Below are 71,874 nucleotides of genomic sequence, written 5' to 3' on the forward strand. Positions count from 1 at the left end.
TGTACGCACTGGGCTTCATACGTACCTCTCTCTTGGGATCTCATATGGGTTTCCCAATTCGACCAACATCACCGGACTCCCCGGTGTGTCTTGAAGAGGCATGACGATCCGCCTTTTACTGAAGGAAACACCTTAGGAGCCTGGCCTCCCAACTCATCAGGCCAGAAAGCCGCACGACCCCTCCTGCAGTTATTGAAAGCAACGGCCTTGAGCGAGCGCCTGTGATACACTGCACTGTGTCTGTGTTGTGAAATGTGTGCACTCATCGTTTTCACTTTATCTGTCTCTGTATTTTAACCCCATGTTCCCATCCCCATGTGTAAGGTAGGATACTGGACATAACCTACTTCCTCCCAGCCTTTCCTGCCTCCCTGCCTTTCCTGTGTTCTCTCTCTCTCTCCCTCGCTCTTTTGGGATCCTTGAGTGCCATTAAGGGCTCGAGTGGCGCTTATACAAACGTAGAAGCTGAAAAAAATTTGAGCCGAGGAATCCTTTCGGAGCAGAATAGCAGCGGGAGAAGCACATTTCTTCAGCGCCGATTCCCCAGTTTTGTGTCTGTGCTTACACGTTTACGTGCATTTGCCGGATGGGCCTCGGAGCATGCGCAGATCCACGTCCAGCGACGGCGCCAGCGCCAAGAAGGACTCCGGCAACCTGCTGTCCGTCCTACAGGAGGCGTTGAAGCGTTGGGACGGGGCGTCCGAGTCCTGCCGCAGCATGTTCGTGTGTCAGGTGGCAAAGGAGGCCCTGAACGCCGGATACCTGCCCGACATGAGGCCCTTCGACGGCATCTTCTCCCTGTTCTTAGGGTGAGGAAGACGAACGGTGGATAACTTTATGAGAGATTATTGTGTGACGCGACTGAAGTAAAAAAGTATCGGTCCAGCGTTAGATGCATGAAAGAGAGAAATTGGCATTCACCCTTTTGTAGTACGAAGCAACACATAAAATTCTCAGGGAATTCTTTGAGAGCAAGCTGCCCAGTTAAAAAAAAGTATTTTCCAAGGATTCGAATTCGGAAGCAACACCTCGCCGTTGCGGTGTCTCTGCTGTCTGAGCTAATTAGTATTTAACGCGGAAAGTTGGGCTAGTTGGTATCGAGCATAGCAGAACATGGTCAGTAGCGTAAAAGGAGACGGGTACGAGAAAAAGAAACAGCGTGGTCGCGTGCTCATCCTTCTTGTCCCCGTATCCTTTCACGCTAGTAATGTCCTATTATGCTAGCCAGTATGCTATAGCAGACTTTCTTGCGGGCCACGAGCCTGAACAGAATTTTGCAAACAGCGTAGTTTATGTGTGTGTGTGTGTGTTGTATGTGTTATGCGCTTATCAGTGTATATATATATATATCATAATCATCCCCAGCACCTGGAGAAGCATGTCAGGCGAATAGCCAGGCTAACATCTCCAGCTTTTTATTAAAACATTTCCCTCTCTCTCTCTATAGCAGACTGGAGCACGAGGGCGATTAATCGACAAATGGAAGCACATGGACCATGGACATGACAAATTAGTTCAGCGAAAGCCCACAAGGCGGAGGTAACTTCCATAGGCGTGCGCACAGGGGGGGGGGGGGCAGGGGGGCGGCCGCCCCCCCTATTCACCTAAGAGTCAATGTACGGGGCAGGTGAATAGGGGGGCGGCCGCCCCCCCTATTCATCTGCCCCGTATATTGACCCTTCTAGTCACCTAAGAGGGGGGGGGGGGCAAAATCTGCCCCATACATTGACTTAGTATAGGGTGGGGGGGCGCTGCGATGAACCTTTGCTCCCCCTAATGGGGAACCCTGCGCACGCCTATGGTAGCTTCATAAAAAAAAGCCATTCCCGCTTATGTAGGCTCAAGCTCAAAGGAAATCCGCAAGGATATTTGCAGTTTCAAATTTATTTCGATTTCCAAAAGAATGAATTCAAACAAAGGAATATGCAGAAGAGGGTACCAAGATCAGGAGAACCCCTACCAAGACCAGAACCCCTTTTACATGACTGAGGGAGGCAAATTACAAAATGAGCAGATAAATCTAGGTTAAAATAAAACAAGTGAAAACGTAACCAACAGGAGAATTCGGCACATTGCACAACATAAGTAATATCTGAGAACGAGAAATGAGTAACCAGTTCATCAATGCAAAAAGCCATATGGTAATGGCATAAATACTTGATAGAGAAGTACAAATTCGAGCGCTAAATATATGCAGAAATGTTTAACGTCAACACCAATAGCGTATCACTGTCATATAATAAATTACAAAACTCAATAAAACATCACAGCTATTTTAAGGGTAAAACAATGAATACGACAACATCAAATTTTAATTTTTTACGAAGTAAGACTACCAGCTAACTTTTTTGGATCTGATATCGCGTAACTCAACAAAACGATGGTTTAAGGGAATACGGCCGTTCCATGAAGCGAAGCGGTTTTCGTGCCGTCAGTTCTCAAAACGCGAAAGAAGCGTTGAGAGCACAGCAAATCAACAAGCCGTCTCCTGATGCCTGTCGGGATAGCCAACGCGCCAGCGAGTGCGCCCTTCGAGCAACGCTGCCCCGTCCCCTCCCCTGGCTTCATGCTCCTTACGAAAGACAGGCGGGGCGTTTACTCTATGCTTGATGAACAATCGATGGCAAGCCTCACACACGGGGTGATGTTATAACATGAGCCCTCCGTGCGGCGGAAACGGCTGGTTAGTTTCATCTCCCAGTGCCTCCTTGCATCTCCACTTCAGCCGCGTTCGTCGCCAGAGCTCGCGAGCTTTTAATCGCGTGTAGAACATACAATGCGTGGGTTGACGTTATAAATTTGGACTTTATACGGAAAGTGACGGCGACGGCGACGCCAACGGCAATAACGCGTCGAGTCTGTCTCAATGAAAGAACAATAGAGGTCAGCAGAATCATCGTCGTCTATAAAAACTGACCGGCGGGTAAGATGCGTCTGCATTTATACATGTAGCGTCGTACATTCCAGCGTTATTGCTGGTCCTCGAGTAAGCTCCACAATTAACTGAACCGCTCACATCGTGCGCGTGCGCACAATCTGATAAGAACTCTTCAAAACAATGGTGAATGTACATTTTGGCATGGTCTGCGCCGAGTGGTCACAAAGCATGTGTCATCTTGGTCACAAAGAAATAAAGAAATAGGCGTGCGCGGCAGTATGTTCACGCTATCATTACCCTCGGAATATCGTCTTACTAGAATTTTAGGGTGCTCGTTACACTTTGTTTTAGGGGCGAAGCACCTTAGGGTGCTCGTCGTGTCGTGTCGTGACGGTTCATTTGCTTAGCGCAAAAGAGGGCACCACCGCCTCAGCGCTCGCAGTGCGGCGAGAGAGAGCGAACGGCGCGCGCTGAGGCAACACCCTGTGTTGGTTGAGGGCGCCACCACCTCAGCGCTCGCCATGTGGCGAGAGAGCAAACGGCGCGTGTTGACTATGGAAGCGCTTTTTCTGCGATGAACGCTGAACTACCAGCTCGCAAGGAACGAGAACGCGCACTCGCCCGCGAGAGACAACGCAGACGCAGGAAGCGTCTGCTAGCGACTTTCTTGATTGAAAAAATCACAGCATATCCACGGAGTGAATGATGATGAGTGGGCGAAGCTGCGGAGGTTCATCGGTAAACCGTGAATCTTCCGTGAATTCTGCCCAGTACGTCATCACCGACGTGAGATCGGGCGCGTTTATACTAAAGGTTCGATGAGTTATGACGACTTGCAGCTCACTTTAATTTTACATGTACGCTGTGAATTTTCATTGTTTAGAAAACCATTGCTTTAGAAAACATCTGGCGTCTTTCGTTAAGCAGCTGGCGTCTTTTCGTTTTGCTTTAGAAACATCTGGCGTTCTTTCGTTTTGCTTTTAGAAAACATCTGGCGTCTTTCGTTGGTTTATTTCATCAATCAACGGCGTTTTGAACAAAAATTTTTATTGTTTAATCACGCACAGGAGAAATCTCACCAGGCACTACCTTGGAGGTAAACAATGGCTGCTAATGGGAATGAGAGACAGAAGAAGTCGGCTTTTAGCTAACACTTACACTTCTACTTCTACTAACGTTTCCTACTGGAACATGCCAATGGCTGCTAATGGGGAATGAGAGACAGAAGAATTCGGCTTTTAGTTAACGCGCACGCTGCGAATTTTTTATTGTTCAACAACGCACAGGAAAAAATCTCCCATCGGCACCACCTTGGAGGTCAAGATCTGGTACTAGCGTTACGACTGGTTACGCACTACGACTACTACAACTACGAGGGACGAACGGGTGCCGCCTTAAGGAGCTTCGCCCCTAAAAATCAACTGCTCGCGCTGCACGACCGTTCACGAGCCACCGCGTATATATAGGCACTGGATCTTGACCTGCAATAGTGTTGGTGGAAGATGTCTCTTACGCGTAGTTGAACAATAAAGATTCTCAGCGTGCACGTTAACTAAAGGCGGACTGCGGGTCTCTGGGCCGAATCTCTCTTCTGTCTCTCATTGCTCGTTGCTAGTGATTTTGCTGTGTGAAACATTGGCGCACACTGCATACTCGCCCCTGCTCAGGTTTCACGTTAGTGGAGCTGAAAACACCCCTCCCTATATGCTTCGTCCCTCCCCAAATGTTTTTGTTAGTCAGCGCTCGTCCTGTGTTTCTTCGCTTGTGCTCCGTCTGCTTTGGCGCAGTTTTTGCCGTCCAAAAAGTATAACGAACTATCTTAACGAACCACACTTAACTTGTGTGTACCGTGTTTCTTTGGAACTTGTGTGTACCGTGTTTCTTGTTGCTCACATGCTGGTAGCATGTGAGTAACATGCTACCAGCACTGGTCAGCAAAGGCTAACCTTGGTTAATGTTGTCTAAATGAATGCTGTTGTTGGCTCATCGCCACCCAATGATTAAGCTGTCTGCTGATTTCTTTTCCTTTTTAAAGTACTTCAGTAGTATCCATAGCCAAGTAACCCAGTTGATGCTGTTTTACCACAAGTGACCCTTGCGTTACAAAACACCATAAATAATCATCAAAAGTAATGCAGCGCTCCACCCTACTAATGATCGTCAAATTACATACAGCAAATTGGACGAGCTGGTAAGTTAACGTTCGTTAACATGTTCTCTTTGCAGGGACTCTGGAAAGTCCCCGTCCACCAGCAAAGACGCCAAGGCTCTGTTTCCGCACCAGGTGTTCTTTCACGCGATGCGGGACGGTTTCCGAGGTTGCAAGGCCAAGTACGACTGCGACTCCCCGCTCCAGCCGCCACGGTACCCGCGCACCAGGAAGCCGTGACACCCCGTGGCTGTGAACAATCATCATCAGCATCGCCTACATCGGTGGTAGAAGAGACGACGAGTGTGTGTGTACGCTATTTATTCGCAAGAGCGCCATTCCTGTTTTTACGTGTCCTGTTTTTATTGCCCCTCATGCTTGAATCACCTGAAAAAGACCAGGATTATATCATTTGTCGTGGACTTCAACGCTTTAAAAATTCTGGTTAGAAAAAAGTCTGTGAAAAAAGAACGATATTTGGGTGGCTTGCGTGATACCAAATAAAATGTTGCCCTACCACGCATTGTAAAAATACAGTATTCTTTCTTTGAGTCATTGTATGGGCTGTGAAAATATTTTTAGGCATGTGCACTGTGGGTAAAATGCGCCCCAAGAAACTGCTGTCATTGTCACATAACCGAAAAAAAATCACAGTTTCGCCGCACAGGCGAAGCAACGAATGCGATAGCAACAAAGTGGAATGTTATACGAAGTAAGGCTAGCAGCAAATTCTTTTGGACCCAATATAGTGTAAATCAACAAAAAAGAGTTTCAGGGAATAAGGCCGCTCCAGGGAACAAAGCGGTTTTCATGCTGTCTGTTTTCTCAGTGCTAAATAAGCGGTGAAAGCATAGCAAGTTTACGCACCTTCTCCTGATGTTTATCCAGACAGCCTATAACGACCTCCCCCTTATGAGCAAAGTTCGCAGTTACTGCTCGAGCGACGCAGCCCCCTACACCCCCCCACCTTCCCGCCTGCGCCCCATCACGCTCCTTCGTCCGACGAAAGGCGTCCGGGGCGCTTGCTCTCTGCTTGAGGGCGATGTTATCGCATGCACCCTTCGGGCGACGGAGATGGCAGGCTTGTTTTATCTCTATTTTAGCCGCGTTCGTCCCCAGCGCTTGCGTGCTTTTGCCGTAGTAATCAGGGCGAAAAACGGAGACAGCGAAAAGATCACACGCACACAGCGCGTGCTTTTGTTTGCGCGTAGAACATACGATGCGTGGGGTGATGTTATCGATTTGGACTTTATAAGTAGCTTGACGGCGATGGCGACGGCAAAAATCATCCCGAGAGGGGTCCCTATAATTGATATCGCAATAAAATATCAACTAGTGAAAATAAAGTAAAAATGCGTGACGCGGCTGAAGTATGGGAGCTCAGGACAGAGCGTTGTCATCCTCCTCCCACGCTGTTTTATATTTTTCCTGAGACATACCAGCCAGCAACAATGAACCTCCCAGGGAAAGAAAGCAATTAAACAAGCAGAAAACAATTTGCGAGAGATGCATAGTACTCATCCAATGTGCTTCTAAAATATAGTTCTAGTTTAGAGTGTTAGTGTCACAGAAATTTGGAATGAATTGATGAAAGGAATGAATGAAGGGGGAGGAAACTATCACAATAAATAATTGCGAGTTCGTTCACTTGTGTACAGGAGAGTTACTTACCCTCGCACCCGCTTAAAGCAAGCGTATCCCCTGTCGGTGCGGCTAGCCCAGGGGGCTGAGGGAATGAAGAAGTCACAACTGATGATGAGAGTACAGTAGAGGAAAGCATGCGGTAAGGACAGCCTGCACACCCTAGTGGTCGTTCGTTCCGCCCTACCCTGAGCTCCCGGACAAAGGTGGTTGGTTCTACTGGGAATGAAAATGGTAGCCCGTACCTCTGAAATTATTACTCGAAAACATTCCATATCCTGATTTTCAAAAGCGTGTGTTGTCCTAGATCCCAGATCGGCAGACTTTTAGTATAGTACGTCGTCTTTGTGACCGACACAGTACGCTAGTGCCGTGAAACAGTACTCTCCAAGCCGAGGAAGCGGCCTGTCACGGGAGAAATGCGCCAGTGCCGTGTATGGAACGTGTCAGATGAGAATGACGTCAACGATGGACGCTACGTTGGTATCCGTTGCAAGAAATAAAGATCTTTAAATCCTCCTTGGTTGCAAGAAGAGTAGGCGCTGCGGCGCCCACAAGAGAAGAAACTCCCTGGATCTCTTATACGCTGGAACGCGTCGAGCGTCTATACGAGCGCTGCGTGGCTCACGTCGCGCTCCACATTTTTCATGTGTTTTCGCTGGAAAAGTGCCTCTAACCATCGGAAAAGTGACACCAAACGATCCGTGAAGTTCAGGGGAGCATTTGGACACCAAACAAGTGGACCTCGGACAAACGCACGGACCGCAGACTTCGGAAAAGAGTGACCTTCGAAAAGGACGAGCTGCACGAAACGCCATCTCGGCGCGGCAGCTCCGACGCCGCCGGCGTCTAGGGAGCCACATCGACCACTACGCAGCTGCCTGAACGAGAAATGGAGCCACAAACCATTGCTTCCACACGACCACCAGCAGCAGGCACCTCGACTACCACCTTGGTTGAGGACATGGACCTCGCCGGACCTTCGACAAGCAAGGCCCAGGGCAACATGCCAACGGCAAGTCAACCCGAAGCCTTTGAGAGAACGACATCAGAGGACGACTGGCACACCGTTCTCACCTTACGACAGAAAAAACAGCAAGCAAGAGCAAAGAAACAGGGGCAGAAGAGACCCGAAGAAGAGAAGACAAAAGAAGCTCAACCAAGACCACGACGAAGAAAGGGTGTCAAGCTCCCGCCGCTTCCAAAGGACGACTTTAAGATTGTAATTAGGCCTCACCAGGGCCTACCACTACGCTCAATCACTACCCCTGAGATGGCAGCGGCAGTCACCGCAGCTTGCCAACACACCGTAACAGGTGAGCACTTTCTGTTACGCATAAAACCGGGATCGAACATAGCCATCATTTCCACCTCGAAGCAAGAAGTGGCGGAGCGGCTTCGTCGCATAACTGCGCTCACAATAAACGGTCGCACACATGCCGTAAACGTGTACGCGGCGACTGGTGAAGAAGCCCTCATGGGAGTGATACACGGCATACCATCCCGCACCCCAGCTGAAACGCTAATGGCCAACTTGCGAGTGCGAACGCAAGGTGTGGAAATAATACAAGCACGCATGATGGGAGAAACGAAGAGTGCAAAGATCACCTTCTGTGGCCCGACTCTCCCGCGCTTTGTGTATTACTGCGGAGGTGAACTGGCCTGCCACCCGTATAGAGCCACAGTGCAAGTGTGCAAGACCTGCTGCAGCAAGGGCCATCGTACAGATGTGTGTCCTCAACCGGACGCTCGCGTCTGCCGCATATGCGGAACGAGAGACCCGACCGACGGACATGCGTGTGTGCCAAAGTGTGCCTCGTGCGGAGGAGAACACGTCACAGGTGACCGCAGCTGTACACAGCGACTGAAGCAGCCGAGAGCGCCCGCCAGGCAACCGCGAAAGCGCCCGCCTAGCCCTAAGCGTAAGGAATTACGCTGGTTTTCATCAGATGAAGAGGAATCGGAGCTTAGCGACGACGGAAAGCCGCGATCGGCGAGCCGACACAGTACTCCTACACGCCACGATCGAAACGCAGCCCGAGCCTGCTCCAAGTCTCCACCACCACGCAAACCAAGATCGAGGTCAAAATCCAAGAAGAGAACAACAAACAGACCGAGACGAAAAGCAGAGGAATCGCAGACTCCCATTACAGCCACCACGGAACCTGTGGGACAGCAGAAGCAAGCTCCACCTGCAATTGTGCCGGTAAGATGGGTTGACGTCGCATCTCACACGACCACCCCAATAACACAACACGAGGAATATCAAAGAATAATCGCAGAAAACAAGCAACTTAAATCCAGTCTTGCCGCACTACAGGCAGAGGTAGCAGCACTCAAACAACTTTTGGCTAGTAGGACGATCAGCCAGAACACACAAAGCCAACAAACACAAATACAAACAGGTGCAACAGAACCAGCTCCCCCCAAAGCGCAAAATGTGGAGGGACAGCTACACAGCATAGGAACCCAACTCCAACTTTTGTTTGCGGAGCTGGGAAATCTTAAGAGATACGTCGACGACTCCATCAAAGGGGTCAAAAAATCAAGAAAACGGGGAAGCTCAAGCCCTGGAGGCCGCAGTCCTAAGGTATTGGCAACGACTGACACGGATACATTTGAGAGCCCCTATGATGGCTAGACACATCACACGTCGCCAAGAGAATCTCGAGTTATGGCAGTGGAACTGCCGTTCCCTGCGCAACAAAGAATCTGCGCTAGCACAATTTGTGCAAGCCGCCGCAATTGCGCCAGATCTCATATGTTTGCAAGAAGCAGGCACACCAAAACGCTCAGTATTGGGATACACACTTCACACAAACACCAACACGGGGACGGCTATTTTGGTTCGGAAGGATCTCGATGTAAGCGTAGAAACTGTACCAGGAATTGACATAGCACACCAAATAGCAGCAGTATGGCCTGTTAAGCGAGGTCGCCCGAAGAACATCGTCGCGAATGTCTACAGTTCTCCTCGAGAACGCAAGGCGGACTTTACACCCATTATCTCACACGCTATGCACAGCGCGACACGAGGTGACAGAGTAATACTGCTAGGAGATTTCAACGCCTGGCATACAGAGTGGGGCTACAAAAGGGATTCGGCAAAAGGAACCAGCTTACTGAAGGCAACACAGGCTCATGATCTCATTCTCGTCACGCAACCAGACTCTCCCACAAGACTGGGAAACAGAGTGGCTAGAGACACGGCTCCTGACCTATGTTTCGTAAGTGATGAACGAGGCGTCACTTGGACTAACCTAGACGAGACACTCGGGAGCGACCATTACATCCTCAGCATCTCTATACAAACGGCAAAAATAAGGCAGCCGACCGGTACAGCACGCCTCACGGATTGGAGGAAATTCAGGGAATGCCAGACTGATGTTCAGGACCTCAACACAATAAAAGACTGGACGACGTATTTACGGGAGGCGGCGGACCAAGCCACTAAACGAATTCAAACAACGCCGAAAAACCCAGCCATCGACAACCATCTTATGGGAGGCAAGACGCAGCCTCACCAAAAGATGGAAGAAGCAGCGCCACAACCGAAAGCTCAGAGAGCGCATAGCGCAACTCACGGAGGCAGCCAATGCGTATTCGCAAGAGCTGTGCACTGCTAACTGGAGGAGCTTGTGCGACTCTCTTCGGGGAAATCTAAGCACGAATAAAACTTGGGCACTCCTTCGTAATATGCTTACTCCTGCTAACACACGAAGAGAAACCACGCTCGCCCTCCGCCGTATACTTAATCACTACACAGGCTCAGACGCGGACCTTCTTCGCGAGCTCCAAGAGACGTACCTGGGAGAAAGGCCAACACGGACAACCATGACAACCTATATGGGTCCGGCAAACCCTGCCCTTGATGAGCCGATATCACTCGCAGAAGTGTACACTGCAGCGCAATCGTTTAAGAAGAACACTGCGCCCGGACCGGATCGTATCACGAACGCCATGATTAGAAACTTAGCTAGCGAAACCCTAGAGCAGCTAACAAAGTTCTTCAATGACACGATTTGGAAGACAGGAGGATCTATACCACCTGAATGGAAGGAGGCAGAAATAATCCTAATACCCAAGCCAGGAAAACCAAAATCGCTCCAGAATCTCCGACCAATGTCGTTAACCTCTTGCCTGGGTAAACTTTTCGAGAAGGTCATCCATGCACGACTTGGGAGGTACCTAGAGGACAACAATCTCCTACCAAATTCCATGTTTGGCTTCCGACAGGGGATTTCTACGCAGGACGTCTTCCTACTCCTCCGGGACGAAGTTTTAAACCCACCACCTGGAAGCATGAATAGAATCCTGCTTGCATTGGACCTGCGGAAAGCCTTCGACAATATATCTCATGACACTATATTGACCGGCCTACAAGAGATAGGCTGTGGGGAGAGAACCTACAGCTACGTGCAAAGCTTTCTAAACAACAGAACGGCGTCCATAGGCCTGGGCCATCTAAGAGGCGACAGGGCTCGCATAGCGAATAAGGGCACTCCACAGGGCTCCATACTGTCCCCCCTACTATTCAACATAGGGATGCGGAAATTGGCTCTAATGTTGGAGGAAGACACAGAACTTGGATTAGCCATCTACGCCGACGACATCACCCTTTGGGCGACGAAAGAATCCTATGGAGACTGACAAGAAACTCTACAAAGAGCAGTCGACACAATTGACGAATACGCCAAGAGGGCAGGCATGACATGCGCTCCGGAAAAATCTGAATTCTTACAAATCAGGCCCAAAAACACCCGCCGCACGCGCTCCCCAACTTTCGACCTGGAGCTGAACGGAAACCAGATAAAACAAGTGTCGGAGCTCAGGGTGCTGGGAATGCTGATAGAGGAGACGGGCAGCGTGTCGTCAACGATAAAAAAACTTAAACGCACAACCAGGAGCGTAGCGAGACTCATAAGGAGAGTAACCTGCAGTAATGACAGCATGACGGAAGGAGACACCAGGAGGCTGGTACATGCCTTCATCATTAGCCGCATTACATGTGCTCTCCCGTACCAACTCACACGCAGATGGGAAGCAGAGCAGGTCAACATACTCATACGCATTGCCTACAAAGCCGCATTGGGCCTCCCCGACTGCACTGACACAGAGCGCTTGGAAAGCTTGGGAAATTATAATACATACGACGAACACGCTGCAGCCGTATTGATCGCGCAGAGAGAAAGACTCAACTCGACGATGCAAGGCAGAGCATTGCTAAAGAGGCTTCACTACCCCTTGGCACCACAGTTCTGCGGTGAGGAGACACGTCAAATACCCAGAGAAGTTAGGGAACACATACACGTCGCCCCGATCCCGAAAAACATGCACCCGACGGTTAATGCCGGCCGCAGACGAGCAAGAGCGGTGGCGCTTGAACGGTTACGAAATAACCCAGACACCTATTATACAGATTCCAGCCCATACCCAACGAGGCAAAAAGCATTTGCAGCGATCGTCACCAATGGAAACCAAGCGATCACGTCGGCGACAATACGCACGAAGAGCATCGCCGTAGCAGAAGCGGCGGCCATAGCACTAGCCATCCGGGCAGCAGAGGGCAACGGAGAATCTGCGCACGTTATTACAGATTCACAAGAGGCTTGTCGGCTGTTTCTCAGAGGCGTCCTTCCCCAGAGCGTCCTACGCATACTAGGATCCAACCTCCAAGAAGACCACGACATCACATGGTGCCCCGCTCACGAAGGTGTAGGTGGAAACGAACGGGCGGACCGCTTGGCTCGAGCATTAACTTTCCGAGCCGCGGACATGCCGACCCGGGCGGATTACTTCATACCTACGCTGCCGCGAGATATCCTCGAGAGCCAAAGACGGGCGCGGCAGACAGTGGCGCCACCCCACCCTAAACTCACAAGCTGGCAATCCAGGGACTGGAGACGCCTACAGACAAACACATATCCGAACATACACACACTCAGTAAAATGCGGCCGTCCCAATACGCTGACCGCTGCCCTTGGTGTGGCGACACACCAACACTCATTCACATCACTTGGAATTGCCGACAAAGACCAGCAGAGGGCAACTCGCCACTCATCACACGCAACGAATTCGATAGGTCGTGGGAGGTGCGACTCACCCGGCAGGACTTGGGAAGCCAGCAGGCAACCTTGGACCAGGCCAAGCGAGCCGCTCGGGCCAGTGGGGCCCTGGAATAGGGGCTCCAACCACGGGAACCTTAGTTTGCCATTTGAATAAAATGTTTATTCCTCCTCTTATACGCTCACCAAAGACGTCAAATGCGGCTATTTTACCGTTCACTTTATGTCACGTGAACACCGCCATTTAATTTTTGAGTCACACAAACAACGAAAAGACGAAGCGCGCCTCGAGCCACGCTTAAGAGGAATGCCGCTCGGAATTTTCGTTTCACTCTGGCTCACCGTTATTTTAACAAAGTCACGTTCAAGCTCACTTCATGATTGGTTACTTGAGACTTTCGCCTTAGAAGTTCCGATGGATACTACACAGTTTGGAAATCAATGCTATACGGGAAGCAGTCAGCAAGTAGCTGGCCATGGCGCAATGTTGGGCATTGAGGCAAGTGTTACGAGTCGAATTAACGTCTTCTGCTTGAATCGACTAGTTCTACGCGTGGTTTACTAGGCACATGGACTACATTACAACGTCTAAAGCGAATCTTATAGTCCGACGATGTGTCGGTACTCGCTTTCGAACACTGAGATCAGTTTCATTGAGGCGAGATGAACACTCGGACGCTGGCGTGCATATCATCATCAGCTTTTTGTTGGTGCATTCCTGTGGGATCGAGGAACGCTAGAATAAGTGGAAGGATCATAATAAAAATACAGACAAGATCGAAGCTTACGGAGAAATAGTGGCTTGAAATCGTCAGAAATTCTTGAACAGCAGATATTGCTGAAGCCAACGTTTCGACAAGATGACTTATCTTCGAAGATCATTTCTTTGTGCAAATTGGTGATACGTGTTAGAAGCTAACAGCGCGGACACGACACAGACAAGGAAGAGGCACTTGTTTGTTTGTTTCTTTGTTTGTTTGTTTGCTTGCTTGCTTGCTTGCTTGCTTGCTTTGTTTTCCTTCTACCCCATGACACATACCCGCTCGGGGGATTGGAGAGTAATTCGTTGTTTGAAATTTGGGAGATAATTTGGAAAAATGAAGAATCACAAAAATATAAAATGAGAAATGGAATATTAGATATCGTATGAAATAAATACTGTAATGACAGTGCTATTGCGCTGGTGGACCAGACTGCCGTAATAACCTGATCAGGATAACCTCGAATAGATTTGTTAGATTTTAACGCTTTTTTTAATTACTTAACAAATATTTGTTGGATTCAGAATTAAAATGGTTTACGTTTCGTAGCTTGAATGAAATTACACACCGCATCAAAGGCATACCTGTGGCAGTAGCCTAAGCCTGAGACACCGAAGCTTAGTACAGTTTCTGTCATTAAGTTTAAGCCCAACTTTGAAAGCGGGTGATGAGAAGACATTTTCTGATAAGTGAATATCTGCAACACGACAAAAAACATTTTCTATATCTTCGCAGAAATGACAGGGGGGCGATATCGTCAGACCAGCTCTGTGTAAGTATAAGTTTAATGAGGGAACACGGCATTCGAAATCTGGTGACCGTAACTTCTGATTGTCGAGATTGACTCCGCTGAGACTTCCATGAGAACTTAAGGTGCTGATATTCCGTCCACGTTGTTATTGACTCCAGGAACACAGTGCTTCGTCTGTTGCGTTAGTTTCTCTTCTTCGTCTGTGTCGTGTCCGTGCTGTTAGCTTGTGACTTGTCTACGCTGCGGCCGTTACGAAGACAAGTGCTTTTTATTGGAACGTTGGCTGCAGTGACATTCGCTGATTAGAGTCATATAGTTGTGCATATGTAATAATTGTCGCACTGTCGTAGGAGCGTATGCCAACACTCCACATATGTACTCACTACTGGTCAGCATTAGATAACACTGACCGATTGTTAGCCGATAATAGCCAGTACTAGCCAACAGTAACTGACAGTTAGCGAACATTAACCAGCGCTAGCCAACGTTCAGCCAATACTAGGAAGCACTTGCCAATACTAGCTGACAGTGAGCCAACATTAGCTGCCACTGGCATTGGCCAGCATTAGCCAACACGAAACACCATTCAGCCAACCTTAGCCGCTGGCAGTGAACATAGCCAACATTGTACTGTGCTAGCCAACATTAGGCAATACTATCCACCACTTACACAACATTATGAAGTGTTTGGTGAGAGTTGCTTGAGTGTTTCAAGCAGCGCTCATGCACCACGGAGTTTCCTTGGTCTCTACACTTTTCCTCACCCCCAGCCTCTTCCTTCATATTCTGAGATCCTGCAACACATGCCGCTCTGTAGACGAGCTGTACCCCCACCTAATCTCAAGTTAGATAAGGCAACGCGGGTCGCATGGCCACGATTACAAACATTGTCTTTTCATAATCCATATGTGTTATCCAAAATAGATGCAACGGCGTAAAGTTCACCGTGTAAACGCTATACCACATTATCTGGAAGTGCCAACAGAACCCTAAAATATTGGCCAAACATAATCTGGCGGTAGTCGAGCGGTGGGCAGTCCTGTCCAGCTCGGACACAGAACAGCAACAAGTGGTGCGATCTTATACGCATTCCAAATAAGCACGGAGGCGTGGCGTTACATGCAGCCGCACTCGATTGGTCAATGCAGGGCCGTGACGTCTGTCGCGGTTCACATTGGCCATTCGCGTGCTGCTGAGCCCGGATGGTGGCAAAAGCCAGTGGTCTTCCAGACTGGGAGGTCTGACCATAAGAACTACTTTAATTTTAGATGCGTAGCAGCTCTTTGACTAGCCTGTGTAACGCTGTCCGTCCGCACAAACGCGAGGCCACGCGCTTCCCTCGGCGCAGGTGTTGGAGCGGTGCCAAGTAGGTCACGCCGCAGCTGGGCGTTGACGTCGCGCACCCCTCGCACGCTTCCCTCGCAGGTGCGCGCGTACGTCACTCTCTCCCTCACCCGCCGGGGCGCCGCAGCTGCCGGCTGTCTCCCGTGTCTGCGTTTCAAACAAACGTTTACACCAGTAAACACTACACCGAGTTTCGTTTCAAACGAATATTTCAGCGCTCACCGCAGCACCCGCGTTAGCGCCGTTCAACCCGTGACGCCACCCGTGCGCAACGCTGCTGCTTCGCATCCCATCAGCGTTCCCTTCGAGGAGATGGTCCAATTTTTTCCTAATAAATGTTTTATTCCCTCTCTCCGCTTACCTCCTCTTGCCCTCTTCGCTGTCACTAATTCGTTTTCTGCTGCGCTCCACGTTCGCTCTCTTTCACCCTCCCCCGTGCAAACCGTTTGCTCAGGTATGCAAACGACGATGACTCGATGAGCACGAACGGCCACTTTAGAGCTTTGCTGTAAATGTTTATTTTTCTCTTTTCCTAATGAAGACTAATCTAGTTGTCGAAATGCTGTATACCTTCATAAATATTCCTTGTTGAACACCCGATATGGACTACAGTGTTTAACGAATGGTTCTAGCTATTCGATTGCGTAATACCACCGTAAGAGCCCCTGAGGGCCATAAAATGATGATGGTGATGACGACACTGACGTTGAAATGCGAGACAATACAGACATTATCACGTGTTATAAAAAGTGCGTAAAACAGATTACAATATTTTGTAAAACGAGTGGCTCATAAACAGGATTAACATAACTTGAATACGCATATGTGTGGTGGTCTGCTGCCTCTCGACTAGCCCTCGCGACGGCAACAAATAATGATGATGATAGTGATGCTAACGGGTGGCGTCGCAGCGGCTGCGAAGCAGCGTCAGCAGCAGCCCGGCAGCGTAATGCACGGAGCGAGAGACAACGCCACGGCATCGCTTACGGAAGTGAACTGAAGCGAGGTTTGAAACAGGGCAGAGAATACCGCGACAAGAGTGCGGCATAGCGTCGACGGCTGCCTGACATTCGAAGGAGAAGGAAGACAAGGTAGAGGTGGCCGCTGGAATGGCCGCCTCTTCGGGTGGCACCGGCAGCCAGTCGGGATCGGCCCCGTCGAGCGTGTCAGCCCTGTCGCTGTCTGAGCGGTGCCGACGCAACATCGAGAGCGAGTCAGAGTACGAGTCATCCGAATCCACAGGTGCGTGCTGATGCAGTTCGTTAGGCATGCGTCAAAATCAAGAATGCACCACAAGAATGAACCACAGATTGCGAACAGCACTACTTTTATGCGGTGTGCTGAACAAGCTATCGAGAGAGGCACACAAAGTACACTAACTCAGGGTCTCTTCAATACTGCCAGCAAAAAAAAAAGAAGAAAAAGAAAACGTAGACCGCTCTAGAAACATACATCAGGACGCGAGAGCACGCGATCTTTTTCGGTACGTACCAAGGTCACGTGCTACCGCTGGCTTTATTTATTTTGACCACATGGTCTCGTGTGAATTGAGCAGACCAGGGGGCGTTAAGATGATTCTTAGGTGCTCTCCTTAAAATCGGTTGATTGTTTTGCAATCAACGTTAGGGTCTGCATGCAGTGCCGCCCATTTCTGCAACATTGGATCAGAGAACATCAATGCAAACAAACTTCCGGAAGTTTGTAACACGCTTTTATTTGCTGTAAGGTTAACACAGGGCGGCTCCCGTGTCGCGTTTACAGTAGCGCACTTTAGGCGCCGCCTTTAAAACGCGAACGTCGTGAACATGATGTGACAGAAGTGACTCGTGGTCCTTAATGTTTTTACATTGATACACCTTCCGTGTCACGTGGTTGCGTAGCACACCGGTATCGGTGGTTGACAGGTGGGAGGCGCCACTGATACGCTGTCACTCCACTGTGGCGTTGAGTTTCGTCACACGTGAAGCGGAAGCGAAAGTGGAACAAAAAGCTTAATAAAACAAAAGCGATAATTATGGCTCCGTGTTTTCGGTGTTTATTTTTCTTGAAAATCGGCGGGTGTTTATCGGAGTTTATATTTTTGGCGGAAATTCGGCGTTTATCGGAGTTTATTTCTCGTAAATCCCCAATTCTCCGAAATTCGGAGTTTTGCATTGTTCTCGAAACCCCAATATCTTAGATCAATTCTTATCTGAATACTAAAACATCAAAACGCACGAATCACATTTTTTACTAGAAGGTTTGAATGCACAAAAACATATACGCAGAAGCGAAATACTTGAACACATAGCACCTGTATTTGTGCGTATAACAACCCTATGCTTAAAGGTTATTGTAAAACACGAAAGCATAATGTGCGAGGTTGCTGTCAGTTGCTCTGCGAGGTTGCGAGGTTGCGAGGTTGCTGCTCCTTTCGATTGACGACTCTGAGCTTTGAAGATGCCCTTTCAACGTTAGCGCTTGAAACGGGAAGCGCCAGAAGACGCAGCGCGCAGCGAGAAAGCACTGGCCATTGAAAATTGTGAAGTCTCCAAAACGACAGGGGTTCAACAATGTTACATATAGCACTGATAGTTCGCAAAATCACTCAGGAGCTGGCTCATGTAGTCAGTTTGAAGAAGCACTAATTGAAAAATAGGCGCATAGGTTTCGATCGCGTAGGGCAGCTCATGCTTCACATTTGGATTCCCAATTTGAACACAGCACCAAAACGATTCTTTGGTGTACTGTAGTTGATCGCACAGGTTCCTCTCATATTTCTGTCTCCACTTTTCGGCGAGAGCAGCGTAGTAAAGCTGCGACAGTCGTTAAGCGGTCAGTCTCGTCAAGGAGGTCCAACAGACTTGTGACATCTGATGCGATGACCTCGGTTGGATCACGCCATTGACTGATGAGTGCGTGCAAACGAACTCATCATGGGATAAACTTAGTGTACCAGGGTACTCTCTGCCTCAATGTCCTTGATGATTGAGAGCACGGCACACGAATTGGTCTTCAGAAACCTCATCTTAACAAGCAAGTCGTGTACAGCTTCAGGTGATGAAATGAGACTCTTGAGCGTCTCACACTTCGTTCCCTTGGTTTCGTCGATTCTCAAGAAAGACAAAATGGCGCGCCTGTTGTCCAAAATATCTTCTTGAGCTTCATAAAAAGAGAACCACCTCGACGGACATGCGGTTTTCAGCGACTTGATGGACATGCCCATGGCCAAGCACACAAGACCAAACTTACGTACGGCGCAGCTCGCGCGACGACTTCAACAGGGCAGGAAAGTGCAGAACGAAATCGTGAACTACGTGAAACGAGCTTGTCCTGATTCGATCCTCCAGAGCGCTGCTGAGTAGGTGGCATGGACCTTTGAACTGAAGCGCCTTGAATTCGGGGTTGTAGAGTTGCAAGTCCTCGTGAAGCTTCTGCATGTAGGAAGTAGGAAGCTGAGTCGGGGCAAAATACAGCTACATCGCCTAATACAGCTATGCGCAGTAAACGTTAAATCGGACAAACCACAACATGTATCAATCAGCGCTTAGAACTTGCCCTTTCGATAAAGAGCGGAACCAGATCATATTGGTCCTTGAAATCTGAGTTTATCGGGTAAATCCGAATTGTCAAAAATCTTACCGGCGAATGTTTATCGAATTTTTTCGGATAAAACCGAAAACACGGAGCCCTAGTGATAACATTCGATAACATGGGGCCCTCTTTTTCCTTCGGTTTTACGATTGCGAGGTACCTTGAAAAGGGTCTGAATTATTGTTTTTAGATTAAGCCTATATGAAACACGAATAGGTCCACCAGGATTGATAGTCATATCCGAATTACTACTCACACAAGGTGGTGGCATAGTATGGTTTATGGCGTAGCGCTCACGTAAATGAAATGAAAGCACGCTGGCTTGAAAGGGACTTTCAGGTTTCTACATAGATTCACGAATCTTCTACACGGAATTAACTGTGAACGAACAATCTTAAGAAAAGTCTGGGGTAAACCAATTGCATTTGGAGCGTACAATGCTACTCTCGAGTAAGATTATTCGAAGCGAAATCCAAATGCACAACTTGAGTCTCTATATTATTCATATCCTCTATCAGTTATAGTCACAGCGACGTAAGTGCGAATGCTTGTTGTTGGATGCCACTATGTGTGTTTGCGCACGCTTAGATAAATGTAGAAAAAAACATGAAAAAAAAGAAGATTAGCGCGCGCAGCATGCACTAAGTCGCGCAACGCTGGGTCGCAGACAGAGCTAATAGGCAGCTGGCTGCTCCTGGCTTGGCTAGGCTTTTGCACTCTCATATCCCTTTTTCCCACCCCTTGCTACACTATACTACACATGGCTATGCATTCTGTTCTTTTGTTTTCTATGTTTTTTCCTGTGTCTTTCATTTATCTCTGTCTTTCTATCTATTTCTCTCTTTCTTCCCCTCTCTTCTCTCAATTTTGTCTTTTTCTTTCTCTCTCTCTGCAGTTGTTCTCTCGCCTTCCATCTTTTTTCTCTCTTTCTTCCCATTCTGTTTTTCTCTTTGTCTTTCTTTTTGTCCCTTATCTCTCTCTCTCTGTACGAGTTCTCCCTTCCTCCTTTGTCTCCTCCTCACCCTCACTTCCCTTTCCTGCCCCCTTGCTATACTATACTATACTATCTATACAAGGCTATGCTGTGCTCTGCTAGAGTACTTGGATAGCCGAGTGGCTACGACGCTCGCCTTCGGGTCGCGGGTGCGCGGGTTCGAATCCCGCCTCGCGAAGAATTTTTTTCGCCAGGAATTTCTTCCTTTCTCTTTATCTCTGTCTCTTTCTTTCTCTCTCTCTCTGTGTACTCGTTATCTCGCCGGTCAGAGTTGTTGCATCCCACGCCGGACAAATCGGCGCACGTGTTCCGCGAGCGAGGAAGAGGAGGAAGAAGATGACGAAGAAGGGAACGAAGAGAGCGCGTGCCGGTTCATGATGATGATAACTTTATTTCTACAACACACGACAAACCTCGAGCATAACATCTCTGCTGTAAAGCTCTCTATACTGGCGCTTCCCACCGACTTCCATGCCACCTAAGTGGGCAGTTCATCGCCGGCCGTCTCTCAATCAGGCGGAGCAGGAGAGCGTTGGAGGTCCTGGGCACGTGTTTGGAACAATCAGCGGAGACACTGAAATATCTTCGTGGCCGTATAACGTGCGTGGGAATAGACACACACACATACGTACACTGACACACGGGCCTCGTGAACACAGTGTCTGCCCGCGCCTTTTGCGTTAGGCCCGAATGTCGGCCAGGCCCGGAGCGACCTGCGCGCGTAAACACGGCAAACTCGATCTTTCGTGGTGTGCTGCGGCACGAAGCGAGCTTAACTCTTACTTCGCCCTGTTCGCTTTTGTTTTTGTTTTCTTAGTGCAGAACCATGAAAGCGTGAGCTCGTTCATTTGTCACATACGCGGCAACCGAGAAGCCTAGTGGCGCCACACTTGGCGCCTTTCTTGCTCCGAGCGCGTTGCCTATTGGCACACGACCGAAGCACAATCGCCTGCGCCCAGGAACGCGTTTTCTGCGCGCAGCCGTGGCATTAGCGCGTAATTGCGAGCGCGGTAATAGTTTTTCGCCCGGGGAACGCGACCTGTTGCGTGACGGATTGTGATTAAGCTGTCTGTGTAGCGGCCTCGAAGCACGGAGGATGCGCCTTTGTGCCTCAGTCTATCGGCCAAGCTGGTGGCGGGATGCGACGCTGGGGGCCCCCAGTGGAGAGCTTTGTGGGACGAGAAACGAAGGCTCCGCGTGCAGTTTGCGCGCGTGTATTTGTTTGTTCGTGTGTATGGTGCCTGCATGTGCACTCAATCGAGCTTTTTTCCAGGAGAAATCGTGCGCCAGAAGTGTTCTGACGCTGGCAATTTCCACTAGAGCGGCGCTTAAGTTCGCGTAGCTCATCCTCATTGACAACGAGCTGCTTCTATACTCCGCGAAGTGTGTCACGCGCTGTCAGCATTAGAGCAACGTGTCCTGCTGTGAGATATGTGTTATACTACTAACGGTGCTGTTTTAGGCTTGATCGCCTCGACGACAGATGCATGCATTATACTTTGTTGCACCGAATATGCGTGGTAACAGTATAATTACACAACTTATAACGGAACAAGAAGAGCACGGAAAAACATGAGGCAAGACGAAGAAAGCTACAGGACAAGCGCATACTAACAACTCAGAACGCTAATACACATGTTCTGCAATCTTGAAATCTTGCAGGACATGTGTATAAGCGCACCCTCAGCAACACTGTCTCAAAAAGAAACCAAGTACCTTGATTGTGACATTTGACGCATGTCTGTTTGCTGACGGCACTACTGTTCCTTCCGCGCATGTTTCTTGTGCGTTTTTTCTGGTCACCAGTGGGTATAGAAAGCTTGCTGGTTTCAACAAAATTGAGTTGTCAGTCAGCGCTCTGTGTGTATTTTCCTTTTTCTCTGTGGTGTAACGCACTGTAAATATGGAAGCTAGAAATTGTACTACGCCCTTCTGAGACACTGATTTGTTTAAATTCAGCTCTTCAGCCCTCCTCCGTTTATTTAAATTGTTTACTCACGAAGGTAATCACGAAGTTAAATTCTTCACTGCTACAATAAGCAATCGTCCGCGTAACGAAACACTTTAGTAGTAACAGTTACCTAAGGCGTCCTCCAAACATTTTTCAACGTCGCTAAGGTATCAATTGAATAGAATCGGGGCAACCTTAGAACCAATGAAATTTTCCTGATTTTTGTACAAAGATGGCTTCTCTCCATCCAACCAGCGTAGACTTCAATTTCCATAAAAGCTCCCATAAAAGCACCCCATTTTCTGTCTAAATTGTTTTCCGCACTTGTTCATTAATACAGCCTGTAACACACTTTAACAACCATTCATGCGGAAGGCAGTAATAAAGATCTTCAATATCCATGCTAAAACCAGTACGTCCGCCTGGGTTCTCATCTGTCAGAAATAGAGGAAGCGCCTGCGAGTAGGAAGTTCCCAGTCACCTAGGTTTGTGTTGTTTTCTCTTATGACCGTGTTTGTCTACTTGACATTGTTTATGATATAGTGTCGTGCGTTTTTTTCCTCGACTCTGCGTGCTAGAATCCATTCGAGACACCCGCATGTGTGATACCGTGTCACTTACACATCAGGCAGCGTGAATTGTACGCGACGTCACAGCGCAGCGAGGACGCCATTATATAGGCATGCTGAGGGACTTTAATGCTGAGGGACTTTGCTGAAGGACTTTGCTGGATGTTGAGGGACTTTGCGGAGGGACAGTTCAAAGCGCAGGCAAATAGTACAGCCACTACAGTACGCCGAGTTTTGTACTCTGTAAATTTATTCCCTGGATGCTGTTTTTCCTCATTACAAATGACAAATGTGTATATTGCCACGTGCATTCCTTTTTGTATTTCTATATAACCGATCCCTTACGCGTATCGCCACTTCCTTTCGCAAACCGCGCCCGAATGTCTGGGAAGCTTCCAGATTGTTTTAGAATCTTCTGATAGGCCTGAGCGCGTAAACGCGAACAGTTGAGTTTGTTCTGGGACTAGCGCAGCCACCAGCGATAAGACTCGAATGTTCGACGCCACATGTACCGTTGCGCGCGATTTTAAGGTGGTCGCGCGAGTGTCGACCAAGAACTACCACAGCGCCACGTCCCAGAATACCCTTTCGTGGAGAGGGAGGTATCAGACAAGCTTCACTCACTCTTTTTGCTGTTCCTTAAGCTGCGATCACTCCCGTCCGAGGAAGACACATGTTTATTTTTTTATGAAAACGCCATATATTTTGATCAAATTAACAAGCCGTTTAAACGAAGCAGTGCTAAGCACCAGCTTGCCCAGACCTTTCCCACCAAGTTTGCTGTCGCCCGCTGATATGAGAGCCAACGAAGAATACACTGGATCGCAACGAATGGAAAACTTAAAACAGAGAGAAAGGGTCTAGAGTTTCGTCGTAGGGGCGATTGTTGCAGCATGGAACAGCCAACGGCTAGAAGAATGCGTAATCTTGATTTTCACTGTTCCGAAACTTGCCGCTAGGCCCCTTGGACGCTAGGCCGGTCGACGCTTGCGCGATAACCTACATATCGCGCCCGACTGTACAAATGCCGGCGCGCCTAGCCGCAGATCAGACTATCGACGGCCGACGCTCTGTTCGCCGCTATCAGTATACAACGTGCATTGCTGTAGTTTGAGTTTTCATTTTCCGGGCACAGATTCGTCCTAAATATAGAGTTCCATCTTGAACACGCCGACTGCTGCCTTTGTCAACGTCACGACCACGTGACAATATACCTAACGCATCTCAAAAATTAGTTGTATGTCGTATTACGTGACATAAAGAGCTATTCCCTAGACTTGTTCACTGTAGTCGGGTTCGACGTCAGCAATGAGCCACTCTTCACTGGCCCACCGCCGCTTTTGATGCTATATGTGCGCTAACGGGGCATCCTCACAGGGAATGTACTGCGCCAACAGTGATGATTCTCGGTGCTGTGCTGCGCAGCCGACGACTGGGTGCGCGCCTCCGACGGTCACGTGCCGAAGAACGCGCTCGTTGCGGGCCAGAACCTGAACGGCGAGTGCTTCTACGTGGGGCGCGTGATGCTTCGGGGCAACCTGCTGCCGGGCAAGGTGCTTCCTTCGGCCAAGGTGTGCTTCGTTTCGCTCGAACAGATCGAGTTCTCGTCCAACGTCTACGAGGTGCTCGTCAAGGCACCCTCGGTCAACTACCAATGGGTGAGCAATACTGGTTGGAGCAGCGAAACTGAAAAAGAAAAAAAAAAAAAACATTACACGATCTCCTACTCAAGGGAACCATGAGGGGATGCGAAGCAGCATTGGGGGCGCACACCAAGTTTCCGTTACCTTCACTAGGCATTTCCGTTAGTGTGTGAGGTTTGTGTTTAGCGTTTGTGTTATCATTACGTTGTGTTTGTGCGTTGCTTTCCGTTAGCGCCGAGTGAACGAGTGGCGCCGACGTTGACGTTACAACTCATCTGAACGGGAGCGAAGCGAGAATGATGGAAGCTGACCGAGCGCACGCGCTTATATACACATGAAATTGGGTACGGAGAGGAGAGAGTTGGTTAAAGCCTGTATTTGGCTGCGGCACGGCTGCATCACGTGGGAGGAGAGGCTGCGACGCGGCTGCAGCGCGGGTGAGGAGAGAAGAGAAGGCGACCGTACACCTGCGTAAAGGAGGAGAGTGGGAGAGAGAGTAAGCGCATGCTTAGTGAAGCACGGACGACACCACCGCCGCCGTACACAGCCCCGAGCAAAAGCTGCTTAGCATCTAAAGGAACGAGGGACAAAGGGAGGGCAGACAAGAACGTCGTTGTATTAACAACCGAATTTTTCAAGCGAAGCTTGTTACGAGTTACAGATTTCGGTGGCGGCGTTGTCGTACGCGAAAAACTGGGTGCCGGCCGGATACAGAAATGCAGCCTCGAAGGGGGGCCGGTCACATGCGCATTTGCATGCGCCGTTTTCCGATAACTGATGCTGCCACGATTGTGGACTTGTCGGCGATGAACTGTTTCTCATGCGACAATCCGATCTTTTATCGATGTCACTTGTCATTTCACGTTGCCACATTTTATTGTTGCCTGGAAATGAACGCACGACCTCACGTTCTGGCGCCGGTGCCGGAACGCGAGTCGTCAGGCGCGATGCCACGCCACGCCCGCAACCAACCAGAGACGTTTCGCTCCCGTCAGGGATAATAATAACAATAATAACTGTTGGGGCTTAACGTCCCAAAAAACCGCGATATTATTACGAATGACGGAAATGATTATGAGGCTACGGAAATGTCGACCACCTGGGGTCCTCTAACGTGCACCTAAATCTTACTCCGCTAGGGATAAAAGGAAAGACAGAAAGAAATGAGAGAAACAAACACGCACAGACACCAAGAGATACATAGCATTGATTTGCGCCTCGTGTTGTTCCCACGAACTAATAGTGATTGCAAGAGAGATACCCTTTTTTTCTTTTCAGAAGCATTGACGCTGCACTCATACACGTGTTCCCCTCCTACTCAATCTGGATGGCTTCCTTGACTTCCCGCTTAAGTTTGTTACCACCTTTTCCTACAACCGACACTTGCTCAAGATACGCCTGACGTGCGCAGTAGCCTTCAGTACTGGTTCGAGCAGCTCCGCGGCTTGAACCAGTATTACCCATGAACCTGCTTGTTCCGCTGAATGAACTTTTGCAGTGGGTGAGCAACGGCGACGCACGCCGACCCGCAGCTCGAACGAGACGAGAAATTGATCCAGAACTCGCTTTTTCGCTCGACACAGCCGTAAGAAGGCCGCAGATAATGGAGCGAAGGAAAGCACAGGGGCGTTATTTGAACATAGTTTCTAGTTGAAGTGTAGTAATTATAAAATAACGGGAATGGAAATGAGCGACATAGGCACTTATCGCAGATGGGAACCGAGTTCACGACCTCCCCATTCCGGGTGCGGTGCACTTAAGATTGTGCTACGCCGGCGGATGTGGCACCGTCTGATTTTGTTGTTATTATGTATGTGTAAATCATCAATCGTAACTTACCGCTATCCCCCAAGACGAAGGTACACAACAGCTGCATCTTACCGGTACTCACCTATGGAATAGAAACGCGGAGGCTTACAAAGAGGGTTCAGCTCAGATGGAGGACGACGCAGCGCGCAATGGAGAGGTAATCGAAGAAGAGGAAAAGTAAACGATAGGTGTAACCTTAAAGGAAAAGAAGAGAGCAGAGTAGGTCAGGGAACAAACGGGTGTTAAGGACATTTTATTCGAAATCCAGAAGTAGAGATGGGCATGGGCAAGACGTGTAGCGCGTAGGCAAGATAACCACTGGTCATTAAGATAACCACACTGGATTCCAAGAGAAGGTAAACTGGCGAGGGGGAGACAGAAAGTTAGGTGGGCGGATGCGATCAAGAAGTTCGCGGGTATAACATGGTCGCAGCAAGCACAGGACAGGGTTGGTTGGCGGAGCATGGCTTTTACCCTGCAGTGGGCGCAGTCAGGCTGATGATGATGATGACGATGATGACGTATGTGTAGCAAAGGGGAGTTTCAATCAACGCTACTCGCGGCGATGGAGGCGAAAGGGGGACATTCGTTTTGGTTTACGTCAGTACCTTTAGTACCCTTGGTGTACTTTCCTTCAGTGTACCCTCCTCAAGGGCGCCCTTGCGTTTCCTCCCAGCCGTGCAGTCTGTGCTCAGGAAAAGAACGGCACGAGATCGGCGAAGCATTACATGGCGTGATAAGATAAGGCAGTCGGCAGGCCTAGACTGCAGTCAGCCGTCGGTTGGTAGTATTAACTGAATCGCACCGGGAGACGCCTTCATTACGTACTAAGGACCCCGCTTCCCCGCCTTTCCAAGTTCCCCTAAAGAAGAAAATAAAACAAGGATAACTGGCTAATTGGCTGTTGTTGATGATGAAACCAACATCTCGGCATGCCCAACTATGTTGGAGCTTCGTCGGAACCCTATCGTGCGCATACATTCTGTTTGGCGTCGAGTTCTTGACTGCCGCCGATGATGTTACGCGCTTACGAAAGCGCGTTCGCAGTTTCTTTTTTTACGGGGCCGCTGCAATCGCAGGTACGCATGGGCGGCTGCGTGATGCCACGCAACGCGATCCCGGCGGGGCGCAGCGCCACGGGCGAGCTCGTCTACATCGGCCGACACGAGCACAAGGGCGAGCTGACACCCGGCAAGGTCATACCGTCGCAGCGGTGCATCTACATCCCCTACCTGGGCAAGGAGATCCGCTACCGCGACTTCGAGATCCTCATCCAGGGCGAGTACCCTTACTTCGAGCGGGCGAAATGCAAGGGCAAGGACAAGGAGCAGCAAATTCACGACGGACCCAGCTCGAGCGGCAGCAGGGAACTGTCACGGGGCACACCGCCGCCCTGAGCGTTCAGTACAGGGACTACTACGCGCACCCGCCACGCTTCACCCCATTCCCTTCGCGAGCCGTTTCCTCGAGCGCCTTGATATCGCTATAAAATGTAAGCGCGGATGGAAAATGACTCACGGAGTGACGTTAATGTTTTAAGTACAGCTGTGCCCATTCCCGGGGGCGCAGGACCGGATTTGGAAATTTCGGAGCCCGGGGCTAACTGAACCCCCGGGACCACAATGGTGATGATGACAACGATAATGACGCGGAATTTCTCGAAACCTACATGTTACGCGCATAAATCAGTGACGAAATATACGTAATTTTTGTTCGTTCTGGCAACTCATTTCCTGACTTCTTGTTATGTGACGTAAACGTGGGCGTGTTCTAATGGTCGCTCCACCAAAAAATCCCAATTAATCCAAGTGCCACATCGACGCGCTGCTTTGGCTCCGGTCGTCCATTTTCGTCTTCAACGTGGGAAGCAAGTACGCTCGGCAACTGTACCTTTCTTAAAATGATGTAAGTTTGGGCGTGTTGCGATTCCACTTCAGCATTTTAGCGCACGAAACAACACAAGGGCAGCATGATGTACGACCAAGACAAGCGCTAACTTTCAACATTTATTTTGAGAAATATCATACATTATACAGGCGGATCAATGCTCAAACGAATTGGTAATAATAAATTAAGCTCACACGACAACGAGTCGTGTGAGCTTGCAGACGCTTACAGATGCGCTGATGTAAACTGCGTGTTGCCAAACGATTCTGACCAAATGAAGCGTTTTCTCTTTATAACGATTTTATTATAATGTGGGGGACAAAATGGCTCCTACTGCGCTGGAACACGACGTGGATCGTTTATTTGTGTTTCTGATGCATGTTATAAAAACTGTTTGAGCGAAGACGTGTTGTAGTAGCTTTTGTAGACAGGTGTAAGCAGTACGGCGCACTCCATGACTATTAATTACAACCCCTATCAGAAAAAGACCCACGTGTGGAGTATCCTAAATCTGTATGATGGTAGGGATTGACATGAGAACATATTTTCATGTAGGATTATGTACGATTGTGGATACAGGACATATGTGGCGGGCGGAATGTTTCAGCTGGGGCACACTTAAATCGACGACAAAAGAAGGAGAGGACACAAGGAATGCGTTTCCGGTGCGCTGCACTCTAAGAAAAAAAAGAAAGTCTTTCGACTCTTTTTTTTTTGTGAGTTCTGACTTGCCGCGTATATGACTATCTTTAAAGAGACACGTGAACTCTCGTTCGATATCGTTATACTCTCGTCGGAGAGTCGTGCGAGCCACAGGAGAGTTAACGTGTCTCGTTAAAGAGAGTCATACACGTGGCAGTGCCAAGACTCTACGAAAAGAGGCCAAAATTTCTCTTTGTTCTCAGAGAGTATTATTAGCCGGTAAGCAATGTAAAGCTGCATAGTTATATATCCTCCCCTATACATATGTGGCAACACCTTTTTTGTCTCTATATATTTTTATAGCAAATTTTGTATAATGGGTTGCCTCATCAAACGCAACTTGATAATAGATTTTTAAACCAAGGCAGCAATTTTGTCAAGTCATCGCATAGACAACGCCGACGCAGCAATCTCGTAACCCCGTCGCCCTCGCATTGGCGATATCCCATTCAGCTGCCTTTGTTCTTCCGTATATTCATCGCGGTCTTGGTAGCTACAGTTCTACGGTTTAATGTAACCAGCTGCAGGTCATCGACGTCTGTAACGGTTGGTCTGCATGCGTGCTTCCGAAGGCGCCATTGTGGAAACAGTGGCTCGTTTACTGGCAATGGCGTTTCTTGGCGGCGTCCCATACCTACAGCTACAGGCTTGTAGCCCTTTGACCAGGTCGTGCAGATGTGCTCATTTGATTGCGAAACCCGTTTTGCCTGAAAGTGCTTGAATACTGACACGTTGAAATATTCATTGGGTAACAAGTTCTTCAAAACCTGTTTGAAAAAGATTCACAAGTATGGGCCACAGACTAGATCAACATAAGTACTATTAAACGTTTCAATTTTAGATACACATTTTTGGAGATGCGATTTGAGAAAAACGCGCATTCTGAATTTAAAGCACCAGAACAAACACCTTGCTAATTACTATTCCGGATCCACTTATACAACTCCAAAGAATGGTTTTGTCAATAGCTGCGCGCCAGTGTGTTATCTTTGATTGTCGTTTCGATTTTCATCTTTCGAAGAACTCATGCGGATGTACAAAAGAGACCAACGAATTTCTCATCGGAAACCTTTCCTTTATTTTCAAAGCCATGGCCTTGTAGATTTTTCAGGTTTAATTAGCTTGTTTTCGCAGTTCATGTCTTCTTGTTTTAGAGCGCAGATCTTCAGCACCGGTTCGGGGGTTTAGCGTCTTCCTCGTCGGCGTAACTCAGCGAACTGTTGACACAAGTGAGGACAGAAGAGATCGAACGTATAGAGCGTAGTTGACAATGAATGACAATAGTAGCGAAGACAGCGAGAGGGGGAAAGTGGGTGAAGGTTCAGGGAAAGCATGAGAGAGAAAACGGGGATGGAGATTACAGAGACAGAGGAAACACAGCGTAGAAGAGGATGAAAGACCTTTCCGCAGCGGAGAGAGACGATAGCGAAGAAAGCGCTGGAGTGATCGCCTTCGTCGCCCTTGAACGATATCTGGCATCATCTGTCTCACCAAGTTACTAAGGCACCAGGTTATTGGTTACTGAGGTAACCAATAACCAGCGGGGCATGCAACTTGCAATGTTGTTCTATTTAACACTCTAGTACCGTGCAAGCAAGTCCGCACCAGGCTTTTGTGGATCTGAGATATTTGGTTTGCTTGCCTTGTCCATATTCTGACGAAATATCATTTTGTACGTATTCCGCGAGCTAAAACAAACGAAAAGGATAACATATTCAAGCCTGTTGTGTCTTGGCATTGAAGTTTGTGTTAGTGGTGTAGGTGATGAGAAAATCACCTGGACTGAGATGCTTTCTAATGTTTGACCATTCGTTCCCCGTGACAAATATCACCCTACAAGGTATGGAAATCGCCGCCGATGAACCCCCTCTCCCCCAATGACTACGACACGAGTTATGATCCGACGGCAGTGCGCATGCTCCACGCGTCAGGAGGAGCGTATAAAGAGCGACCGTGGACAGCCATGGGAGAGTGGCCGACAGACTGTCGCGGAGAGCGCTTGTGCACGCGGCGTGCGCCCCGCCGGGGCCAAGGTTAGGAGCCGGAAGTTTTACTGTTGTTTTGCCTAACCGCTGAAGTTTCGGTTAACTAATAAATGTTCTAGTTGCCCAGCAGTCTCCGACGGCGTTCTTTGGGGCGGACGACCATGAACCCCACAAAGGATGTACTGACGTTTCTTCTATCATTGTTTAAATGGTAGCATCAGTTGTAGGAAAGTACTGCACTGTGATCCTCCGAGTTCAATAACGTGAATTTGTCAGCCACATTCCTAAAAACATCACCGCCCGTACACTCCGCGCAGATGGTTTACCAGAGACGCTGAAACGTGCGGGCCCGGTGTTTATCGCTGGGTTAATGCGAACGGTTCACTAAAGTCTTTCTCAAATATTGGTTACGTCTGGTTGAGTAAGACTTGTTGCTGGGCGAGTAGGCTGACGTCATAGGGATCCATATTAGCGCAACCAAAGAAACAAAGACTCGAGAAAGAAATAGTAGGCAGCGGAAAGGTCGGGCGCAATCAATTCGTGGTTTTTGGACGCAAAAGCCCAATTATTATAAAACATCAACTGTTTATTCGAAAAGTGAAGCCAATAGAGCACAACAGTTTGCGCAAGCGTGCACTAGCATCGGCAGAATGTCGTCACAATGACATATCAAAGAGCTGATCTCATTTTCGAAAAAGCAAACAGAAGTACCGCTCGTACTACACGTGCCTCTCTTTTAATGTGAAAAGCCTCCAATAACTCGCTCAAACTGTTCTATTCTCCTGGCTTCACTTTTCGAATAAACGGCTGAAGTTTAGCGCCCGACCTTTCTGCTTCCTATTTCTTTCTCGAGTCATTGTTTTCTTTGTTTGCGCTAATATGTGTTCTTTGGTTACACCTGTCCGAAAATCTTAATCGGTGTTTGCCGCCCGTCTGTTTGCCTCTTCATTTTTAGTGGACCGGTTATGAGCAGTGGGGCTTGCTCAATTTCTGTGGTACATACCCGTTCATGACGATGATAGCTTTTTGCGTACATATGACTGCCGGATTTTTCTTTCGCCTAGCCACATAAAGCTTCGCTTTAAAGCTTGGAGGTCCCTTAAGCGTTAAAAGGCTCGTTCACACCTGCGACTAGCACCGGTCGCGGGACCATTTGCAACTGGCGACCAAGAAAGCGACTCGAGGCGACCGACGTTCACACCTGCGCGCAACTTATGCCCGTCGCCACACAGAATTCGCGTCTATTCGCGTTGCCGTAGCCCCGTAAAATAAGCTGAGGTCCTGTTACTGCGCATCTGATAGGTTCAGAGGTTTGCGACTGCAGTCGCGCGACTGAAAAATCTAGCAGCGAGCGGCTGAGCCAAAGTAGTCTCTTCGTGACCAAAGCGGCCATTTGCAACCGTTGGCGACCAGTCGCTTTGCGACTAACTTGGTCGCGCCTAACATTATCGGGCCCCTTCACATCGCCTTCTCATTCGCTTTCTTTCCTTCGCTTCTCGTTGGACACCTCCTCCTTCGAGGGAGTATAGAATACCTGACTGCCACGTAGATTTGATGAGTGTGATTACGGCTCGAACCTGCGTTCGTATTCACAAGAACTTCTTACGCTAGAACTGTTGGTAAGAGAAAATTTCAGCCAATCCTGATGCCGGACATATTAGTAAAGGCTGCTGGCCAGTGGCGAATATTACCGAAAGGTTTGTGAATTCCGTCCCTGATTTTTATTCCTTGCATCCATGGGAATTTTTAACTCACGGACAACGCCGCTGACACCAACGACACCGGACTTTCTGCGACACGGGCTCTTTAAAACTGTCGCGCTAAAATACGGCTGCTGCAGGAGCGCGTTGGGAAATAACACTCTGGCTTTCGCACAGTACATTGATTGTGAAAGACAAGTGACACTATCTTAAGTGGCTTCTAGCACATGTTCAGGAATCTTGAGAACCTCTAAGTAGTCATTTCTCCGGTAAGGGAAATAGATAATACGTAATCTTTTTGCTACTTTGGCTTCGCTTGTAGCTCTGAAGAAGGCAAGTTGCAGGCTAAGTTCAAGCAGGTGGGTCTCTTGGACTTTTCTCCCCAAACGATTGAAAATTCATGAATGAAGCTGAATGAAGATGAATGAATGAATGAATGAATGAATGAATGAATGAATGAATGAATGAATGAATGAATGAATGAAGAGAGTGACAGAGTAACGACAGAGAGAAGTTTTAATCAGCTTTTATTTCAATGCTGGTTAAACCACTTTGGCCGTCAAGGCAAAAGCACTATTTACAAGGTTAGCTCGGTGAGTGCCAAGAAAGGAATAAAACATGACAATGAAAAATCTCCTAGTTGCTGATATCATTACCTGCTGCCTCACAAAGCAGCGTGGCACAGTGAATACCTATATTTGCGAAAGCACCGCTTTAGCAAAACGCGCGAAGCGACAGTGAATTCAACTTGATTATATCGGCATTGTTTCGGTTGATTCGACAAAATGGCAATGTGATGCGGGAAATGATTCTAAGGCATAAAGCGCATGACAATAGCTTAGGAGTTGTTCTAGAGCACAGCTCGAAGGTAAGCTATAACAAATTGGTTCTGTCTTCTGACAATAAAGGTGCAAGAACGATGGAAACCGTGCCGTGACGACAGCTTATTCACGCAGTGGTTAAAAATAACGCCACTTGACAAAGAAGTCGCCATGACACGTCGCTGGGCGTCTCAGGATCTTAGATGTGTCGTTATTAAGTATGAGCAAGGCGGCTGTTTGCACCGAAATTTTCTTTACGCTATAAATATGCTTTGTTGTGGAAAGTGGACCTGGAAATCTAGAGTCGATTCATTAACAGTTGTAGCAGTTGTTTCACGTTGGCCTTGCTGGTACGTCACATTAAGTTCCACTGGCACAACGCATCCGATGCAGAACGAAAGAACAACACACTCGCACACAGTGCCGTTCGGGGGTTTTTGCGTCGCTCCTTCAGCCTATCGGTTGTTCTACGGTATTTAACAATGGAGGCACGTTTCTTTTGCAGGCCAATGACTTTTCGCATTCGAACTTTTGTGAGCTAACACGTTGGTACAATTTGCACACATCTCTTGAAAATTTTATCACCGCAGTACCTCCCGTTAACGCTTGTCGCAAAGTACACTATAGGAAAAAGTTGTACGCGACTAACAGCCACTTTCTTTTTTTCGGGTGACGGCCTGCGATGTTGACCTTAAAAAAAAAGTGTACTATTTGTCGCGCTCTGATTGTTGGACATACAGGGAAGGCAATTATAAGAGGTCGTTTGAGTAAGCTCACTGGCTTTTTCCAACTTCAATATCTCGCGCAATTAGGATGCCGCATTGGGTGCTGCATAATATTAATAATTGCATACTGCATATGCCTGTATCGGGCGGAAGACATCAGAAGTGTGATGCCGTAAGGAAACGGATTCCACCGGGGATTTCAAAAGGTTACGCTGTCTGTGTTAAAAGTACGGAAAGCAGGCGAGAGTGTGGAGTGTTTCGCGTTCAGGGCGGCAGATGGCACCACTGAGGAGCTGCACAAGCCTGGGCCCTTGTCCTTTTCTTCGTTCGTTAGTAGGCGTCTTCGATTATTCGTGTCTGATAGTCTTGGAGTGCCTCGTAGGAAAGCCTGGTGGAAAAGGACACAAGAGGAAACAAGACACAGAAACACAAGCGCTATGGAACAGCTCATGTGTCCGTGGATCGTTTCTTCTTGTGCCCTTGTGTTTTTTTCTACGCTACGCTGCAAGCCGCCATTCCGTGATGACAAACCAACGATCCCACGTTCTCACCATCGTAGTGCCGGAGTCGCGGCGACAGGGCCCTTAGCTAATAAGCGTTGCCTCTCCAGTGTCCCCAAGAGTCCTGCTCCCTGGACCAGTCCTGGATGACACATCGAAGAGACCCGCCACAACAAGATGTGCACTTCTCGCTCATTCTGAAGAGCAACTCCCGCCTCGAAGTCTAATCGCGAACAAGCAAGAAATTTAGTCGGCAAGGCCGTTTCCAATCCCAATATGACTCTGTTGTGGGCAGAGGAATCAATACAACTCTGGTTTCGTGAATGTGCTCGTTTATCGATTACGGTTGGTTTCAATTCAGGCCAGAGCTAACATAACCGCTGTTAACGTATCGGGAGGTATTTAGCTTCCAGATCCGACATCTGGATGCCACCCTAGAACAGAAATTAACCAAGGCATTGTTTGTAAGCTACATGCTGACACCGAGCAAGAAGCAGGCTGCAGGTATCGACTATTTGGCTGGACGTACTTAAACTGTAACAGTGCGAACGTAGAAGTTGGACAACAGAGAAAAAAGTGCGAACACAATGCGGCGTTTGTCCCTTCTGTTTTTTTTTATGGTGCCCATAGTTTCCGTTCCTGCAGTTAGAGCATCACTCAAGGCGGTAGTGATGAAAGCATGATAGATGACAGGCATATAGACGCTGACGAATCCTTGCGTCTCATGTGTCCTTGTGCGGCGATGACTTTGGTAACGTTCGAGCGTAATTCCAGCATCCTAAGGGACCTTATGTTCCTAATTGTGGTAAGCTTAGGCTTAGCGTTACGGTACCGCGACCATCGTCTGCTCCGTCTGTTTTCGGATACCCTTCTCTGGGGGATTATTCAGTAGGTGTTGGGGATTTTTTACGAAGTTGTTCGAACACATGTTAAAGCAGGGCAACTTCCCCCGCATTAGGGGTACGACGCGCCACTGCTATCACCGTCTACCCCGTCGGTCCCGAAGCCATGGCTCCGAGCCCGCAGATTGTGGGGTTGGACGAGCAAGGGCTACCTACCTTGAGCAGTGTTCCTGTCATAACTATACTGCTTTCGGCGAATTACCGGACCTGGCTCGTAAAGAGTGCAGACCTATGCAATAGATTAACACTTATCAACAATTTTGGGGCCTCTAGGTAACCTAACGAACCTGAAATTCCTTTTGCGGAGTGCCTCGTCTTGTGTTCTGACACCGCTGGCGTCCTTTCCAAACGCCCTTGTCGGCAACGGAGCGGATGTAAAGAATGATGCTCTTTCATTATCGTAGTCTCTACTTGTTTGCTTCAGTAGTGTCTGGCCTTGTCTTTGGAGGCGAAGAAAATAAAGAATCCTCACGGGGATTAAGTCAAAACCGCAGAAGGACAAAAAGGTTGATGCAACATAAGCGCAGGGCACTGATTTAGAAGAGCCGTGCCACGAGAATCCTCGAGATCTATGGCTAACGAATTTGCAAGCGTCGTCAGTACGTGGAAGCTGACGTACGCCATACTGGATTGCCCTACATTCAGAAACACTGGTGTGCTTGCGGACGACAGCTTACGTGTCTGAGCAGCGCCTCCAAAATATAGGAGGTGCAGGTCTGAGAGAACAGCGCTTTCCTAACGTAAGTGACCGTTGAAACGATGTTGCTCAGGCTGCAGTAACACGCTTCTAGCTCTCTAATAGAAACAACTTTACACAGCAACCAGTGATGGCCTCACATATACTCCCCGCGCATGCGCTTAAACGAGAGCGCTGGGACAGCGTCTGCATCGGGAACTTTTCCTCGGCGGGCCGAAAATTGAGTACGAATGCACAACATAGAAAAACAAGCAAATCAAACACACACATGTTCAGCAGCAAATGAAAATAAATGCAATGGGCGTAGCTCAAGCTCTTCAGGCTCTGGGAAATTACTCTCTGCTCATTTAGCTGAACTTCGTCACAGATCCTTTGGGATCGAGACTTCGCCGAGGTTCATACTGACCGCGAATCGCAAGACGACTTCGAGAGAATGCACACATGGGTCAGTTAGAGAAATGAAACGATGTCCGTCTGGAACAACAGATCATTAGTTGTGCAAGGCACAGGTCCTGTACGGAGCATGGCCAACTTTGCATCGCCAATAGGAGACGGCGTATCTGGAAATATTAAAGTAGGAAGCCAGGATAGTTGAAAGATAGACTTTTCATGCATTTCCAGCGCTTAAAAAATTTTAAAAATAAGAAATAAGGCATCAGACAAGCAGGACGCTGGTCTTCAACTTATTCAGCGTATAGGCTGTTTCACACTTATGGGAAAACTCCGAGTGCGTCGCAACGCGTTCCGAGTTTTGCGTGAAACTGTCTATAGATATATAGACATTTTTATTTCATGAAATAAAAATCAGCTGAAGACGAGCGTCCTACCTGTTCGATGCCCTTTTCTCTTCTTCCATATTTTTTACTTTTCTTTAAGCGCTGGAAATGCATGAAAAGGCGTATCGCGGCGTATGTACTTATGGTTGAAATAATATACGACGCCTAGCAACGCACTAATGGGCCCGCGCGGCGGGCGGTGCTTTTTTCTTTGGGCCGCCAGTGAGCGCTGGGGACACTGAAATGGCTCGTTATGACAACTCGTGAAAGTCAGAACTCTGCTTCCACAGTGTGACGACATTTAAAGCTCAGCGAGCGCCCATCGGCGGCGCAATAATTTGTAGAAGACAGGCAAATTGGGCGAGTTGGTGAGGTTACATGGCAAAAATATAAAACAGCACTTTTTTTTTTCTCGAGCACAAGACGAAGGAAAGAGAAGACACACACGGTGCTGGCTGCCGTGTGTCTCTCTTCTTTCCTTCGTCTTGTGTATGAGAAAAAAAAAAAGTGTTGTTTTATATTTTTACTATGCAGTAATTTGCCCGCCGCCATACAGGCCGACAGTGGCGTTTCAATTGATCAGCACTGTACGTACATGGAGCGCTTATAATGTACCAAAGACCGTAGTCAGTTTCTGTTCACCGACATCTGGAACAGGTGAGCGACTCTCTCTGGAAACGTGTCCAATTCCGCTAGAAAAGAGGGGGTACGCGACGACGGCGCGAAGCCCGCATTCTAATCTCCGAGTAGCAGCTGTTACGCCCAGTATCGACAGCGCAAAAAAAGATCACCGCCAAGAGAGTTCGCGACGACACATAGATGTAAACTCAGTGCATGTGCCCGAGAAGTAGGTTGTATTGTTACATCCACACTTACCGCTGCTTTGAACGTACGGTTGACTGCGCGAATGAATCTTTTACGATTGAAAGGACAGCGCCTCTGATTTTAATTGCCCGCAGAAATGTGAGTGCCTTCGCTACAACGAAAAGAAGGGAAGAAAAACTAAACGACCCACTTGTCCGTTATGCCGCGTGATCCATTTTTTAATGGCTTCAATTACGAGCAATAAAAACGGTGAAGGTTGGCGGAGCTGCTGGCTATTGCATAGAATTCATCTGCGTGATAGAAAAGTTGGTTTGCGTGGAAGCAAGAAAATGCGTGGAATTCTCCTACACAGAGTATCAAATATACAACATAAGAAAGCTGCCATATGCAGACAGAAATGCATTATGAAATATTATGGGAGGTAGTATACACGGGGCAAGATCGAAAGGACGACTTGTTCAAACTCTCTCAGCGCGTACGTCTGGCTACAATGTATGGAGCGCCTGCGTAAGCTTAGCATCTTGCCACACAACAGGCTTCGAAGAAACATACTTGACAACTTGCCAGTTGTCCATATGCGCGGCCTTGTGTGCTGCGAATTCCAAATCTGACTTTTTCATCCCCGTTTTCCCCAATCTGAAGTTGCAATCATTAAGGGCGATGTGACACGGGATATACAGAAATCAATAAGCGGTGTTGAGTAGCGTCGTGCAGGGGAGAACGATGCAAGGTCAAACATGCATGTCGCCGGAGCTAGCGCTGACAGGCGCGTTCGTGCTGTTGTTTGTGGCTTGAGAAATTTTGCTTTTCGAGAACTAAGGCAGCGCTACTAGTAACCTTTGCGAGTGTGGCTGCTTGCGCCCTATTTTGCTTTCTTTTCGAAATTTACTCGTTCTCAACCAGTGAGTAAATTCACGTACCTCGGAACACGATGTGATTTGCTTCCTTTTGGGAAAGCCGCAATGCTTACGGTCAGATGTGAGCACGCGACGAGCAGTAACTACAAGAAAAAAAAAGTGATTGGGAAGCGCCTTCTTTTGTTGTTAAAGCGTAAACAATTTGGCTTACTACTTTTGCGAATCAGAATGCGTAAGGGACGATAGACGTGGCGCTTTAGCTCTGGAAAGTTCCAACCTACGCGTGAAAGTATAACCGCGGAGGCGCCTGTACAGAATTGGTATTGTGCCGCTGAGAAGTCGAGCTCGTGCTCCTGTCGGCCTTGTCCCGCCGTCGAAGCTATTTTACTTGCGCGCGAACATCACCACCCTCCGTTAACTTGATTTATCTCTCACTTCGGACACATTCCGTCACACGTCACCAAAACTCCGTGATGCTGATAGAGATGAATCCAGCGGGCGTCTTCTAGTGCGAAGCACCTCGTCACGGAGCGCACAAAACAACTGTCACTTTCAGTTTGGATCCCTTCGCCTTCGGCGCACAGAAAACGCACACGGTATCTTGACCTGAACCTTCACAATTGGCTCCTGCGCAAGGAGGGCTGGCTGGCTGATCTCGCAGCGTCGTTGGCTCCCGGGCGAAAACGTAAAAACAAAAAAAAAAGGAATACGGAAATGAACGACACGTAGATTAATTAGCTAGCGATCCTAGTTAGGTGGTGGTGGTGTCGTGGCAGTCGCTGTATATGCGTGAGCAGTTCCGCTGGTGCAGTCCGTTCTGGGCAGCCTTGAGGAAGTCTTGCATGGCAGCCTTCTGGTCATCGGGCATCGCTGACCTCTCCACGCGGCCGTCGGCCCTGCGTAGAGATAGGCGCACGTCATCATCATACACATCAACCCATTTATACCTGCCAATGATCCTTGATTATTCATGCCTAGTGGCATGTATGCATAGGCTCTCGAACTAGGTGATACGACACTGTCAATCAATATAACGAGTTCTTTTCAAGTCATCCCACTCTCCTTGACCGACTCAAAGATGCATATCAGTTATATATTTAGTTCTCCTCAAGGTACTACATTTGAAAACCACGTGCAACAAACATGGCAATTTTCTGTTGTAAGGAATGGCGACCAACTACGTTGTTGCGGTGTAGAACGCGGCTCCACCAATGAGCCGCGTTCACTGGTGGAGTTGCAGACTCTCACGCGAAAGTGGCCAATTTCGATTCTGGTGACGACACGGACGTATCTTTTTTTATTTTTGGGGATACCAGCGGCGGACAGTGGAGGCGGCGAACGACATCGCCATCTAAAACAGCTATTGGAATAAGGCCATAACAGCTTACCCTGTCCAAACAGACAACAAACCCCTAGTTCTACAGCGGTAGTGCAACGTCTAACGCCACGGCCATGATGGATGCTATGACCAAATGCTTTATTCGCTAGTTAGCGTGTATGCGCTCGAAAGAGAAAAAAAATAACAGAATTTTGTTTTGCAGCACGAAGCTATTCACGTCAACCAGCGTGGATTCTTCAGAAAAAAACAAAACAAAGTTCGATCGTTGAACAGAATTTGTCTTGGTCCAGAATTTCCCCCTTTCATAGACGTTCGTCCCCCTAGCGGGCTTTAGCGGGACTTATTTACAATGCTTTGTATTTGTTCATATTGCATTGGTACACTGCGAATGAGTAGGCCATTTCAAACACCAACAATCTGATCTGGAGGAGCATGCCAGGCGTATGGACAGGTAAACATCTCCAGCAGTCACTGATTCCGGAAATATCTACGTTACGCACCACGATTTTCCCGTTGCATGATATGCGGGCGTGCACGCTACTCACTTGAGCATAGATATGATGTTCTTGGCGACGGTGCCGGCCTCGGGACTCATCGCGGACCGGTGAAACTCGCACATGGCCTTCAGCTGGCAGGAGGCGTCCTGCTGGCCGTAACGCTGCACGGCCTCGTCGAGACGTGTCAGGAGAGTGATCATTTGCTGGGCGCCCTGTATGTAGTCGATGCCGCCGGGCACTGCACCGCCTCCTCGACCTCCGTCCATGGTGCCCCTGCGGCCTCTGCGCCGGGCCTGGACCGTGTAGGCGCCGGCGTTCATCGCCGCAATGCCACGGAGGCTCGTCAGAGCCGTGCTCAGTAGTTCGGGCAGAGCCAGTAGGGCCACCAGCGGAAGCATGTACTTCAGCGCCGGCAGAGCCGGCTCCATCAGCATCAGCAGTGGGTTGCCCTTCTTGGTCACCTGCGTAGTAGACTTCTCATCAGTGTAGAGCGTATACAGGCAGGAGTGGAGCTCATTTAGACTTACTCACTAATTGCAGCTCTTTTGCTTAGCACCCACTCGGACTGGGACTAACCAAAACTTTGGTCAAACGGCATAATTACTGCTCAGACTCAGTCCTCGGTCTGAGTATGAGTGAGCCTGAGTCTGGAATGAGTCTGGGTGTGCGCTGTCTTAGCGCAGATACTACATCATTCGAATTTGATCTAACGTTAGTGGTAATGTAACGATGGCGTATAACACTAGTTTTTTTTTTCTTACCTGTGGTATTCCTTTGATGTCGTGGATGCTCTGACCAGCGCTGTTCAGCGTGGTCGAGTCCGCCGCCGAGCAGGACAGCAGAAGGACGAGGAGCAGCCAGCATTGCAGCACCAGGGCTACACTCAGCCAGTGTACGCGCATCCTGCGGGCCTGCAACAGCGCGGCCGGGTGGCACGAAAGTAAAACAATAAATCATCATCATCGGCAACACAGACCGTTCGTTCAACTTCTCCAGACCCATGGTACCCAAGTTGGAATTCTGAACTTGAAATTGTTCACTCAGACAATGACAAGGAACAAAAGGTACATTTATCCTTTCTAGGAGGGCGACAAAAAGGCACGAATGCTTGATAAAGTGTTAGACCCCTTTCTAAAATCACATGGCACAAACAAAAGAGGCGGTTACATGAGCTTGAAACATCAGTATACATATATACATACAAAACTACCGCACAAAATATGACAATGTTGACTGAGATATGGCATCTGTAAGTACACATACAAGAATAACACAATTACGCAAGCGTAGTACATATGTACAAAAAGGCAATTAAAATGCGTATTTACGTACATCAACGTCGCTATAATCCATAGAGTAAAGCTGTACGTGACGCATTAAAATCAGCAGCAATAAAAAATATAAAAAAAGTAATGCATTCATAGAAGGGTGGCATTTATCTTTTCCTTGAAGCACTTCAGATTTATGTTGCTTGTGCCATATGGATGACAGCAGGATGATGGTTCAAGAAATATGCTGTTAAGTGGGATTGTTCTTGCATGCCATAGTTAGTGCGTTTAAAAACTTTGTCATGCAGTGTTTTCCTATTTTGTAATTGTATTCCTTCCAAAGGAATTCTCTGTAAAACTTATTTTGACTTAATCTAATGTTGAGAAATATATATAAAAGCAATGGCTAATTTCTTATTTATTATTTGTTGCATCGTTAATATGTGATTTGCTGTGAAGAATGACGCAGAATGTGTTAGAGCAAATTTTCAATTATTTGCAAAAAACGTTTTTGTAGGATATGCAGCTAACTGATATTTGCTTTTGTTGTTCCCCACGTAAGGATGCAGTATTGTAAGCATGAAGGGATGAGTGAGAAATATAGCTGCCTTTTTAACCGCAGAAACAGAAGTTGTCTCATTGTACTAATGTTACCAACTGAACGTGTAATGGAGCGTCTCATGCTACCATCGTGATAGGATCAGCCGAGATTTTTTTTTCAAATAAAACACCAAGAAATTTATGCATTCTAACGCGCTCTATAACATCACCACAGAATTTCAGATTTGCGTCGTTCCTGATACGCTCGATTCTGGAGCGGATAGTCCTCTATTTAGCTTCTTTATAGGATTTAGTTCCACTTTGTTTGCACTAAGACACCCTAATAAATTACTGAGCCATTTATTAGCCTACAGCTGGAGATTGTCTGATTATGTTTCTTAAAAAAAAGACATTTGTATTATTAGCGTAAGGAGTCATATCTGGCGTGAAGGGAGTATTTACGATATCATTCATATACGTATAATAATATTAATAAAAAAAAGCGTGTTCCAGGAACGGAACCTTAAGCGATCCCATACTCCATTTCCCCTAAAACGGACTTTGCTTGATGAGTTTCTGTGCATTGGTAGCGGCTTGTTAAGCAACTACATATTAGTTACAGAGTCATTACACGAATACCATAATCGCTTAACTTTTTTATTAGGACGTCATGTTTGAGAAAATTGAATGCCTTCTTAAAGTTGAGAAACACCCAAGAGTGTATAATTCATCTTCGAAATTCGAGATTCCTTTTCTCTTTGATAGAACAGCCATTTCACTGCACTTTTTTCCATATAGGTTATTTTTGCGAAATAAAGCTTCACCACCACCACCGCCACCAAAGTATGTTATTTTTAGTGCGAAAATTTAGAATTCACGCCTTAATAATTTGCTCAAAAAACTTTGACAATTTGATAGCACCGAGATTGGTCTGTAGTTGTTCATGTCATTTCTATCGCCGCCTTCAAGAATAACTGTTACTCTTGCAATCTATAGTGCATTTTGTATTTTTGAGAATCAGCTTTTAAAAAATTGAATAAACTGGGCATAAAGTAACTGCACGAAGCGCTAAATGGAACTTGTTTAAGACTGTTGTTGCTGACATCATTTATGAAAGTTGACGTCAATTTGGTATAGACAAGGCCCGTAGTCAGGGGGGAGGGGGCCCAAGGGGCCCGCCTCCCCCCCCCCCCCCGAAATTTTGGTGAAGTAGGTGTTTTTACCAAAAATAAATAATAAACATGCGTGTTTTTCTTGAAAAGTCAGGGTTTTCAGCAAGTACCCCCCCCCCCCTCGAAAAAAATTCCTGGCTACGGGCGTGGTCTAGACTCTTGTTTTGTCAGACACAATCATCATCATCACCATACTCGTCAGCCTATGAGTATAGAAAGCTACCTCGGACAGTCTAAAAACTTTGAAGATGTGTGTGGGAACGAGCATTTCTTGCACTTGCAATGGTTGGATAATAAATAAAGCATAGTGTATAATGCTGTTTCTTCTGTGTTAAACATGACAACTTTATTTTCAAAATGTTTAAGCATTACCACCAGGATGTATACACACATCGATGGAGAACCCTATCGGTGAGTCGATAATGTCGCAGAAGGGACGATAAGCTTCCTTGTTATTGTATCAATAAGTTAATAAATAATGGCGTCAATCAATCAATCAATCAATCAATCAATCAATCAATCAATCAATCAATCAATCAATCAATCAATCAATCAATCAATCAATCAATCAATCAATCAATCAATCAATCAATCAATATATCAATGAAAACTTTTATTTCCACATGACGAACACGAGATTATTGGAGAAACAGCAACTTTAAGCTGCAGCCAACTAGTCTCCATTACCATAGTTCCACAGCAAATAAACTATTGCATCGTGTCGTCGAGCATTGCATTATGTTATACACCTTCGTTCATATGCTGGCATTCCCGCACTTTAGAACAGTCGAAAAGAAATTGAACATTGGAATCGCGTCGACTAAATTTGTGTAAAGGATGACGTAAAATTTCTCTTTCGAGCAAAGCGCAGTGCGCGTCTTTGAAGACATAAGCGTCCACACGGCAGCCGTGCGTCCACAGCGTTAGCAGCACGACGGAGGCAGTGCTTTCTTGAACACATAATTATGTTGCGCGAAAAAAACACGGACGAAGAGGAGTGCACATTATGTGTTCATGATTGCACCAACTAGCCCAAATGAAAGCTTGAGGCAGTGCTTTTCGCCCTGCTGTCGCACGCATTCTGATCCCCCTTCTCACATTTTGTCGTGGAAGCAAGGGTAGGTACTTGATCAGCACGCTGCATGTTCATATCCTCACAAAGCTTCCTCTACCTTATCATTTCTACTCCGCAGCACTGATTAGTCCTTTTGTACGCGTGTTTCGAGTTGTCGATGAATGCACCATGCCGCTCCCAACTGCTAGCCTAATTTAGCTCTATTGGCGCATGTATGTAACGAGCGCAGAAAGAAGCACCTCAGCGGTTGTCTGTACTGGATAACTTGATGAACCTTAAACGATTTTAGTTCCGTCGAGTCAGCAAAAGCTACGCTGACTCACTTTGACTGCAATATCAATTATGTGACAATAAACAAAAAAAAATGGTTAGCTCATTTGGTAGTGATTGCCCTGGAAATCTGTTGAGCTCGGGTTCGATCCCCGGACCAGGATGAATCGTTGCAATTAAAAAAAAAAGGATTTTCTTTCTGAAAAAACTGTAAGGGTTTCGTTGTAGCTTCGTACTAGGAACGGGCGGATGGCAATATTATCTTTCATTTCCGCGTTCTGCTCCTAACTGGGGCTACATTACCTTAATTTTTTTTATTCGTTCTCCGTGTCGCGACTAGTCCGAGAGACATAAGAAAACGGCGTAGGGCATTCAAACAGCACCTTCACATTATAACCCTAGGGGTGGGTAGCGAAGTGGTTCATTATTTTGACTGCCCTTTGAGTGACCGTGCTTGCCAAGTGTGCAACATGGCCAACAACAACAACAACAACAACAACAACAACAACAACAACAACAACAATAATAATAATAATAATAATAATAATAATAATAATAATAATAATAATAATAATAATAATAATAATAATAATAATAATAATAATTTGTGTGATTTTACCTACCGAAACCACGATATGATTATGAGGCACGCCGTACTGGGGGACTGCGGATTAATTCTGTCCTCCTGGAGTTCCTTAACGCGCACCTAAATATAATCCTGAGGTGAAAGAAACGGCGCAAACACACAAGACGCCCCACGTGCGTTTGCGCAGTTTCTTTTACCTCAGGAATATGTACCAACTATAGGCCCAAATGAACTATTATTGAAGTATACCTAAATATAAGCACACGGGTCTTCTTTGCATTTCTCCCCCATCGAAATGCGGCCGCCGTCGCCAGGAATCGAACACGCGCTTTCGATCTTAGCAGCGAAAGTACTACGTGACCACATGGCGCGACCACACGTGAAGCGAATAAGAATTAAAGATAGACTTGAGACAATTAGAGCGTAACGTGTACCGAATTATCCCAGGGTTTACATACTGTTCATTTCGCTTGTAAGAACTTTCTAGGTTGCGACCTCCAACCTCTTGGGATGATCCACACATGTAACGTGGCTGAGCGGGGAACGTTACGGCGTTATATAGGCTATACACACAACTCTCACACTGATAAAAAAAAAAGTTCCCATTGATTTCGCACACGTACCAGATAAACCAGTCTTGAAGCAGATCGAACAATCAAACTGCCGATGTGCACCCAGGTTAAATTAAACCAAGAACTTTCCCCGATCATCAAGAACGATAACTAGAATTATTTACGATCCTAAATGTGCCATACAACGCAAACAGACGTGGACGACGACCTAACCGTTGCCGAAGCCTCTTGTTTTTTTCGCCGAAGCAACAGCTCATCCAGCATTCGAGCGTATTTCGCGTTGCCCGAAATGACCACTCTAGACGCGTTACGATGCCGAGAGACGCCGCCGAAAACGAACCAGGTCGCACTTGCGCACTGCGCAGAAGCTCACGCGCGTACTGCACTGCGCTCGGGTGATTGCATGCGTAAAAGTAACAATAACGTCCTCGCACTGCGCACTACGGCCACGGAGTGGTCATCAGGATTTCCCCCTCGGATTCAGGACACAACGAAGGATAAGAGTGAAGAATGAATACCAACGCGAAGCTGGAGAAAAGGAGAGAGAAATTCAGTAAAATCGAGAGCAAAAAAAAAAAAAAAACAAGAGGGAAAAGAAGTTTGGAGCAGCCGTCGTGGTCAGTAAGAATCCTCACTTGACCATGCAAGAAATGAACCAGGGAAGAAAAACGAAGAAAGAAAGAAAGAAAGTCGGACACGAGCATATCTGCACTCGCTCGCGTAAACGAGAATTGGACGGCGCGGATCTCTCTTTCTGGGAAAGCTGGTAGCGGGGACGAGCGCTAACTGGAGACGCGTAAGGAGGAGGAGGAAGAAGAAGAGACAAGAGTGGGAAGAAGGATCGCGCACGCAATTCGTTGCGCAAGCGTGTGCCGTGCCACTGTTGCGCCGTCGCTTACGCGGGCGACCGCGCGCCGCTGCGCTTTTCGGGAGACCGGAGGCTACGGCTTTAACGAGCCGTGGCAAAAGGGGGGCAGGGCCGCTGCCGGACAACTCGCACGAACCAACCTCCCGCTCGTTTTTTTTCTTTATTTATTTTTTAACTCTTCTTCTTCGAGCGCGTTGTTTTCACCGTTCGTTTCACTACTGCCACTCTCTGAGCGGGGCAGGCAGGAAAAAATAAACCGGTATGACTACGCGAACCACACCGAGTGAAAAAAAAAAGGAAAAAGAAAGAAAGAAAGACAGTTAAGCGGGCGCGAGAACAACGGGCATGCGCACTGGAGCGTGCCAAATCGAGTGAAGCGGACTGTCTGTGAAGTCGCAGGAAGGCATGACACCTCGCTGGCGCGTGCGGGTGCCTTCCAAGTCAAAACTATGACGGGGCTTGGCATCGGCGTCAAAAAAATGTCGAGGTCCAGGCACGGGGCGCGGACGTAATCAGGCTCCTACTAAATTTACTAAGGGGTTTTGCCTCTAAGGTGTACCTGTGTATGTAGCTATCGAGATTTATAAACAAAGGCAGTTGTAAACTTTATTAAAGAAGATAGAGCCCGTGAAGTTGGAAAAGAAAAAGAGCAGGAAAAAATTGATCGTACCGGTGGTGTTACAGACATCGGTAGAGAAAGAGAGAGCAAGACAAACACCCGGTTCACTACCCTACACTGATGGTAAAAGAATGTAGACTAGAAAGAGCGAGACATCCGTGACGTGTGGATGAGGTTCTTAATGAAGCAAAAAAGAAAACGTCAAGGCGATCGAGAGAGAGAAAAAAAATACCAGCGGGTGTAGATGTAGTAAAACTTAATTATCTTGTTGATTAGCTTCGCTTCAAACTTGATTAACTCCGTTTCAAAAGGGATGGCAATTATTATTATCACCGTCATCTACGGACGTCGAATGCTGCATATTGCGCAGTTCAGCCAGCATGGCAATGAAGAGCCACCTCCTTGTTGGCTTCGAAAGGCCTTGAGAACGTGCAAATGGATCATTTTCATCTATATATAAATGGAACACTTTTCAACGTTTAAACATGACCAAATAGAAAAAAAAATGCCTTGTTGATTTTAGAAAACCATGAGTGCTTAGTGAGACCGTTAGACGCTTTAGAATTTATCATTATAAGAAGTGCTATTGAGCTGAAGTTTCTGCAGCCCAAGCGGCTTCCCGGATGATTCATGTAGTCATCAAGAAACAGCTTGGCTATATTCGTGTCTGCAACGAAGTTTGCGTTTATGTCGCGCAGATATATTTAACGGCGACCAGGGATGGTTTCACTGATCTCTCTCAATATCAGGGATGTCTCATTCGACTGGTCAAGACGAACGACAGGCCGGCTACTGCCACACTTATTCGCTGAAGCACTTCTCGTACAACAACTTCTGACGGTGTACCTACGACTCGAGTCAGGTCTGGGAAATTCACAGTTCGACTTATTGGCTCAGTGGCTGGAATATGGTTTATTACTGTCTCGCAATGCTAGAGAAGAATAAGCCAGTGTATAGGCGTCCGCCCCCCCCCCCCCTACCTGCTTGTTGGTCGACTCCGAAAGCAAAGAAGGCTCACTTCGCAATGGATACAAACACGTAAATGAAGAGATGACGTGCTTTTGACAACAGCCTGCCTTTGGTCTCCGGCTCTCCGGAGGTAACAGTGAGGCGTGAAGTGCTCTTCGGATGCAATATCAGGGCTACTCGGCCGCCATTATAGTCAAAGCCTCCATGGCCGTTACCTCGCACTTTTACCAATGGCAGGAGAGGTCCGAGTGTGTTAAGGTATGGAGAAGACTTGCCGCCCCCTTTAGACGACTATGGGAGGCGCTCTCACCCCTCCCCCCTCTCTTTACGAATAAATGTCTGGACAACTCGCATAACTATTGAAAAGGAAAATAGAAATCTATTCGACAATGTGCCATTTTATTCTGTTGTAGCAGTTTGCCATTCTTAAAAGCACTGCTTTACGAGTGCAGTACCTCAACGTATACCTCTTGATCTCTCCTCCACTCACCCGTATTCAGTTCGCAGGTGCTTCCACGAGGAAAAGGAATGTAAGAAGTTACACACTAGAGTTCAGAGGCTTCTACGAAGTGCCGTGTACGCTACGGCGAGGACGGCGCAGGCAGACAAGGAAACTTGCAACTCGTGACAAGCTGCAAGCGAGAATGACACCGAACTGCTACGTCCGTCTCTCTAAGGGCTTCCCTCCTTGACAAGGCATCGTTCTCCGCCGAGTGTAATACCAGATGTGACCCAGTGTAATGCGTCTGAAACCGTATAAGGAAGCACGCGAGAAACAACAACAACAACAAAAAAAAATGCTACGCGAGACCTTTGAAAGTTGCCGAGGAGGTCGCTCTTAATCTCGTAACACGGGCCTCTGAAACGGGCAACTACAAACAAGGAGCGAGACGTGGTTTTTGTTATTATTGACGCGATATAATTGGAAAAGCCGGCGCGCAAACACACGTGGCACCGGGCGCTATTGCACCCTATTAAAAAAAAATAAAAACTTTTGTCACACAGTGTGTCGAAGTACATGTTGAAGTTACAATCGGCCCCCATGAACTCAATTTTATGCAAATGGGCGCAGAAAGCCCATAAAAAAAACTTTACGGACAAGGGATCTCAGAAAACATTCAATGCTCAAGCAGCCTGTAGCAATAGCCAGTAAAACTGAATGCTACGATGTTAATAAATTCTAGTCGAGGGCCGAACGCAAATAAATTCTAGTCGAGGGCCGAAACCCAAACACCAGGCTGCGTTGTGAGGCTGCGGAGATATTCGACTGTCTCTCAGATTTCATGGTCCGCAATATTTTTCGGTTGACTGTGCCCGTAACACGTTATCGCAGTACTTACGAGCAAAGCCATTACCGACTCTACCACTGACAAGCGACATGATGAGCGGTGAACAGCAGTTATTATATGCGTCTGCTCTGCTTCTATCTTTCTCTTTCTCGTTCCTTCTCACCTTTCTAGTATATCTACACGCGTTGCGTATCCAGTGCTGTAACGATTCGAGCAGTTATTCGCATTATGCAGCCATGTGAACATGTGAACAACTTTGCTGTGAACTAAACAGGCGAGTAGTGGTCGCAAACGACTCATTGTACTAAACGCAGCCATGGTGCGACCGCTGTGCGAAATGTGGGCTGAACGTTACGATCAATATGATCGTAACATCTGGGCTTTTACGCGTCAAAATGACGATATGATTATTAGGCACGCCGTAGTGGAGGGCTCCGGAAGTTTTGACCATCTGGTGTTGTTTAACGTGCACTGACGCCGCACAGTGTACACACAGTTGAATAATATCGTGCGAGCGTCGACCCCAGGATACCGTGCTTTCTAATATGGGCATGAAGCAACGAGATCAGCGACACGGCGATCAGCGTCACACTGGCTTTCTGAACACATGATCGCACAGGTAAGGCTGATATTATGTATGCATCTCTAATAATATTAATATTAATATCTGGGGTTTAACGCCCCAAAACCACGATAAGATTATGAGAGACGCCGTAGTGGAGGGCTCCGGAAATTTCGACCACCTGGGGTTCTTTAACGTGCACCTAAAGCTAAGTACACGGGCCTCAATCATTTTGCCTCCGTCGAAAATGCAGCCGCCGGGGCCGGGATTCGATCCCGCGGCCTTCGGGTGAGCAGTCGAGCGCCATAACCACTAGACCACCGTGGCGTGGCATGCATCTCTAAGCAAACACAGTAACAGACGGGGCTCGCACACGAATGTGCTCTCTGCGCTTGTGCATCATATAGGAAATCGCATTACTTCTCGCCTATATTAGGCGCTACCATGTTCAGGGGTCATCGCTCGCGCGATATTATTAAAAAGTTGCAAAGGTGTACCTGTCTGCACAACTCCCGTGACGTTCAGTACCTCTACATCATACGCACGGCGAGACCACCAGCTATGGTAGCCTTCGACTTCTTCTAGGATAGGTCGACGACATCGCGCACCCCTCATCTCACGGAGTACAGGCCCCTTATTCTGATAGCGAGTGCTTGTGCACACATTTCGAACGCTCAGTTGACTGCGAGGAGGCACGTCGTACGCTTATGCGAAGTTGCTGGCGCGACTTCGCGCAAATATGAAAGCGCGTGTCCTATGTGGGCATCGCCCGTCGTCGACACTGAAACGGCCGTGCCAGCATCCAGCGTGCTCTACCTATCCAGCGCATCGAAGCTGTCACGCGACGGACCTCATTTACGAAGCTGGCTGGCACTACATACAGTGCCTGGCGTGACAAGACCTACTGCAGCGACTAGGCGGGTTAAGTATGATTTTGAAGAGAACGGACCGGACTAGTGTTTGCATTTAGGGGTGTGGCTTATTTCTTTACGGTATATACGGCCCCCGGCACGCAAAGGTGCTCGTGCGAGTAAGAATAAATAGAAGTAGGCGATTCAATCATTGACGTTTGATTGTATGAAGACTCTGTTGTAAAAGTGGATATCTAATTTTAGTCCGCAGTATCCAAGATCAGCCTATAGTTAGCCTGCAGTATCCGACAGTAGCCAACATTGTCAACCAGAGCCAATGCCGATTGTATCCGAGTAAATAACGTAGTTATGTTTGCTCAGATAATTATGAGCTCCTATGCGGAAAGTTGACGGAAGAGGAGCACGAAGACAGCGTCTTCAGTACAACTGTCGTAATCTGGCACACAGTGGGAATCGGTGGGCACGAAACTTCATGTAGATGCTTGCGTTGATGTTAAATGTGTGAACGTTATGGGATGTAACGTCAAAGCACATGCGGTGTAGGGCTGTGCAGATGTCACATTTACGTTATGTAGGGGCTGTGTTACTTGCATTGGCTTCCTTCTCTTTCTCTCCGTCTTTCAATGTCCCCCACCCTGTTCACATGTGTAGGGTAGCAAACCGGTTGTCCTAAACTGGTTAACTTGCTGGCATTTCCTTCTCTGCTGTTTCTTCTTCCTTATTATCACTCCGACGAAGTGAGCATCTGCGTTTTCGATCATATCAATATACCCTCGATAGCTTCCATGATGCACAAAAGGCGTAGGGCTCAGTCCTGAATTTTAATAATCCTCGTGCTTTTTATCTTTATGCGTTAGCTGCACGAGAGACACCCGATACGCTACTTTTTCGTGCGACATCGGCGTGAATACCGGAGAAAGAGGCGATTAACTTATGTACACGTTGGACATCTCAGCGACTGCAATGCGATAACTTCATCAGTATCGGTAGGCCCACGCGTTCGATTTCACGGCTGTCTCAATTGGGATGCGTTTGCAAAGTATATTCGGAGCCTTGAGAAGACGAAAGTTGTACATTGGAGTGAAAATCGCAGAGTAAGCACATACCTAGGCACAGAATAAAAAAAAAATTGGCAAGTGAAATACAGTAGGCTGAGTAAACCAAGGAATACTCCATAGTGGATCTACATTGTGAGAAAGATTAAGACTGACAGACAGAGAAACCAAGCAAGGGCTGCGACTTTAACTATCAGCTTGTTGTCATTTCCTGGAAATGTATAGGGACCCGAGTATGACTGATGCACAGACAATGTCCAACTTCCGTGTGTTCAGTTAGGTGTCTCTAGTAAATCACTCATACAAGTGCACCAGAGAGTTATAAGTATGTCTTTCGGAACAGTTGATAACTTATCCGTAGCTGTATACTGAAGAAACTGAAACAGCCAACGAGGCCTACTCTGTCTTAAAAAATGGCATGCTTGTAGTAGCACTTTCCCCAGCAATACAACAGCGGGAATGGGACCTTCACCTACGTGCTTAGTTGCGCAACACTTCTGCAGCTAGAGGAAACAACGACGGTCATGCGTGAAACAATGAAATGTAACAGTGAAAGGCTACTGACCTTGAGGGCCATAACCGTCGATGATTTCAGTAGAACAGAACGAAGATCTACAGGACCTTGAACCGTCCATCCGAACATCGTTTCTATTGCCATTACTTTCGGCTGTATCTCGCGAATGCGACCAGTGACTACCGTCCAGTAGTAATCTGCTCCAATTAATATTGAAGTTTCTAGATTTTCGCCGTCATTGCCCGCCTTCTTACTGTCATCAGCCAAAGAAATTCCTAGAGATCTTGCTCTTTCTCGTACTGCCAAAGGTGGAGATGGTAGCACGTCGCAGGATATCGCTTCTATCTCGAGCGCTTCAATGGTGATGTGTTCGGATATAGGGTCCTTCTTCACGTTGACTTCGACGACTTTCAAGTCGAGTTCCACCTCTCCTCCTCCAAACGATCCAACGGTGATTCTTTCAGATCTTTTTACTTTGCACCCTAGTTTTCCCGACAATCTTTTGAGGATGAATGTCCTCTGGCTCCCATTGTCCAACATAATCCTTGCGTAGCACCCACTTTCTTCTCCCTCCGTCCATGGAAAGGCTGTCTGCAGTAGTATGCACTTGTGCTCACCAGACTGCTGTGCGTGCATGTTGCAGGACTTGCTGACGTCTGCCCGATCAAGTTGGTCGCTTGTACGTATTTGTCCGCCACCGCTGCTTGACTGTTGAGCTGACGTTCCAGATGTTCGTGATCGACACATGGATGTTGCGTGCCTTCCCTTGCATGTCTTGCAGCGTACGTTGGCGCGGCATATCTTCGCCGTATGGTAATGTCTCGTACATCTGAAACACCTTCGCTCCCGCTGCAAGGCTTCTTTCTTCTGTTCCATCGTTAAGCTTCTTCTGCAATCTTCCGTGTAATGTCCAGTCAGCTACAGAAAATGCATTTTTTCATAGAGGTGCTTTGAAGCGTATATGTTCTTGTCCCTCTCGTATTACGTGGTGGTTTGTCCTCGGCCTGTTTCTCCTCATGAGTTTCTTCTCTGCTGCGTATAGATGTTTAAGAACTCCATAATTCCTTTCAAACAACGCGTGCTCTCTCTTGATGTTGAGTCCGACGCTGTTGTTGCTGGACTGTTGTCTGCACCTTTCTGTATTTCTTTCATCTTCATCTCAATCTTCATGTCCACTGGTAGCGCAGATATCACGACAGGCGTTATCACTGTGGCGTAACTGTCCATCTCCACGCCTAACGACTGCAACGCTCGTGTGTTTACTTGCAACTTTTGGAATAGTTTCTTCAATCCGTCCACATATCTAGATCTCTTCACTGCTTCTACGTTTGCTAGCTCTTTTATGTATGTCTCCCTTAAACTGTCTTGTCGCCCGAACGTTTCTTTCAGAAGGTCGACTGCATGATCGTAATTCTCATCAGAGAACTGTAAACCTTCTATCAGAGAAGCAGCCTCCCCGCTGAGTGACGCCAGAAGGTAATTAAATTTCTGACCCTTCGGCATGTTCGCTCTGTTGTGCACCGATGTCTCGAACTGATGCCAAAACCTAGGCCACGCTGTTCTTTTCCCATCAAACTTGATCATTTCAAGACGTGGCAACTTAACAAGCTCTTGCATGTCCGAGGTGTGGTTAGTACCTTGCATTGTTGTCGCCTGGTCTGCCACTATTCTTGTTGTTAGTTGCGTCGCTAGCTCCAACTCTCGTAATCGCTCCTCTATTTTTGTCGTTGCTGCGATGATCTTCATCTCATAATGCAAAACTCTTTCAAATTCTGCCTCCGCGTCTTCCTCTTCGATGAGCGATTCAATCTGTTCGTTAACTTGGTTTAACGCTTGTGACACGCTCTTCATCTGGTTTAGAAGCGTCATTAATTGCGCTCGATCGGCTTCTTCTTCTATCTTCTTATCAATTTCGCTCGTAAGTGTTGTTACATTTGCTCGAAGCGTCTTCCGCTTCTTCGATAAGACTTCTCTATTCATGCTTGAAATCGTGTGAAAGGGCCCTTGCCTGTGTAGCTGAGTTGCCAACGGTCATATGTCCTGGTCCTTCCCGCGACGGTGCGATGTTGAGCCAGACGCCGCTGCTCCGTTCTTCAACCCGTTGTTGCGAAGGGGGTTGAAGTCTTCGCGTCTGTCTTCAGGTATCCTGGTCACGGCACCATGTCTCAGAAGGACCAGAGACACCGCAGAACCGACACGTCTTCGGTTTATTGTTGTCAGAACGAGCATAAAAAAAATAAGAATGTAGAGCGTGCCCCTGGCCACCTCTTCTTCCTCGTCGCCATCTCCATCTTCAATCTGTTTTTTACAGCTACAATTAAACGTGACAAAGTGAAGTGACAAGTAACCACGATAAAAGATCACATCGCCATATGAGAAAAGACTCATCGCCTACAAGTGCATGATCGGGAGAGCATCAGTTATTGGAAAAGGGCGCATACGATTACGCGCGTGACCGGAACACCTCAGAGGGCCTCCCTTGCGTACACACGCATGTCCCTACACTTTCCGGCGCCAGGTTTTTCGCGAACTATGCCGCCGCTGCCGCCGCCGCCACCGAATTCTGTAACTCATAATTCTTGGGGTTTTACGTCTCAAAACCACCATATATTTATGAGGGACGCCGTTGTGGAGGGCTCCGGAAAAGTGGACCATCTCGTGTTCCTTAAAGAAACACTAATGGCAAATAACAATTTATGTTAAAGCTCAATGTGTGACAACGTCTAAATCGGCAATATTATCAACAGCAATGCCCTACTTACCGAGAAATTAAGCTAAATGTATCACACGACGTGCGCCATGAGTGGGACATTTTGGAAATGATCCCGATGACGTGAGAGCGTCCGACTACAATTAACCACTATTAATAGAACCAGCTGAAATAAAAAAAGTCACAGTTTCGCCGCAAGGCCGAAGCAATGAATGCGATAGCAAGAAACTAATGCTATATGAAGTGAGGCTTGCCAATGGATACTCTCAGTTTGAACAGCGCTCCTGTTGCAAAATCGGCCGAAGCAGCGAAGGAAACTAGCGTGCTTAAAGTGTCGAGCTGTGACACTTGATAGTCCACGCTCATCTTCTGTTTGTTCGTTTAGCGGCGTCCCTTGAGCTCGAGTGGCTTTCGTACGCTCCGAATGAAGGAAGGAAGATTACTCTTAAGGGCTCGTTTTCCTTGTTAGACACAATATTAATGAGAACTGACAGACAATAACGCCAAGGAAAGTATAGGGGGTGTTATCTGTAGTATTTAGAATATAAATGTGAAGAAAGTAAAGTGGACGAAAAGATAACTTGCCGCCGGCGGCAAGTTATCTCTCCTGCGCTCGAGCTCATCGCGGCGTTGCGCAGGAGAGAATTTCGGCATGTCTAGCCCGCGTTTCAGAGGAAGAGTGGAAAGGGGGAGGGGTACGGGGTATGGGAGAGGGGGAGGGGAGAGGGAAAGTGGAGAGGGCATGTGGAGATAGAAAGTGGAGAGGGAATGTGGAGAGGGAAAGTGGGAGGGAACGTGGAGAGGGAAAGTGGAGAGGGGAAGGGGAGAGGGAATGTGGAGAGGGGAAGGGGAGAGGGTGAGTGGAGAGGAGGTTGTGGAGAGGAGGTGTGTGGAGAGGGTATGCGCATGCGCAGTAAAGGTGGTCACGCCGCACACCACCACCACCACCACCGCCGGATTGAGGTCGACCTTAAGATACTTCGCATCTAATAGCTCAGCGTTAGCATAGCAGAGAACATGCCGTCTGTGGCGGAGTCGTTTCGCTCTGCGCGCTGGCGATCGAAAAGTCATAAGTTCGACTCCTGGTGACGGAACTTTTTATGGGCGAAGCTCCTTAAAGCGGCACCCGTTCGTCCCTCGTAGTTGTCGTAGTCGTAGTGCGTAACCAGTCGTAACGCTAGTACCAGATCTTGACCTCCAAGGTGGTGCCGGTGGGAGATTTTTCCTGTGCGTTGTTTAACAATAAAAAATTCGCAGCGTGCGCGTTAACTAAAAGCCGAATTCTTCTGTCTCTCATTCCCCATTAGCAGCCATTGGCATGTTCCAGTAGGAAACGTTAGTAGAAGTAGAAGTGTAAGTGTTAGCTAAAAGCCGACTTCTTCTGTCTCTCATTCCCATTAGCAGCCATTGTTTACCTCCAAGGTAGTGCCTGGTGAGATTTCTCCTGTGCGTGATTAAACAATAAAAATATTGTTCGAAACGCCGTTGATTGATGAAATAAACCAACGAAAGACGCCAGATGTTTTCTAAAAGCAAAACGAAAGAACGCCAGATGTTTCGAAAGCAAAACGAAAAGACGCCAGCTGCTTAACGAAAGACGCCAGATGTTTTCTAAAGCAATGGTTTTCTAAACAATGAAAATTCACAGCGTACATGTAAAATTAAAGTGAGCTGCAAGTCGTCATAACTCATCGAACCTTTAGTATAAAAGCACCCGATCTCACGTCGGTGATGATGTACTGGCAGAATTCACGGAAGATTCACGGTTTACCGATGAACCTTCGCAGCTTCGCCCACTCATCATCATTCACTCCGTGGATATTCTGTGATTTTTCTTATAGTTTTTTCTTTGCCATATGTTGTCTTTATATTTTACAACGTCATATCCGTGACGGAAATGCGTCAGTGGAGCCGTGGTGGGCCCCGGCAAAAAACACTTTCGTGTTAAAAAGAACCTTCTGTGCATCAAGAGACGTAATAAAATGCTGCTTGTTCGTTTTTGTTTAATTCATGGCAAAAAGAACCTCTTTGGCGTTGCCATGGAGAATGGCGGGCGTGGTTCAAAGATTCCGTTTTCGCCGAACTGCGCTTCGCCCGGCGCCCAGCTTCGCTCACGCGGTCGCGTCTCAGTGGTAGTTTCGGTATCGCGTACTGCCGTGTGTGTTTTGAGAAGCGTGCGAAATTGAGCTTGTTGGTACACATTCATAGTAAAAAACAGCGCGAAAACTGCAAGGACGCTACAAATGAAACAGGACTAGAGCTGTCCTCTTTCATTTGTCTCGTCCTTGTAGTTTTAGCACTGTTTTTTTACTATGAACGTGTGTTTTGCACGCTCGTGAAAGTCGCTCTGACAGAAAGTTTCACAAAATGCCGCACGCCCGAATGGTGCACGCCGCCAGTGCACGCCGCCGCGCAGTAAAGGCGGGCAACGTTGGGCACGGCAACAGTGACGTCAGAAAGACCGCTTTCAGGCGGGTGATTTGATGTGCGCTAACGCGATGCGGACCACTGAAACGGGCTTTTATTTTAAAATAAGCACTTCCTTGGCACAAAAGCAGCATTACGAGGTTTCTGGACCGCTATTTCAACAATCAACGTCAACTTAATATTTGCCTTTAGTGTCATTTTACCGTGCACCTAAAATTATTATATGGACCCCTCGCATTTCGCCTCCATCAAAAGGCGGTCGCCGCGGCCCGGATTCGATTCCGCGACCTTCGGGTCAGCAGTCGAGCAGCATGACCACTAGACCACAGAGGCGGGTATCTGTAGCTCATCGAAGCTTAGCTTTAAAAAATGTGAAGTGTTGAAAGCACTGTGTACTCTACCACGATGGACGGCGGTAAGCTATCCACGTCGTATCCAAAATCATAAGGAGAGTTCCTCCGCATGGTACTCTGAAAGCCAACGGAAGGGCATCTCGAATGACGCACATACACGCGCCGGTGCGATTTGAAGATCACGCTTCAGTGGACATTTGTTATGTAAACCTTATGTAATATTCGATGCAGTTAAGCCATCCCTTTTACAAAACACAAGTATTTTTTGTTCAACAATCACTCAAAGTTAAGTTGCTATTTGAAGCTTCCGTTTCCGATTCCAGCCATATGTTCGCGCAGCAGGCTTTGATGATGAATCTTTCCATGGACTACTCGCGCAATGCAACCAGTTTCGCTGTTTACTAACACAGGCCCTGGACCGCTTCCGGTTTCGTGCGCTGGCGTTGGCTAGCAGAATTGGCGGGGAACAAAAGCCTTGGCGAGTAGCCCGTAGAGTTTCAACACTTTTCTCCCTGTGTCTAGCAAAATATTTGAATTAAATATTCTTCTAAGCTACACACAACACTAAAAGAGTTAGTCCTTAACTATAAGCGCCTTTCTTTTATGTGAAACAGGAAGAAGAGTATTCCCTTACTCTGACAAAACTTAAAACAACGCTTTACGCTTCGGTGTTGCAGAATAACAAATAAGGTGACCGGCAGTTTCTTGGGATACACCACGTGCTCCTGCTATCACAATCTTGAAACCGTCTATACTCGCGGACAACTTTTCTTGGCAATGAAGCGAAGGCTGCAGAGCCACAATGCACGTATCCTACCGCTAATAAATGTAGTCCCACAATTGCGTCCGTATTTTCTGCGTGAGATATATAAAATACTCCTTCATTTTCTACATGTAGCTTTTTGAGACGGAACCACGGTGTAAGAAAAATAATTTAGGTGCGGACACTCTCCGCCCGCCGCGAAGGCGAGCGCGTCCAGATAATGTTCGCCTTTAATACATGCGCCGGCCGCAGTTTTGTGGGGGGGCGCTGCGACATGGGGGCTTAAGAAACCTACTGCGACGAGGCGAACGCGCGTTTTTCTTCATTTTTTTTTCACCTCATTGCATTTTTTCACGGCGAGTTTTCATACGGCCACGGTGTAAACGGCGCACCCGACGCACATAGCGTCCCTAACAGCGTTGCCTACGTAAAAGCGCGGCGTCTTGCTTAGAGCGCGTGAGCAGTCTTTCTGCTCGCTGACTTCTCACGTGCGCAACGCCGTTACGGACGCTACGCACGCAGCTCGTCTTCTATAGTACATGCGCCGGCCGCGGTTGCGTGGGAGGCGCTGCGACATGGGGGCCGATAGGGAGCCTTCATGTGTGCGCGCCCCCTCCGTTTACATGAAGGCTCCCTAGGGGCCGAGAGGAGGAAAGAGGCGAACATTATGTGAACGCGCCGTCGGGCGGGGTGTCCACACCTAAATTATTTTTCTTACACCGTGGACGGAACGCAGTGCAGACAAGCGAGATATTTGTATTTCTTTTACTTTATACGCTGTCACTTTGCGCTTTTGCGTGCTTGAAAAAGTCGCGCCTTTTACTCGTACCCTAGACGCTAAGCAGCGTTTGCGTCGAAATGCAACGCTAGCCATCACTTTCCACGCCGTTACGAGACGCGCGCCAAACCGGACTACTTCGCGTAGCGGTACATGTGCAGACGCTCCGCCCCCGTAGCGTTCCTATCATTACCAAGAAAAGTAGCGCTTCTGTCGTAATTGCGGCGTCATGGTGGCATTATTAAAGGGCCCCTCACCAGGTTTGACAGTTTTGAGCTGACGAGCGCAATGCATACACTTGGCATTCACGATCACGTCTGCCAGAATTTGAAACGCTACGCGCCGCGGAAATGGGCCAAATTTCAAGCTGAACGCTGCTTGCCCTTCCTCTCGCGGGCGCGCGCTTTAGAGAATGAGGGGATGACGTACATGAGAAAATGGCCCTACGTAGATGGTAGTGCTGTGACGTCGGTCCTCTACGTAGACGACCGTGCTCTGACGTCGCCAACAGTAGCACGTGACACTGCGATAATTATTTGACACGACATGTGTAGTTTGTGTAATTTGTTGCTTGAATAGATGAATAAAACTTGAGAGAAAAAATCAGAAACACGAAGGGAACGTGTGCGCCTTTTTCATTTTTTCCCGTCAATTGCAGCGAGGTGCGGGGCTAATGTGCCTCCCTTTCCCATGCGTTCGTGCCCCCGCGGTTAGCGCATCGAGCAAGACGCCAGCCCTGGGAACGAAAGTAATGTTCTGGCGCGTTCGAGCACTCATTATGCTGATTTATTCTACCGCGTCCAAATAAACGTTAATGCGGCACTGGTTCATGATACCGCCACTCTTGTGCTCGTACAAATGTTGCAACTTTCATGCCCGTCCCGCAGAAACAGGCAGTACACCACAGAAAACGCCGACGTAACTCGGACGGCCGCTACATAAAAATAAATAATAATATCTGGGGTTTAACGTCCCAAAACCACGATATGATTATGAGAGACGCCGTAGTGGAGGGCTCCGGAAATTTCGACCAGCTGGGGTTCTTTAACGTGCACCTAAATCTAAGTACACGGGCCTCAAACATTTCCGAAAAATGCAGCCGCCGCGGCCGGGATTCGATCCCGCGACCTTCGGGTCTGCAGTCGAGCGCCATAACCACTAGACCACCGTGGCGGGGCAGCCGCTACTTAAAAAGAAAAGGTAGCGGCCGTGCAACGCCACTCGCGTGCTCGGGCTGGTTCGGGCACGTCATGCGCACGTTACCATCAGGGGCGTAGCCAAGGGGGGGGTTGGGGGGGTTCAAACCCCCCCCGCAATTTTTCAGTTTTGCTTGCGTATATAGGCACGCACACATACAAACGCACGCACGAAGATTCATAAAGTATGGTTGAACCCCCCCCCCCCCGAAAAAAATTTCTGGCTACGCCCCTGGTTACCATGCATACGCATGACTTGTTTATGCGTATGTGTGAAGTGGAGAGGGAAGGGAAGGGATTTGGCTTGCGAAGTCTACACGGGGCGAGTGACAAGGGTTTGAAATTCGCCTCCTCGCATCGTGGTTTCGTGCCGCTACCAAGGACCTCCTTGGCCGCTACAAATTATTGTTTTTCTCAATAGCGACCGGGCGTCACACAATGCGAATTACGTAACTGGTGAGCCGTTTAAAGCTTCCAGCCCATTACAAAAGGCTGAGCCACAATTCTTTATCGCCATCAGTCGTCACGTAAAACTTATCATTTCACAGAAATTATGATGATTTATAGCGTAGTGGGTTCCTCGCAAGTGCACTTGCATTGGTTGCCAAGGAAGCCCATAAGCCCATCATCCATTTCCTCAGGGTCTCAATAAAGTTCTTCCCCCTTCTCTCTGTCTCTTTTTCTCACGTCAATGTATGTTATATTGCATGGTGGGAGAGTTAAATAGCGACCGGGCGTCACACAATGCGAATTACGTAACTGGTGAGCCGTTTAAAGCTTCCAGCCCATTACAAAAGGCTGAGCCACAATTCTTTATCGCCATCAGTCGTCACGTAAAAATTATCATTTCACAGAAATTATGATGATTTATAGCGTAGTGGGTTCCTCGCAAGTGCACTTGCATTGGTTGCCAAGGAAGCCCATAAGCCCATCATCCATTTCCTCAGGGTCTCAATAAAGTTCTTCCCCCTTCTCTCTGTCTCTTTTTCTCACGTCAATGTATGTTATATTGCATGGTGGGAGAGTTAAATAGCGACCGGGCGTCACACAATGCGAATTACGTAACTGGTGAGCCGTTTAAAGCTTCCAACCCATTACAAAGGGCTGAGCCACAGTTCTTCATCGTCATCAGTCGTCACGTAAACAAAGTGCACATAATGCCTTACATATGTGTAGCTGGAACCTCGCTTCTGCGCACAATGACGAATAATGGCGTTGTAGGTGCTTCCCAATTTCACAAATATTGTGATTTATGGCGTAGTGGGTACCTTGCTTGTGTACTTGTATGAGTAGCCCCAAGAGAGTTTACAACGGGCTCTAGAAATGCCGCTCTTCCAGCTTTCGCTGTGACTGTGCTGCGCTTTCCGCGCAGGCCTGGCATTTTTTCTCAGCTCGTAATGGACCGATTTGGAAAATTCTTGCGGCATACTGCTCTTCATTCGGCACGCAACACTTCCAGCGTCTAACTAAAATTTGTTATGTGGCCTGGTGAGGGGCCCTTTAAGGCGAAAGCATTAGATGCCTCATCAAACACGAAAAGTGAGCGTCGGCAATGTCGGCGTCAACGCGAAATGATGCGAAAGACCCTCATCATGTGATGACGTCACACGTCGCCAAAAACTGTGACGTCACTTTGCCGTCACATCACGTGACGTCATAGTACAATCGATGACGTCACATACTGGACCTCATCAATACAATCGACTGAGAAGAAGATGGCTTTCGCCTTCGAGTCGTCTCAGGCGAATGCATAAAGAACCGCGTGACTTTTCAATACGCAAACATTCTACGGCTTCTTTTCTTACAAAATGATGCATCTCATTCCTGTAACATAAAAAGTGGGCCGGTCCGGGAAATAGTGTAATATTGCGAACAGTGCAGGAAGTGGCAAAGTAGGCGAGGGAGTGAGATAGGTAGCTCCTATTTTCTTTACGCCAGCGTTCGGCGCTCACATCTTGTCTCTAAGTTACCAGCCACGCAGGTCCCACAAGGGGCTTAATTTATGGACAGTAAAGTTACCGCAGAAGGTAACCGTTGCCACACACAGCAAGTAACTATAACGTGTCACGAATATTTCTTAGCCTATAACCCCCCCCCCCTCTTTCCGGCCCCTTATTTTTGTAATTTTGAAACAGTGATGAATGGTGATGGGCCTTGTGGTCAACCGTATTATATCTCATACTACTGGCTCCTGGCCTACCGCATTTCAAATTAAAATTGCAATTTTATTCCGCAACAAAAGAAAAAGTTGTGAGGAGGACAGGTAAAAGAGCTCTGTGCGAACAGCTTGAGGAGCCCCGACCCCTTAGCACACAGCATAGCATAAATCGTGCGGCTAACGGCGTAAAAACCATCAGGGTCGCGGCAGACGCAGCAAGCAATTGAACGCTCTTGCTTGCTCTCGGGGCATCCAGAAGGGTGTTCAGTGCCGTTTCCACATGTGGATTAATGGCTAGAGCAGCGGGTTTCTGTTCTGGAAGGCCGGAGTTCGAATCATGGCAGAAGGAAAAAAAAAAGAAAAGCCTAGGAGGGAGCGTCCCATGATTCCACTAGCCTAAGCAAGTAAATAAACCTCATCTGACGCCGCCCCTCCCGCTCTCCGGGGCCTGGTGCAGGGTGCCTCGTGGGCAGGATTTGAGCAGACGCAGCACAAGCGAGCCGACCAATAGGAGCGCTCGCCTGTCACGTGACTTGGGCCTATTTCTTCGATATCACTAGCGAACACGCACAAGGACTACAGAGGACGACACAGGGTGTCTTTCTCTGCAGTCCTTGTGCGTGTTCGTTCGTAATATGGAGGCTCCGATGTACCTCCCTAGAAAATTTTGAGAAAGGGTTCCAGAAACTTTTTTTTTATCAGTATGGTTTACAAGGTTGGTTTTTTTTTTTTCATGCTCATGCCACTTTATTCAAAGACTGGCGTACTGGCGCCGTTAGTGTACCTCCTGAATTGCTGTTGAGTCATACAAAAATTGACGTGCGAATTACACTGATTTACCACTTGAGCTGCTCCACTACACTTGTATTTAGAAGTTGAACTGTATGTTTTACATACTGCTGCACAAGCGATATGTGTTAATGTTTGAAGTTATTGCTGTAACCGACCACTACAATGAACAGATCGTCAACAGCATGCTGAAATAAAAAATAGAACAGCGCTCTTTGCTGATCATATAGGGCGATATCAAATCTCGTTTAGAATGACAGAAAGCTGAGCTAGTTGGCAGGGACTCATGATAAAAGGCGGTAGGCGTGCGAACATGGACACAAAAGGGAGGTCAGGAAAACACCACTTGCGTTGTCTTAACTTCTCTCTTACGACCGTGTTTGCACGCCTACCGTCTTTTATCATGGAATCTCGATTTGAATTGAAACAGGGACGGCTTACTGCTCTCCATCAGCAGAGTACCTGGAGATTTAAATCGCCTCCCTTTTTTCTAAAGACGGGGAGCAATCAAAACCATAGGTCGGTGAAAGATGTGGAGCTCACTCAGGCTCACTCAATACATATGTCTTGCGCTTAGGCCTCACTCGGACTCAGACTCACCAAAAATTTCCTCAACCGGACTCACTATGACTCAGACTCACCAGAATTTTCCTCCACGCGATTCACTCGGGCTCAAGTTCAACGAAATATCCCTCACCCGGACTCACTCAGACTCACACTCACGGCTCGATCTGCGCCCGAGTGAGACTGAGTGAGTCGACTCATCAGGGCGTTCGCGTATAATTAGCTTTCTGTCTATCCTGACGGCAACCCTCTCTAACGTCTGTCTCACATATTCGGAACTCTACGTGGAGTCTTTTGGTGTAGTACCTTCAAATACGAGTTATGAGTGGTTGCAATTCAGAAAGGATTTTTTTTTACGAAAGACGCGACCAACACGAGATATCTTTATCAAGAACTTCCCGTGAACAACTCTGCGGGGGCACCTAAGGTACCACCACCTCCGTAATTCACTCATCTGATAAATAAATATTGAGGTGTCGCGCGAACGCTAGTGCGTTGAAATATGTCTGAGGTAGACGCTAGTATAAGCAGAGCACACGCTAGCAGCATCCCCCATTAGAGCGAAGTCTCACCGCAGACCCCCCCCCTCCTTCCCCGAGCTTCCGTACGCTGGTCTAGTTTCTAATCAAAACAAGCTTCGCAGTGGGCGTAAAAATTAAAATGAAGTGATGGCGTGTTCCTCACAACGGCCTGCCTTGGCTCGTGCAAAAATGGAAATGAAGCGATGACGTGTTCCTCACAACGGCCTGCCTTTGCTCCCCGGCTTTCGAGGTGTAATTGTGGGAAGTAAACAGCACCTGGAATGCAACATCGGTAGTCCTTGGCCGCCATTATTGTCAAAAACCTGTGTCGCCATAACCTTACACATTAAACAATGACGGGGCAGGTCTGATTAAGCATAGAGTTTCCTACAGTACATACTAGAGGAAACTCTGGCGCTAGTGTCTATGGGAGGTGCAACGCATGGCGCTTCAGCCGGCATGGGAATGATGCGTAGTACACGGATTTATCTAAACTTCGTTCTTTCGGCTCCGTTTGGCTCCGCGTCGCCTGCGTCCGCTTTGTCGAAAGACGAGGTTCAGCAAAAGTCAGCAGTTCCACTTCACCACTTTAACTTTTTTGGGCTCACCAATTCAGATCTGGTTACGAAGTTCACAACGATCCCTTCTTTTATCCGAAAGAAAACCAAAACACAACAATAAACAAAACCACAAGTGCGTTCGAAGCTCCGCAAGTACGAAGACTAGGCAAATACGTGTACTATACCCATCATTCCCATGGTGGCTGAACGATCTGAGTGCCAGAGTCCCATCTAGTTACTTTTAGGAAACTCTATGCGACTAAGTAAACGTATGGGGCAGACTCGGCACCCCCCATCATATGACCGGGAGGGGCAGCCGCCCACCCCTGCCCCATTCGTGCGCGCGCCTATGTAAACGAGAGCCGGCTTAAGGTTGATATTAATGCTGAAGATGCCTAGATAGGGCCATTGGTCGGCAGAAAATGTGGAGCTCACTCAGACTCACTCAAGAAACATGTTTTGCGCTTAAGGCTCACTCGGACTAAGACTCACACAAAATTTCCTCAACCGGACTCACTAGGAGTCAAACTCAGCAAAATATTACTCAGCCGGACTCAATCAAACTCAGACTAGCAGCCCAATCTCAATCTGAGTGAGTTTGCCGACGTATGAAGTAAGAACACACACGCTCGTTATCTCGGCGAAGCGCATGAATTAAAAAAAAAAAGCTCAGCGCAGAATCCCCTTTCGGAGTTGTCAAAGTGATGCGTAAGAGTGCAGTTCTATTGTAAGTTTTATCGTTCTCTGGAATTCCGTTGTCAGGCTGCATCGGCACGGCGTCCTTAATCTTTGTCCGCCGCGGTGGTACAGTGGTTACGGTGCTCAGCTGTTGACCCGAAAGTCGCCGGTTTGATCCCGACCGCGGCGGATGCATTTCGATGGAGGCGAAATGCTGGTGACCAATGTACTGTGCGATATGTCAGTGCTGCAGATGGTCGAAATTTCCGGAGACCTCCATTACAGCATGCCTCATAATCATATCTTGATTTGGGCACGTAAAAGCGCAGAAATTGTTATTACTTAATCTTCTCTCTAACATTTGTCAGCGGCTGGAACAGTCCAGAGGAAGGCGCACCGCGCGGTCACCGAAACGCGTCTCTGGCCTTAAATTTTCGCTAGGTCGGAATTACCCTGATGTGTGCTCCACGTCAGCTTTGCATGTTCTCCAAGAGAGTGCTTTTATTTGTATAGCCGGTAGAACGCATTTATATGGTTCAGATATGTTCGCAATTTGCAAGCATGGTTTAGCTCAGTGGGTGACACAGTCGTCTGATGTGCGTGGAGCCCTGGTTTCGATACCTACCCCGCCAACAACATCTGTTTGGTTTTATTAATTCATTTCTTTATGACGGTGATCATCTTACGTGGCATGGGGACAGACGGACGGATTGAGACTTGATAGTTTTCTTGCCGATTCGGCATAGAAATGTTTTATCATGCTCCACCCACACAGTCGCGGCGCGTCCTCCATTCACTCGTGCGAAGCAGTCATGCTAGCCAGTTTCCGTTCGGAGGTAAGTACTGTTTTCCTGCCGCTGTAAGCACTCCGCTCATTTGGAACTAAAAGTTGGCAGTATTAAATAATAATAATTTCTGCGCTTTTACGTGCACAAATCAAGATATGATTATGAGGCACGCTGTAATGGAGCAGTCATGCTAGCCAGTTTCCGTTCGGAGGTAAGTACTGTTTTCCTGCCGCTGTAAGCACTCCGCTCATTTGGAACTAAAAGTTGGCCGTTCCTGCTAAAATATGACGTTGGGTGGCGCAATGATACGAGAATCTCTGATAAAGATTGCTCTAACCTTCAGGCTTGCTACTTGGACCCAGCGACACAAACGCGTCCCTGATTCTAGCATTACTTTCATATCGTTGCGCCTGTTTCGTCTTTCGGTCAATACCGACAATCTTTAAGAACATAGCGTAGTGTGTGTTACTGCAGTCTGCATAAGATTGCTTCCAGCGTTTGTGTAAGGTATACTGACGCAATTTATAAGTATTTAGTTTATAAGCATCTCTAGCGCTTGCGTGTACCGGTTCAATAAGCTTTCTTTTGTACGCTTAGTATGCATGCAGCACTCTAAATCGTCAATCATTTTTCCAAACGCCCATAGTAGAGCATTTATAGTATTCTGAACCGTCCATTTTTTTGTTTTAAACACAAAGTCTAAGCAAGGCCTCCCACGGGAGGTTTTACAACTTCGAATGGAAAAGGAAATGGCAAGTCCTTTCCACCAAACAGCGCGCAAATCAACTAGGCATCGTACCTAACGCCCGCTGCCCTAACTTCCGTGAGGAAGAATCGCTGCCACACGCACTATTTGAGTGTGGTGCAGCAAAAACCGTTTGGAACCTCGTTTCGAGAAGTTTTAGAATGCGCGCCCCACCAGCGCATAGAAGAAACAAAGGAACATTAACTAATTTGGTAGTAGTCATTCTAAAAAGACAGGGCGTGCAAACACGGACACAAGAAAGGAGTCAGGACACCACAAACGCCGACTAACAACTGAAGAGACGCACAACGGCAGAAAAGAAAGAAGGCACGAATACTTATCTGCGCATGCCCATGCAGTGGGCGAACCTATCAATCCGGCACGCGTGGGGTTCTACGTGGAAGATAACTGTTCAGGCGTTTGATTTCATCTTTATGCAAGTTAATCGACGGTTGGCTCACGCGTGCGCTACCACTATTCTCGATATGCCACGCCTCAATCATCGGGCGCATTTCTTCATTTCTATGCCGGTACAAAACTGCGCATTCGTCGAATTTTGGCGTCCACTTACACTCTCGACAATGCAAAGATAAATTAGAAGGTGAGCCTCCCGGTTAGCGACCTCTTACGTTCCAATAATCACTGGTTGATAGTAGTGTGCACTATGTTCGTAATATGAAAACGGAGGTGCCTCGCCGAGGCACGGAATGCTCCAGTATGGGCGGCCCAGCCTGCCTTACAAAAAATACGAGTGCTTCTTTGGAGCTACTTGTCAGAGGAGCTGGAAGCAGGTGGGGAAGAAAGATTCCTCCGACGGTGGCACACTAAGTTCTTTTTCATTAGGGATGGACAGTTAGCCCATCCCATCACGCCATAGTAATTCTTCCAGTGCTTATTTTGTTTCATCTTTTTCTTCTTTTTGCCTTGTATGTAGAATGCATAACATATCACGAAAGCATATGTATATAACTTGTCTGTTTTGATTGTATCAGTTGTTGTACAGAGCACATGTTATCACGAAGAATTGTATAATTTGGAGGATTGTAAAATTGTATGTCGGAGGCTTTGGCACGTTGTTTTGATTAGACGTCTGTAATCCAGTCTATTGTTATGTGTTCAATAAGCTTCCCTTTGTGCAGTTAGCGATGTCAACCTGCGCTGCCTATAGACGAGTACAAACAGTACTCAAAATCGGACACTTTTTGCTCTAAACACTCTCAGTCTACACGTCATTCGACATGTCGATTTATGCCCATGTGACTGAGGTCTGTTTTGGGATTGTCGTAAACGTAGGTGCAACGCCTCTTGTATTTTTGCTAGAGGGTACTGGAAGCGTTTCTAGTACACTCTCATATTTGCAATGCCAGTGCAAACGCTCGCTCCTCAACGGGAGCCGTTCGTTCGCCTTAGTTCAGTGAGTTGTCGCGATGGGATCACAGAGAAAGAACTTTATGATGGGACGTTACCCATAGGGTACGGCGGCTTGCGTCACACGTGCGTCTGAGCGGGCGACACTGTTGTTTTCGTGGAGATGCATTAGGCCAGGGGTCTCAAACACGCGACCCACTCAGCACATGACTGTTTTCTTCCCACATATATATTTTTTTAAATTTTTCTTAATAAGTACGTTCCTGAGCGTTCAACGCTGCCAAATGGTATTCGCATTATTTGCTCGCCTACTCTAATATAATAACGCTTTGTTCGGGTAAGCTACGCAGACGCGACTGATCTCAAGCTTTTTTCGAGAGGCGCCCCATGCCGTAAGCATAAATTGAAACATAACCGTGGTACAAAAGCTCTATCATTTAGAATCGGCGTCCAGTATTTTTTTTTATTCCGGAGATCGGTACCGGTATCTTTCTGCATTCCTGACATCGAATCCCTTTCAGAAATGACCCATACGTGAGATATGGGAAAGACCTTCTTTTGAAATGTCAGCTAACATTTTGCTCAATAGAATTTCTATTCATCGTAATTTTTAAACGCGAAGCTGTTTAAGCTCGCCGTTGGTCCGTGACGGGTGAACAGAAATGATCATCACCATGAAACGGCACGCGCTCTCTTCGACCTCTTTTTCTTCTTTCTCCCCTTCTTCTTCTGCTTCGCTCCCAGAACACGTGCGCCGATATGTCCGGTGTGGGGTGCAATAACTCTGATCAGTGAGAGAACGAGTACAGAAAGAGATAGAGAGAAACACAAGAATTCTTGGCGAGGCGGGATTTCGCGTTCCCATGATCTGAAGGCGAGCATCGTAACCACTCGGCTATTCAGAGACGCTAGCAATACATAACATAGCCTTGTATAGTATGGTATAGCAAGGGGGTAGGAAAGGGTAGTGCAGGTGAGCAGAAGAGATGTGAGGAGGAGGGGAGGAGGGGAGAGAGTAAAGCATGGGGTGCAAACAATAATAGAGATAACCAAAGAAATGGAGAGAAAGAAATAGAGAAAGAAAGAAAGAAAGAAAGGAAGGAAGGAAGAAAGAAAGAAAGAAAGAAAGAAAGGGAAAAATATAATGACAGATAGAAAGACCAAGAAAGAGAAATAAATAGATAGAGAGAAAGAAATATAAAGAAATGAACGGAGAAAAAGAAGACATAGTAAAAACAAAGAGAAGAGAAAAAGAAAGAAAGAGAGGAATAAAGAAAGAGAAAACTAAAGAGAAGCAAAGCAGGCCGCCCAGCTTCGCACTTTTTTGTTCGCGGACAACGCCACCGACGACGCCGGATTTTCTGCGACACGGGTTCTTTAACGCAATCGCGTTACAACTGTACGGTACGCATGGTTCTCAGTTGGAGTAAATGTGAGGGAGGTGGAGGGGCTATATTTTGTGTGGTTGAACTTTAATGTCTCTAATAATTAAGACATGTGAAAATGAGTACTCAGTCTTCGTTTTCCTCTTATTAGATGCGCTATACACATGGTTTTCGTGCTGCCTTCAGTGATCTAAACGAGCTACTTCGCTCCTGTTCCTGTGTGTGAAATGGCTTATTTAGTGCCACTTTCGTGCCACTTCGCTCTTAATCCGCGAAAATATTGATCAGGTTTTTGACGTGCAGTATGCAAATCATAAGATAATATTTCACTAAATTACATATGCAATGGCTACGAAGCGTTGCAAGTGTCCTATGTGTATGTTAATAAACGAGGAAACATTATCATCATTGTGTGCATAAAAGGCGCAATGAGTTCGGATAAATTACAGCTTTCGAGAAAATAAATCAGGACTATGTGTTAGCAGATAGACTTCTTTAAAAAACACCAAAACCTAATACACGAACGCTTTTGGATTCGCTTAAGCCGACGCGAACGTAGTGCCCGTGACCGGGAGTCGAACGGGCTACCTCTCCTTCATCAACAAAACGCCGCAGGCGCGCTATGAGTCACGATGAAAGGATCGCTGTCATGCAATCGTTAGCGACCTAAAGTCCCTGAAAAATATAGCGACCTTGTGCACGACGCCAGCCAGTGCGATCAATGTGCGGTAAAAACAAAAGCAAAAAAAAAACTCATGAAGGTGCGTACGAACACCACAATGATAACTGAGAACCTGTCGACAGGCTGTTATAACTACGTTTATTGCTTGTCTTTTCTACACATGTTATCGTATTCTTCGGAGCCATTATTACTACGAAACGGACTGCTACACCACATGACACATCGTTACCTCCCGCAGAGTTGTGAGTCATTCTCTCTATCTAGAACTGACGTTGCACTACTTTTTTAATGACAAGGAGCGGTGTCGAGTTGAATATAGACTAATGCGTTCGTGCAACGCCTATAATTTGTTGCATTTTTCGACTGTGTATTGCGGTAACGTCACGCATTGGAAGTTACAGAGGAAAGAATTCATGAGCCATTCCAGAGTATCAAGGTGGGTGACCAGCGAAGCAGAGGCGACACCGAATTTTGATGAAATTTAAGGTTCCGACAGGCACCGAAGGTCTTTTCCAAATGTGGCGTGTGCTTATTAAAGTTTTATATTTGAGCAGCATGCGCCTTTCTGCCGTGACAGGCGTCATCTTACCTAGCTTCGCGCCAGCGCTTGGCGTTTCGTGCAGGATCTTGAGAAGCCATTGCAGCAGCTCATGTCTTTTTTGCCGCATTCTCCGTTTCGCAACAGCTTAGTGAACTGTTGATGAGTAGTTTGGTGTGACAAATTTTTGAGGCACATACGTGCATGCGCTAGGGGTTTTCTACTCGCCGAGCTACTGTTCACGGTGTAACGACTGGCCTAGTTATAAACAGCTTCGCTGTTAAACGTATAAAAAACA

At 47.5% G+C, this 71,874-nt stretch overlaps 3 protein-coding genes across 4 annotated transcripts in view; 2 read left to right on the top strand and 1 right to left on the bottom strand.

Moving 5' to 3' along the window:
• The window catches only part of LOC119384935 (uncharacterized), an 8,985-nt gene extending 3,604 nt beyond the window's left edge, over positions 1-5,381 (top strand). Inside the window, exons 2-3 of one of the 2 annotated variants that reach the window (XM_037652552.2) lie at positions 600-809; positions 5,105-5,381. In XM_037652552.2, the coding sequence (XP_037508480.1) occupies positions 600-809; positions 5,105-5,267 (373 nt within the window). In that variant the 3' untranslated portion in view covers positions 5,268-5,381. The remainder of the gene's footprint in view (positions 1-599; positions 810-5,104) is intronic. The other variant, XM_049414345.1, reaches the window with a different exon arrangement.
• Positions 5,382-16,566: 11,185 nt separating this feature from the next.
• On the top strand, positions 16,567-27,947 carry LOC119384936 (uncharacterized). Its single transcript, XM_037652553.2, has 3 exons — positions 16,567-16,832; positions 24,103-24,335; positions 27,209-27,947. The coding sequence occupies exons 1-3, from the start codon at positions 16,700-16,702 to the stop codon at positions 27,524-27,526; spliced, it is 684 nt and encodes a 227-aa protein (XP_037508481.1). The 5' UTR covers positions 16,567-16,699; the 3' UTR covers positions 27,527-27,947.
• An 11,249-nt stretch (positions 27,948-39,196) lies between these two features.
• LOC119384937 (uncharacterized) lies at positions 39,197-41,249 on the bottom strand. Its single transcript, XM_037652554.2, has 3 exons — positions 41,104-41,249; positions 40,391-40,803; positions 39,197-39,402 (listed from the first exon to the last, which is right to left on the bottom strand). The coding sequence occupies exons 1-3, from the start codon at positions 41,242-41,244 to the stop codon at positions 39,258-39,260; spliced, it is 699 nt and encodes a 232-aa protein (XP_037508482.1). The 5' UTR covers positions 41,245-41,249; the 3' UTR covers positions 39,197-39,257.
• Between the last annotated feature and the right edge of the window lie 30,625 nt (positions 41,250-71,874).

Source organism: Rhipicephalus sanguineus, chromosome 3 (genome assembly GCF_013339695.2).
Source record: "Rhipicephalus sanguineus isolate Rsan-2018 chromosome 3, BIME_Rsan_1.4, whole genome shotgun sequence".
NCBI classification, from domain to species: domain Eukaryota; kingdom Metazoa; phylum Arthropoda; class Arachnida; order Ixodida; family Ixodidae; genus Rhipicephalus; species Rhipicephalus sanguineus.

Excerpts from the sequence above, each read along its gene's own strand:
- LOC119384936 (XM_037652553.2), top strand. The coding sequence starts at position 16,700 with ATGGCCGCCTCTTCGGGTGGCACCGGCAGCCAGTCGGGATCGGCCCCG. Across the intron at positions 16,833-24,102 it reads CGAGTCATCCGAATCCACAG|CCGACGACTGGGTGCGCGCC; the intron begins GTGCGTGCTGAT and ends TGTGCTGCGCAG. Across the intron at positions 24,336-27,208 it reads CCTCGGTCAACTACCAATGG|GTACGCATGGGCGGCTGCGT; the intron begins GTGAGCAATACT and ends CTGCAATCGCAG.
- LOC119384937 (XM_037652554.2), bottom strand. The coding sequence starts at position 41,244 with ATGCGCGTACACTGGCTGAGTGTAGCCCTGGTGCTGCAATGCTGGCTG. Across the intron at positions 40,804-41,103 it reads ACATCAAAGGAATACCACAG|GTGACCAAGAAGGGCAACCC; the intron begins GTAAGAAAAAAA and ends TCTACTACGCAG. Across the intron at positions 39,403-40,390 it reads AACATCATATCTATGCTCAA|GGCCGACGGCCGCGTGGAGA; the intron begins GTGAGTAGCGTG and ends ATCTCTACGCAG.